Source organism: Pelophylax lessonae (genome assembly GCF_965119305.1).
Source record: "Pelophylax lessonae genome assembly, chromosome: 13".
In the NCBI taxonomy this organism is placed as follows: Eukaryota; Metazoa; Chordata; class Amphibia; order Anura; family Ranidae; genus Pelophylax; species Pelophylax lessonae.
Genome location: NC_138780.1, coordinates 6098839 through 6170927, shown reverse-complemented (window position 1 = coordinate 6170927; position 72089 = coordinate 6098839).

The window sequence follows — 72089 nt, the reverse complement described above, 5'->3', positions numbered from 1 at the left end:
TTCGCTAGAAGGTGTCGGCAGCCTGGTGGAGGTCTGCGCGCCAATGGCAAAGCTCTGCACAGACGCTGCATGTGGGGATCCAGCCGTTACAATCTTATAGACCAATAAAGTTTGTCGCGCGTTACTGCTCCTCGTGTTCAGGGCCACCCGTTCAATTCAATGGACTGCACTAAGCACGAGAACCGTCCCTGACTCTTTTCTAAAATCACGCTGCGCCAAGCCGCATGGTGCTGCGGCACCATGCGGCTTGGGGGTGCGCAAAAATACACACAATAATGGTACCGCCGTTCATCTGCTTAATGGCAGCTCGTTTCTCTGCGATTTTGCGCATTTTCCCGACATGCAGTAGGTCTTGGTACACATCTATGAGAATGCACGCAAAATTGCACGCTTTCCCAGTGCACGCGGAAGCGCGCCACTCTTTAGCAGACATTAATCCTTCACAGGACCCCCCCCACATGCGCACGATTTTGACGTGCCGAACCGCATAGTGCCGTGCGCTTTTAGAAAAAGGGTCATGCACGCAGGTAGAGTGTCTCAATAATATAACTGGGCTGCCCTATACCCGCAAAGCCGCGCACGCTCTAGGTTGCGCCACGCCGCTGAGCGCAGCTGTCGCCTGGGACTTTTCCCGGAACATTTCCGATTACCGATGAGAGTCATAAAGACGACGCCAATAGAAATTTTGCCAATCGCCTTCAGTAAGTTTGCAAAACCCGTTTGGGGGAGGCGGTCAGACCAATCACCTAGCAAAGCCGTCACAACTGACAGGCTGAACGTTTGACACCCACGAAACCTTCGACAGGTCGTTACGAAGCCGGCGCGCGTTCGCCAGGTTCCCGGCACTCCGGGGTTTTTTTATTGCCCGTCAGTCGTAAAATGTCTAATAGTGTAAAGATAAGAAGGAGGGACAGACAGCAGACAGACGGTAAATAGAGTGTTCGCGGCGTTGCACAATTTGGGATTGTTTGGCGAAGAGCGCGCACAGCCGCGCACGTGTGGTGAGGTCAAAGATCGCTGCGTAACGCCGCATTAAAGGGCCACTAACCACGACATGTGTCACCTACATGTCACCTATAAAGGGCCACTAAGCACGACATGTGTCATCTAGGTCACCTAGAGCCCAGGGCGAACATTCCAAACTGCGCCCCCTAAGCAACAGGTTCCCCCTACTCCCAGAACCAATCTACCCCCCCCCCCCCTCTGCTATAATCCCACCTCCCAGCACAAATACCCCCGCCCCAGCACAAATGCCCCCCTATAAAAAAATCACCCCACCTAGCACAAATCATCCACCATTTAAATTCACCCTCTAAGAACAAATACCCCCCCCACTCCAAATCCCCCCCTCTAACACAAACCCCCCCCCCATTTCCCCTCCTATCACAAATACCCCCAATTGTTCCTACTAGCACAAATCCACACCCCCCCCCCCCCCACAAAAATAAAAAATCTTCTTCTAGTACAATTCTCCTACTCCTCTGCCATATCACCTCTTCTAACCCAAATCCCCCCCAGCACAAGCCCCCCAACCCCCCTCCTAACCCAAATCCCCCCTATTTCCCCTCCTAGCACAAATACCCCCCAATCATCCCTACCAGCACAAATCCCCCGCCCAGCGCAATTCTCCCACCCCCTCTGCCATAGCCCCTCTTCTAACCCAAACCCCCCAAATCCCTCCTCCTAGCAACAAATCCTCTTTCTCCATCCCTTCTCCTAAAACATATCCCCCGCCCCTGATTTCCCCTCCTAGCACAAATATCCCCCCCAATCATCCCTACTAGCACAAATTCCCCCCCCCCCCCCCAAAAAAAAACATCACCCCTCCTAACACAAATCCCCCCCCCCCCCCAGATTTCCCCTCCTGGCACAAATACCCCAAATCATTCCTACTAGCACATATCCCCCCCCCCCCAAAAAAAAATCACCCTTCCTAACACAATTCCCACGCCCCAGATTTCCCCTCCTAGCACAAATACCCCTCCCCCCAGTTTTCCCCTCCTAGCACAAATACCCCCAATCACCTCTACTAGTACAAATCCCCCCCCCCCCCCCCGAAAAAATCACCCCTCATAACACATAACCCCCCCCAGATTTCCCCTCCTAGCACAAATACCCCTCCCCCCCAGTTTTCCCCTCCTAGCACAAATACCCCCAATCACCTCTACTAGTACAAATCCCCCCCCCCCCCGAAAAAATCACCCCTCATAACACATACCCCCCCCCAGATTTCCCCTCCTAGCACAAATACCCCCCCCCCCATTTCCCTTCCTAGCACAAATACCCCCCAATCATCCCTACTAGCACAACCCCCCCCCCCCCCCCTAAAAAAATAAAAATTCTCCTAGCACAATTTTTCCCTCCCCTGCATTATCACCTCTTCTAAATGCTCTTCCCCCTTCCACCCTGCCAGCACAAATCCCTCCCATTTCCCCTCCTAGCACAAATACCCCCAAAAATGTGCGATTTAGGTGCCATGGATTATATAACACCTAGTGGGCTGGCTCTATGTTTACAGAACCCCCTAACAATTTTGCTTGCACTTGCCGGCCAGAACGAATGAAAATGTAATCAACCCGTACCTGCCCTCTGTAGCTGCCCTGCATGGAATCATGTGACACAAGGCTGCAGTCCTAAAGGTACTGCAAAAGCGCTGCTGAGTTTAGGTGCCCTGGGTTATATAGCGCCTAGTGGGTTGGCGCTATGTTTACAGAACCCCTCAACGACTCTGCTTGACCCTTGCTGGCTGGATCTACTGGAAATTGCATCAACCCATACCTGCCCTCTGTAGCTGCCCTGCATGGAATCATGTGACACAAGGCTGCAGTCCTATCTAGAGGCACTGTGAAAGGCCTGCTGAATTTAGGTGCCATGGGTTATGTAGCACCTAGTGGGCTGGCCCTATGTTTACAGAACCCCTCAACGACTCTGCTTGACCCTTGCTCCCTGGACCTTCTGAAAATTGCATCAACCCATACCTGCCCTCTGTAGCTGCCCTGCATGGAATCATGTGACACAAGGCTGCAGTTCTATCCAGAGGCACTACGAAATCGCTGCTGAATTTAGTTGCCATGGGATATATAACGCTTAGTGGGTTGGCCCTATGTTTACAGTACCCCTCATGGACTCTGCTTGACCCTTGCTGGGCGGACCTACTGGAAATGACATCAGCCCATACCTGCCTTCTGTAGCTGCCTAGCATGGAATCATGTGACACAAGGCTGACGTCCTATCTAGAAGCACTGCGAAAGGCCTGCTGAATTTAGGTACCATGGGTTATTTAACGCCAAGTGGGTTGCCGTATGTTTGAAGAACCCCTCAACAACTCCGCTTGACCCTTGCCGGTCAGACCTACTGAAAATGTTATCAACCCATACCTGCCCTCTGTAGTTGCACAGCATGGAATCATGTGACATAAGGCTGCAGTCTTATTTAGAGGCACTACGAAAGGCCTGCTGAGTTTGGATGCAATGGATTATATAAAGATGAGTGGACTTTGATGACTTTAGCAAGGTAGTGTAAGAGGTTCACAGGTTGCCAAATGTCCTACAGGATGGACAAGGACTCCACCTCGAAGGCCCAGCCGTTAAATTTAGGACGCTCCATTGTCCCGGCTTCCTGTGGAATCTGCTGGGTTCTCTTCGTCCAGGAAAGTGGAAAGTTGACTAACAAGTGTCATTATCATTGTGTACGAGGAGGGGACTGTCACGGCCTCGGGGATGTCGGCCCCACCGCCGGTCCGCAGTGAGTCAATGACTGTCTATAAATGAGATCATAAGGACAACAAAGACCCCAAATAAGGGGCAAGGAAGTGAGAGACGTGACACACAAATGATGTGACAATGGAGCGCTCCGCCACCCGAGAGCAGTCAATGAGGCTTTTGTCGCTTAGCGAAGACTCGGCCCATTGTGCCCCGACCAAGTCAGCGTGAGCTTTATATTATCTGATGTATACAAAGTTATCAGAATGTCAATCACTGATCACTGGAGACTGGGAGACCTCCGAGAAGATCAATCACCGATCACTGGAGACAAAAGGACCTCCGAGAAGGTCAATCGCCGATCACTGGAGACCGGGAGACCTCTGAGAAGATCAATCGCCGATCACTGGAGACAAAAGGACCTCCGAGAAGATCAATCGCCGATCACTGGAGACCGGGAGACCTCTGAGAAGATCAATCGTCGATCACTGGAGACCGGAAGACCTCTGAGAAGATCAATCACCGATCACTGGAGACCGGGAGACCTCCGAGAAGATCAATCACCGATCACTGGAGACCGGGAGACCTCTGAGAAGATCCCTCGGCGATCCCTGGAGACGAGACCTCTGAGAAGATCCATCGGTGATCCCTGGAGACGAGACCTCTGAGAAGATCCATCGGTGATCCCTGGAGATGAGACCTCTGAGAAGATCCATCGGCGATCCCTGGAGATGAGACCTCTGAGAAGATCCATTGACGATCTCTGGAGATGAGACCTCTGAGAACATCCATCAGCGATCCCTGGAGATGAGACCTCTGAGAAGATCCATTGACGATCTCTGGAGACGAGATCTCTGAGAACATCCATCAGCGATCCCTGGAGACGAGACCTCTGAGAAGATCCATCGGCGATCCCTGGAGAGCCCCGTACATCCTACCTAGCAAGGTCTCACCAATACACTCCCCATGCTCCCTCTACTACCCAGAACTCTGGACCTCCTGCAAGCCCAACTACTCCAACACTCTACACCCACTGTATGCCAAACTACTTCAACACTCTGTACCTCCTGCATGCCCCACTGTTCCAACACTCTGCACCCCCTTGCATGCCCAACTACTCAAATATGCGGCACCCCCTTTCATGCCCAACTATTCCAACACTGTGCACCCCCCTGGATCCCCATCACACCTCATTCTGTGCCCCCCTGCATGCCAAACTACTTCAACACTCTGGACCTACTGAAAGCCCAGTTACTCCAACATTCTGCACCCCCATGCATGCCAAACTACTCAACCTCTCTGCACCCCCTGCATTCCCAACTACTCTAACACTCTGCACCCCCTGCATGCCCAACTATTCCAACACTCTGCACCCCACACATCTCCAACTACTCCAAGAGTTTTCTTCCCCTGCTTGCCCAAATACAATAACACGCTGCTCCCCCTGCATGCCCAACTATTCCAACACTCTGCACCCCCTTTCATGACCAACTACTCCAACATTTGCATGCCCTGCATGACCAACTGCTCCAACTCTTTGCACCCCCTTCATACCCACCCGTTCCAACCTACTGCACTCCTTGCATCACCAGCACACCTCTGTATCCCCACTTCGCCAACACTCTGCAACACCTGCACTCTGAACCTCCTGTATCCCCATAATTACAACACCACATGAAGCTTCACCTTGAGAGGGTATGCTCGCTGGCCCCCATGGGCCCCTTGGGCTCGCTGGCCCCCATGGGCCCCGTTCTGCACGGCTCACAGCTGATCCCCCAAACATCTCGCAATGTGATCTCCATCCAGCCATGCCCGATTCCCCTCAGGTGAGGATTCTGGTAAATTTAGTCAGAGCGGATTGAGGAACCAAGAGTTGGGGAACCCAGGGGTTGGAGAACTCTGAGCCACCCACAAGCAGACTCCGCTTGGCCTGGGTTCCCCTGTTCACCCTATAGGGCCCAGGTCCATTACAGGAGTACAGTCTGTACCTCCCTATTGGTGGCCTTGGCCCTGCCCGATGAGGGAAAAACATCCTGAGCCAGTTCCTACCAGGGGTATCTACTACCAAGATAGATGGTGGGACCTGTAGCAAAGGCAGTCGATCTAATGGACCTTTGGTCTCTTTCTCCCAGAAGCCTTTTGAGGAATCCCAAGGGGAGTCCAAATTTAACGTCATCCAAATTTCGGCATCTTATTCAATATATCCATTTCTACTGACATGTACAGTAGGTTGCGTTATTACTCCAAGGACCTTCTATTCCTTCACATGATGCCTTCAATCTCACTTATCTTCTTCTTGTGTGCTAGGAGCTTTTACAGCTGCTACTTAGCAAAAAAAATGTGAATTCTGCTAACTACTGGCCAGTGAAGTCTCTAATTCCGAACCCAAAAAATGGGGCCTGGGAGCATCCAACTTTTTATATCTTCCCTCTATTGCCGCACTGCGCCGCCCTATGACAGGAAACAGCTATGTACACCTGGAGCACTTTGAAAAGCCTGCGGAAAATGTTTCCACTAGGCTCTTATACCTCGTACACACGCAACGATTATCGCCCGACCTATCGTCCGACTTTTGTCCAGAGTGGTGTTTTGTTGGTTGGAATGTGCCTAGACTGCACAATAATTTTCTCGGCCAACAAAAATCTACTTCTGAAGTGATGTCATGTGATGGTTTACTTTCCGTGTGTTTTTTCTTCTCTGAGCATGCCCAGTCTTGCTCATCAGATTTTTATCTGCCGAAATCTGTACTGACTGACGGAAAATCGTCCGTTGTGTTGACGGCCAACAAAAATTGTATAGCCTGCACACCAGATTTTTTTCGGCCGAAAAGTCTGAGTCGGTTGTCGGAAGCATCATACTAACAAGCAGAAAAACAGTCGATCGGACGTTGGCCGAAAATTCCCGGTCAATAATCGATGCGTGTGTACGGGGCATTAGAAGGAGATTTGATTATGCAGTTACAGAATCAGTTGTATTTGTTGCTCTTTAATCGTTCAGGCATCACACAGAGCCAATGAGATCACCAGATTGTCCACAGTCGTATCTTGTTGTCCATCAGCACTTTTTGGCCTGGGAAGTGACGCTATTTATTATTTTCTGTACATTCAACAAAAGTAAAAATATTTTGTATTCCGGTAACCCGCTGACGGCTCCCCGATGGCTGTTGTGAGTGAAAAGGCCATAAAAGATTTTACAATAACTGGAAATGTGGCCTTTGAGTCTGACCCGCTCATAGCTCTGTGAAGGAAAGGCAAATATCTAAAAAAACGTTGGACATGGCAGCTGCCAATTGGCAAGAGAGCTGGAAATGGTTCATAGATAACATCGGGGAACTCATACGTGATAAAAGTGGACCTGTCATCAGACATGTTCTCATGTAATGTGTCAGAGTAACCCTACCAGGTGTTTATTACCTCTCACAAAGATCACGATACTCTAAACTGCCCCATTTTTGAGCATTTACTCAACTCTGACTTTCTTCTATCCACCCATGCCTGCTGTATGAGCCTACCTGAACATCATGGCTTGTGGACTTCACATAAGCCTGTCTGTTGTCACTGGTGGTGCAAACCTTGAGGGCCATACCCTGGCTCAATGCTGTATCTTGGCCTAGGCCAGTGATGGCGAACCTTGGCACCCCAGATGTTTTGGAACTACATTTCCCATGATGCTCATGCACTGCACAGTGAGGTTGAGCATCATAGGAAACGTAGTTCCAAAACATCTGGGGTGCCATGGTTCGCCTTTATTGCTAAAGGGCAGTAATGGCGAACCATGGCACCCCAGATGTTTTGGAACTACATTTCCCATGATGCTCAACTACACAGAAGAGTGCATGAGTATCATGGGAAATGTAGTTCCAAAACATCTGGGGTGCCAAGGTTCGCCATCACTGGCCTAGGCCAATAAGGCCCAGGCCTAGGGCGGCACTTTGCAGGGGGGAGCAGCACCAAAAGATACCCCTGTGTCTTATGTGGTGGACTGGGTCAGGAGGAAAATCTGTCTGGCGCCCCCATCAAGCCCCATATTATACATGGGGGTCAGTGTATATATAATATTTGGGGGTCAATGTATATATAATACAATGGCGGTCAATGTATATATAATACAATGGGGGTCAATGTACTCTATATACAATACAATGGGGGTCAGTATGTGTATATATATAAAAAAAAGGGGGTCAGTGTATACATCCCACATTGAAGAAAAATATATTTAAAATATATTTTTAAAAAATGCATTTTTCCCCCCCAAATATATTGGAAGTATATTTGAAATGCTACAATTTTGGCCAAATTCAATATATTTCTAAAATTTTTCCCTAAATATATTGGAAATATATTTTTCTTAAATATGGGATAATACATGTGAGTCAGTGTATATATAATATATTGGGGTTCAGTGTATATATAATACATGGGGTGATGGGGAGATTAGTGTATATATAATGTATGGGGTGTCAGTGTATATACTGTATAATACATGGGGTGATGGGGAGATCAGTGTATATATAATGTATGGGGTGTCAGTGTCTATATAATACATGGGGTGATGGGGAGATCAGTGTATATATAATACATGGGGTGATGGGGAGGCAGTGTACAATAAATTGGGGGGGGTCAGGGGGCCGTCCACCAATCTGCCTGCCTGCAAGGAGAACTGGGGGCTTCAATAATAATAACAGATGAAGGGGTGGATCTTAAACAGGAAGGGGTGGGACAAAATTAGATGGGGGGTGCCCAGTTTTAGTGTTGCCTAGGGCAGCACAAAACCAAAATACACCACTGCCCTGGCTTCCTAATGCAGTTAAGCCTATAGGTCTTTGCCAGGGTTCCGGATAGAGACTGGACACTCTGTAGGCTCCAAACCAATGGTGACACAGAAGGTCCACTCTATGGCTTCATATAAGTTTGCTGATATCTGTTAAAGATTCCAAAACGGTGTCAACGCACTCAACTCTACAAGATAAAGAGGTCATACCACCCGTTACTTCTCCAAAAAAGGGCTTTTGACACTCAAGGCCAAGAAGATAAGAATGGTTACCTAAACTCGCTCAAATCTCAACCCCCAGTCTTTACAGGGGTTCTCAACAGAGACTGAACACTCTGTAGACTCCAAACCAATGGTGACACATAAGGTCCACTCTATGGCTTCATATAGGTTTGCTGGTATCTGTTAAAGATTCCAAAACTGTGTCAACGCACTCAACTCTACAAGATAAAGAGGTCATACCAAGCGTTACTTCTCCAAAAAAGGGCTTTTGACACTCAAGGCCAAGAAGATAAGAATGGTTACCTAAACTCACTCAAATCTCAACCCCCACTCTTTACAGGGGTTCTCGATAGAGACTGGGCACTCTGTAGACTCCAAACCAATGGTAACACAGAAGTTCCATGCTATGGCTTCATATTGGTTTTCTGGTATCTGTAAAATATTCCAAAACTGCATCAACTGGTTCAACTCAACAAGATAAAGAGGTCATACCACCTGTTACTTCTCCAAGAAAGGGCTCATGACACTCAAGGCCAAGAAGCCAAGTAGATAAGAATGGTTACCTAAACTTACCCAAATTTCAATAGAGTCTGGACACTCTGTAGACTCTGTAGACTCCAAACCAATGGCGACATAGAAGGTTCAATCTATGGCTTCATATTGGTTTGCTGGTATCTGTAAAAGATTCCAAAACTGCTTCAATTGGCTCAACTAAACAAGAAAAAAAATGTAATGCTACCCATCACTTCTCCAAGAAAGGTCATATGTCACTCAAGGCCATGAAGATAATAATGGTTACCTAAACTCGCCCAAATCTCAACCCCTGGTCTTTGCAGGGGTTCCCGAAAGAGGTTGGACACTCTGTAGACTCCAAACCAAAGGTGGCACAGAAGGTCCACTCTATGGCTTCATATTAGTTTGCAGCCATATGTAAAAGGTTCCGAAACTGTGTCAACTGGCTCAACTCCACAAGATAAAGAGGTTATACCACCTGTTACTTCTCCAAGAAAGGGCTCATGACAATTAAGTCCACCTGTTACTTCTCCAAGAAAGGGCTCATGACAATTAAGTCCAAGAAGCCAAGTAAAAGTAGATACGAATGGTTACCTAAACTTACCCAAATGGATCTATGGTTTTCAGAGATCATGAAAATAAAACAGGTTACCTAGACCGATCTAAATCACACTCCAACCAAGTAAAGAGGTCCCACCACCAATTGCGATAGGGATCTGTGACACTCAAACAACAAGTTACCTCAACTGGCCCATATCCTAAGAAAATACCATTGTTTTTCCAAAAATGTATTGGTGGCACTCAAATAACATAAGGACAACACACATCTCAACTTGTTCAACCCAACAAAATGAAGAGGCCCCACCACCCATCACTTTCAAAGAAAGGATCCATGGTAATCAGACACTATGGAGATAAAACAGGTTATGTGGACTGGTCTAAGTCTCATCCCAACCAGACGAAGAAGCCCCACCATTGATTGCAATAGACATCTTTTACATAACAAGGGCAGGACACCACTCAACCGACCCAGTGCTCAATGAAGTGAATGGCCTTAGCCAGCACTGCTCCAGCAGCCATGCAGCTAATGTGTTTCTCCCCACCCACCGGGGCTTAGTCATAGAGCTGAACCCAATGAAATAAACAGTGCCCAGACAGGCAAAGAAGCCCCACCACCAATTACGATAGGGATCTTTGACACTCAAACACCAGGTAGATGAGACGAGTTACCTCAACTGGCCCAAATCTCAACCCAAGGGGCCCCACCACGGATTGCTTTTCCAAGAAGGAATCTGTGGCATTCAAATGCCATGAAGATAAGACAAGTTATCTCAACTGATTCAAGGATCAACCCAACAAAATAAAAAGGCACCACCACCACCCATTACTTTCCCAAGAGATTGGAGGAGATTTCACTTTTCTACATTACAAAGTCAGTTGACAAGACGAGTTCCCTCAACAGGACCAATTTCCAGCCCAAGAAAATTAGAAGGCCCCACCACCAATCTCTTATAAGAGATTGTTCAAACACTTTGAAATAAGACAAATTATCTCAGCTGGGGCTTCTTCACTTGGTCTGGGTGAAATTTAGGTCAGTCCAAGGCTCAACCCAACAAAATGAAGGGGCTCCACCACCCATCGCTTTTCCATGAAAGAATCTTTGACGCACACTGAAGATTGGACGAGATATCGCCTTGCCTACATTTCAAAGTCAGTTAACAAGATAAGTTCCCTCAACAGGCCCAAAATGCAGCCCGAGAAAATTAGGAGGCCCCACCACGATCTCTTACAAGATAAAGTGACGTTCAAACACTTTGAAATAAGACAAATTATCTCAGCTGGGGCTTCTTCACTTGGTCTGGGTGAAATTTAGATCAGTCCAAAGCTCAACCCAAAAAAATGAAGGGGCTTCACCATCCATCGCTTTCCCATAAGAGAGTCTTTGACGCACACTAAAGATTGGACGATATATGGCCTTGCCTACATTTCAAAGTCAGTTAACAAGACAAGTTCCCTCAACGGGCCCAAAATGCAGCCCAAGAAAATTAGGAGGCCCCACCACCGATCTCTTATAAGAGAAAGAGATTATTCAAACACTTTGAAATAAGACAAATTACCTCAACTGGGGCTTCTTCACTTGGTCAGGGTGAAATTTAGATCAGTCCAAAGCTCAACCCAAAAAAATGAAGGGGCTCCACCACCCATCGCTTTTCCATGAAATAATCTTTGACGCACACTGAAGATTGGACAAGATATGGCCTTGCCTACATTTCAAAGTCAGTTAACAAGACAAGTTCCCTCGACAGGCCCAAAATGCAGCCCAAAAAAAATTAGGAGGCCCCACCACTATCTCTTATAAGAGAAAGTGACGTTCAAACACTTTGAAACAAGACAAATTATCACAACTGGTTCAAGGCTCAACCCAACAAAATGAAGAGGCCCCACTACCCATCGCTTTTCCATGAAAGAATCTTTGACGCACACTGAAGATTGGACGAGATATGGCCTTGCCAAAATTTCTAAGTCAGTTAACAAGACAAGTTCCCTCGACAGGCCCAAAATGCAGCCCAAGAAAATTAGGAGGCCCCACCACCGATCTCTTATAAGAGAAAGTGACGTTCAAACACTTTGAAACCAGACAAATTATCTCAAATGGGGCTTCTTCACTTGGTTAGGGTGAAATTTAGATCAGTCCAAGGCTCAACCCAACAAAATAAAGGGGCTTCACCACCCATCGCTTTTCCATGAAAGAGTCTTTGACGCACACTGAAGATTGGATGAGATATCGCCTTGCCTACATTTCAAAGTCAGTTAATACGACAAGTTCCCTCAACGAGCCCAAAATGCAGCCCAAGAAAATTAGGAGGCCCCACCACCGATCTCTTATAAGAGAAAGTGACGTTCAAACACTTTGAAACAAGACAAATTATCACAACTGGTTCAAGGCTCAACCCAACAAAATGAAGAGGCCCCACTACCCATCGCTTTTCCACGAAATAATCTTTGACGCACACTGAAGATTGGACGATATATCGCCTTGCCTACATTTCAAAGTAGATTGACAAGACCAAACTTCCCCTGATGACATAGATTGTGCATACAAATTCGATCTTCATCTCCATTACAGTGACAGCTTCACTCTTCGTGCCCCTGCCGCCCCCTCCAAGAGCAGTGAGCCGATAATACATCTGACATGAGTCTCACTGCCACGGAGCAGAAGATACACTTCTCCGCGTCGTTACCGAGATGGATTGTTCTATGCAGATGAGGGGACTCTGCGTCTTGGGCCCGTTTTTTTCGGCCCGGCCAGACTCTCCAAGGAGCCGTTTGGGCAGCAGATTTCCGAGAAGGGGAAGCACTTTATTACGATGCTGATGCAATTCATCCTCTTGCAAGGAAAAACTGGAGATGATGGAGAACGAAGGCCCATTTCGGAGCTGAGAAACGCATTAGCGGGGAAAAGTCAGCAAAAGAGATCAATCTGAAGACGAGCTCCGGCCTGGAAAGAGGAAAGAGGCCTCCGGGGAATCAAATACCCCCCTGAACACACGGAAATATCTCCATGGCTTTACAGGCTGCAGACTGGCATCATTACACAATACGATCTTATAAGGAAAAGAAATCAACTGACTTGAAGACCAACCCTGGGCAGAGAGTAAGTAGGCTTCTGGGGGCTTAAAGGATAACCAACCCCCGGAACACAAGTGTCAAATATTGCAGCTTGGGAGTCCTTAGATGTGGTGGCTGCATTTGTTTTGCTTTTTTCAGGCTAAGAATGTTTTCAGCAAGTGACAAAAATTCCTGTCAATCCTGCCAGAAATCCAGTGAGTTCCTGACTTCCTGTTTCGGGCTGACAACGCTGCCTCTGCTGGAGTGCAGTTGCAAGCAGTGTTGTCAGCCCTGGCCCGGCTTGTTTTCTTTCTGCCGGAAAATACTCCCGTCTATGTTTAAAGATAAGGCGAGGGGGAGGGTTCTGTAGTCTTGTCGTATGGTGACAACACTGCTCCTCTATACAGTATGGTGAGTGAGCTTTGTCACCTTAGGACAGGAAGTGTGTTACTGGCAGGGATACCAATGAAATTTAAGGAAAAAATTCAGGAAAGAAAAAATTCAGGAAAGAAAAAATTAAGCTTACCAAAATTTTGGACCTGGATTCAGGGACACTGTGAACCCCATCCAGGGTCTGCCTCTCAATATGCAGGGACCACCCATCACACCCACTTTGTGGGTTTTCTTGTCCACACCCCACCTCAAAATATGCAGAAACCACCCATCACATCCACTTTAGAGGTTTTCCTGCCCAGACCCCACCTCTCAATATGTAGGGACCACCCATCACACCCATTTTATGGGTTTTCCCACCCAGACCCCACCTCTCAATATGCAGGCCCACCCACCATACCCTCGTTATCGGTTTTCCTGCCCAGACCCCGCCTCTCAATATGCATGGACCACCCATCACACCCACTTTATGGGTTTTCCCACCCAGACCCCGCCTCTCAAAGTGCAGGGACCACCCATGCCCTTGAGGTCCCTGGGAATGGGGCAATCAGAAGGCCCTGAGAACCAGAACCACCTATGTTATGGAGAAGAGGAAAAGGAGGGAGGTGTCCTGGAGTTCCTTCCTAAGGTGACAACGCTGCCTTCATATAGATACAATACAGAAAGTGTTGTCACCCCAGGACAGGAAGTGTGCTGCTGGCAGGACACCTCCCTCCTTTTCCTCTTCTCCATAACATAGGTGGTTCTGGTTCTCAGGGCCTTCCTATTGCTCCTAGGGGCCCCAGGTGCATGAGGGGCCCCTGCATCCCCTGCAGGGAAAATCGCATGTAGGGAGGATGCAGGGGCCCCCCATGCACCTATTGCCCCATCTCAGGGGACCCAGGTGCATGGGGGGACCCTGCATCCCCTGCAGGGAAAATCGCACGTAGGGAGGATGCAGGGGCCCCCCATGCACCTATTGCCCCATCTCAGGGGACCCAGGTGCATGGGGGGCCCCTGCATCCCCTGCAGGGAAAATCGCATGTAGGGAGGATGCAGGGGCCCCCCATGCACTTGGGGCCCCTGGGGTGGGGTAATCAGAAGGCCCTGAGAATCAGAACCCCCTATGTTATGGAGAAGAGAAGATGTTATGGAGAAGAGGAAAAGGAGGGAGCTGTCCGGGAGTTCTGTCCAAAGGTGACAACGCTGCCTTCATATAGATACAATACAGAAAGTGTTGTCACCCCAGGACAGGAAGTGTGTTACTGGCAGGACACCTCCCTCAGTTTTCTCTTCTCCATAACATAGGTGGTTCTCAGGGCCTTCCTATTGCTCCTAGGGGCCCCAGGTGCATGAGGGGCCCCTGCATCCCCCACAGGGAAAATCGCTTGTTGTGGGAATGCAGGGGCCCCCCATGCCCTCAGGGCCCCTGGGATGGGGCAATCAGAAGGCCCTGAGAACCAGAACCACCTATGTTATGGAGAAGAGGAAAAGGAGTGAAGTTTCCTGGAGTTCTGTCCTAAGGTGACAACGCTGCCTTCATATAGACTCAATACAGAGAGTGTTGTCACCCCAGGACAGGAAGTGTGTTACTGGCAGGATCACCACCCCTTTGAAGATATAAAAAGATCTCCTGGGCTTTCTGGTCAGCACCCCCAGGCCCCAGAGGGGTGTGCAATAAATATTTACGCACCCCCCCCCCCACACACACACACACACGCATGTTGCGAATGGGATGTCTTTGTAAAGTCCCCGCGTCCCCGCGGCTCCCCGAGATCTGAGGACAAACGTTAGCAGATGACAGATCTGAGATAAAAGGACATCTTGAGCGCAGAAGAGAACGCTGCGTGCCACGGCGAGCGGAGGATGGGCCCAGGCGTATGCGGGGGGAACCCGTCTGCTGGGACAGGAAGGCCATAAAATTGTTATGGGGGGTCATTATCTACAGAGAATAAACCTTTAGTACCCGGCCTGCCAGACGAGGGGCACCGCGACGTAAATCAGCGCGCGGCTAAAAGCGTCTTCACATAAAACCTTTCCATTCTCATTACAGATCTTATTATAGAGCCAGTGATGTCATCGCCGGGTCTCTGTGCTTCTCTATGCAATGCAGGCAGATCATGGCTGCTGGGAGGGGCTACACATAGTAGATATGTGCAGAACCAAAAAATTTGTTTTGTTTTGTTACGATTTGTTATTTACATGAATTAGTTTAGTTAAATGTATTTAATTCGTTTTCACAATTCGTTTATTCGAATTCGAATCGATTCAAATTTTTTGAATTCTATTTAAATTGCGTTGGAATCTAATTTCATTCAAAATCAAATTTATTCTATTCGAAATTCAAATTTTAGAAGATGGTTATATTCATTGCATTCCATTATATCCTATTTTTTTATTTTCTATTCTTTTCTATTCAAAATTCAAATTTATTCTATTCTAAATTCGGATTTCGGAAAACTGTTATTTTGTTATATTCTTTCTATTCTATTCTATTCTTTTTCTATTGGTTATTATATTCTTTTCTATTCTATTCTATTTTATTTTCTTTTCTCTTCTTTACTATTCAAATTTAAATTTCAGAAGATGGTTATATTCTTTCTATTGTATTTTATTTTTTTATTCTATTTTATTTCTTTCTTTTTTATTCTATTTTATTTTATTCTGTTTTTTTATTTTCTGTTCTATTTTGTTTTATTTTTCTCTAATCTTTTATTTTCTATTAAATCTTTTTCTATTTTTTTATTTTGTATTCTGTTCTGTTTTACTCCATTCCAGTCAAAATCAAATTTATTCTATTTGAAATTTGAATTTTGGAAGATGCGTATATTTTTTTCATTCCGATCTATTGTGTTTTTCTGTTCTATTTATTTATTTTTTAGTCTGTTCTTTTCTTTTCTATTATATTCTATTTTTTTCTATTCCATTTGAATTTATTATATTGGAAATTCAAATGTATTCTATTCTAAATTCTGATACTGTTATATTGTTTTATTCTTTCTATTCTAGTCTTTTCAATTGTTTATTCTATTTTTTTCTATTCTATCATTTTATTTTCTATTCTATTGTTTTCTAGTTCATTTTATTTTATTATGTTCTTTTATTTTCTATTCTGTTTTGTTTTACTCTATTATTTTATTTTCTATTCTATCCCTTTTTTTCTATTCTATTTTTTTTCTATATTTTTTTTTATTTTGTATTCTGTTCTGTTTTACTCCATTCCAGTCAAAATCAAATTTATTCTATTCGAAATTTGAATTTTGGAAGATGGTTATATTCTTTCTATTCCGTTCTATTGTTTTTTTTCTGTTCTATTTATTTATTTTCTACTCTGTTATTTTCTATTCTATTCAAATTGATTCTACTCAAAAATTGAATTTAATCTATTCAAAATTCAGAGTTTGGAACACGGTTATATTGTTATATTCTTTCTATTCTATTCTATTCTATTCTTTTCTATTTATTCTTTTTTTTTTCTATTCTATTATTTTATTTTCTATTCTATTGTTTTCTAGTCTATTCTTTTCTAGTCGAATTCAAATTTATTCTACTCAAAATTCAAATTTCAGAAGATGGTTATATTCTATCTATTTTATTGTATTGTATTCTATTTTCTATTCCATTTTTATATTATTCTGTTTTTTTTTTGTCTTCTGTTTTATTTTATTCTGTCCTTTTATTTTCTGTTCTATTCTTTTTTTTCTATTCTATTGTTTTCTAGTCTATTCTTTTCTAGTCGAATTCAAATTTATTCTACTCAAAATTCAAATTTCAGAAGATGGTTATATTCTATCTATTTTATTGTATTGTATTCTATTTTCTATTCCATTTTATATTATTCTGTTTTTTTTATCTTCTATTTTATTTTTTTCTGTTCTTTTATTTTCTGTTCTATTTTGTTTTACTCCATTCTTTTATTTTCTGTTCTATCCTTTTTTTTTTTCTATTATATTTTTTTCTATTTTTTTATTTTGTATTCTGTACTGTTTTATTATTATATTATTTTATTTTCTATTATATTCTTTTCTATTCTATTCCTTTATTTTCTATTCTATTTTATTCTTGAATTCGATTCAAAAACTATTCGCCTTCAATTTGAAAACCATTTAAATTCGAATTTTCGTCCGAAATTTGGATTCGTTATTTCGGATTAGTTAATTAAATTCATTACTATTGTAATTCAGAAATTCGGATACTTCTGAATTTCCGAATAATGTAAAATTCATCTGGTTTTTAATTCGGAACGAAACGAATCGCACATATTTAGTACATAGCTTCCTGCGTCAGTAATCCTCTCAGGAGCCCTCCGATGTGGTGCAAGCAATGGGAGGAGTTTAGCAAATATCACAACACCTTGATGGGCGGGGGCAGACTGGAGGAGTGGGCATTCCTAGGCAGGCTACATTTGCATAGGTAACGCCCACATGTGATGATGAGACTCCATGATTGAAAGAACTGAATGAAAGGGGTGGGATCAGGTAAAGTCAGAATGTAGAGGAAAGCGCTAGATGATGCTGGATGTCCTCCAGCCAGCTCTACTTTTCTGCAGACAGGGAATTCAGCATACACTGGGAAATGGATGCGCGGTTGGACTGCGCAGGGAAATGGCGCGCTCCCGTCAGATTATGACCCCCGCCGGCCCAGCTGTTGCGTGTTTGGAGACGGATTGACATAAAGTAAACAGTGAGGATGACGGGAGGCTTCTCGGAACGCTGCGGATGTGTCAGCGACCCCGGCGAGCGATTCGTAAGCAAATCCAGCGACCGCACGGATATTATTAAAGGGGCACTCCAGCCGGACAGCTCACCCACACAGCCGTGACACATAAAAAGGTGCACACCTGAGTGTGATGATCCCATCCCCCACTCTGCTTTATTGGGTGGGTGACAACATTAATCAGATCCTGCAATTCTGCAGTCTTTGTGCCACTGCCCCGCCCCCCTGCCTGAACTCTGGATAGTAGTGAACAGTTTCTGTGCCACTGCCCCGCCCACTACCTATTCTCTGGATAGCTAATTAACAGTTTCTGTGCCACTGCCCCGCCCACTACCTAATCTCTGGATAGCTAATGAACAGTTTCTGTGCCACTGCCCCGCCCCCTGCCTTATCTCTGGATAGTTATTGAACAGTCCATGTGCCATTGTCCCGCCCCCTGCATAATCTCTGGATAGCTAGTAAACAGTTTCTGTGCCATTGCCCCACCCCCTGCCTAATCTCTGGATAGCTAGTGAACAGTCTCCGTGCCACTGCCCCGCCCACTGCCTATTCTATGGATAGCTAGTGAACAGTCTCTGTGCAACTGCCCCGCCCCGCCCCCTGTCTAATCTCTGGATAGTCAGTGAATAGTCTGTGTGCCACTGCCCCGCCCCCTGCCTAATCTCTGGATAGTCAGTGAATAGTCTGTGTGCCACTGCCCCGCCCCCTGCCTAATCTCTGGATAGTCAGTGAATAGTCTGTGTGCCACTGCTCCGCCCCCTGCCTAATCTCTGGATAGCTAATAAACAGTCTATGTGCCATTGCCCCGCCCCCTGCCTAATCTCTGTATAGTTAGTTATCAGTTTCTGTGCCACTGCCCCGCCCCCTGCCTAATCTCTGTATAGTTAGTTATCCGTTTCTGTGCCACTGCCCCGCCCCCTGCCTAATCTCTGTAAAGTTAGTTATCAGTTTCTGTGCCACTGCCCCGCCCCCTGCCTAATCTCTGTATAGTTAGTTATCAGTTTCTGTGCCACTGCCCCACCCCCTGCCTAATCTCTGTAAAGTTAGTTATCAGTTTCTGTGCCACTGCCCCGCCCCTGTCTAATCTCTGTATAGTTAGTTATCAGTTTCTGTGCCACTGCCCCGCCCCTGCCTAATCTCTGTAAAGTTAGCTATCAGTTTATGTGCCACTGCCCCACCCCCTGCCTAATCTCTGTAAAGTTAGTTATCAGTTTCTGTGCCACTGCCCCGCCCCCTGCTTAATCTCTGTATAGTTAGTTATCAGTTTATGTGCCACTGCCCCGCCCCTGCCTAATCTCTGTAAAGTTAGCTATCAGTTTATGTGCCACTGCCCCGCCCCCTGCCTAATCTCTGTATAGTTAGTTATCAGTTTCTGTGCCACTGCCCCGCCCCTGCCTAATCTCTGTAAAGTTAGCTATCAGTTTATGTGCCACTGCCCCGCCCCCTGCCTAATCTCTGTAAAGTTAGTTATCAGTTTCTGTGCCACTGCCCCGCCCCCTGCCTAATCTCTGTATAGTTAGTTATCAGTTTCTGTGCCACTGCCCCGCCCCTGCCTAATCTCTGTAAAGTTAGCTATCAGTTTCTGTGCCACTGCCCCGCCCCCTGCTTAATCTCTGTATAGTTAGTTATCAGTTTCTGTGCCACTGCCCCGCCCCTGCCTAATCTCTGTAAAGTTAGCTATCAGTTTATGTGCCACTGCCCCGCCCCCTGCCTAATCTCTGTATAGTTAGTTATCAGTTTCTGTGCCACTGCCCCGCCCCTGCCTAATCTCTGTAAAGTTAGCTATCAGTTTATGTGCCACTGCCCCGCCCCCTGCCTAATCTCTGTAAAGTTAGTTATCAGTTTCTGTGCCACTGCCCCGCCCCCTGCCTAATCTCTGTATAGTTAGTTATCAGTTTCTGTGCCACTGCCCCGCCCCTGCCTAATCTCTGTAAAGTTAGCTATCAGTTTATGTGCCACTGCCCCGCCCCCTGCCTAATCTCTGTAAAGTTAGTTATCAGTTTCTGTGCCACTGCCCCGCCCCCTGCCTAATCTCTGTATAGTTAGTTATCAGTTTCTGTGCCACTGCCCCGCCCCCTGCCTAATCTCTGTAAAGTTAGTTATCAGTTTCTGTGCCACTGCCCCGCCCCTGCCTAATCTCTGTAAAATTAGCTATCAGTTTATGTGCCACTGCCCCGCCCCCTGTCTAATCTCTGTATAGTTAGTTATCAGTTTCTGTGCCACTGCCCCTTGCGTTTGGTTGGCATTAAAAATGAATGAGACCGCAGAAACACAACGCACAACGTGACGCTTTTTGTGCACTGCCGTAACGTGCGCATCCCCGCAGCGCAGAGGCATGACCCCGCCCTCGGGGGCCATTTACACTCATTTGCCACGTTAACGCCGCCCTGTTGTATGTCGCTAATTAACATGCATTGGAATCAGCGGGCTGCCAAGGCACCAAAATGTCCCAAAAATCGAACGCGTCGCCAAATTTATAACGCAATATAACCGGGCCCTCGAAGTCTGCAGAAGTGGGCGGAGCCAGAAGTGTATATTCAGCGGCGCCTACCGCATACCACCTGTCGCGGTGCCAGTCGGCTCCACCCTGGCATCTCCATCCACCGGGTCAGGATTCAGGAATCTGCGGACGGTTGGGACAGCTGCTTGCGGGTCGCATCGAATATTTTCCACGTCATGGCGAATAAAGCGGGTTTCTACGCCAATCTTCGTCATGCGTGAGACAGCTGGGGCCTGGGGCGGATGTTGCGGCTGGGGGGAGGGGGGGGTCTGAATCATTCTCCTAACTCTCATAGACCTCTGACAATGCCTTCATCTGATTTTCTCTCCAGAAGAACGACGCCATCTTTGTTCAGGCATCATCCAGGCTCACCATCGACTAGTACGCTGGCTCAGAGATAACCTAAATCCTGGTGCCTCTATAGTTCTTGGCGGTGTTCACAAATGTTTGACACAGATCAGCCCCTTGCTGCAGCCTCTCACCTTGCTGCAAAGTTACAATGTACAGCCTGAGCGATCTGTAGAAGAGAACTTTGTAGCGAGTAAATATTGGTAAATTTGGGGCAGGGGGGGGGGGGGGTGTCAAGGTCATGTCAGGTCATCAACACAATATGGAGGCCCCCGAAATGACTGGTTCTGTTGTGCGGTGACCCAAAATCGCACTGGTTTTGGAAGGAAGCGTTTCCGGGAAGGTTTCCCAGGCTGCAGATTTTCTGCTCCAAAAAAAAAAAAAAGGAGCAAAAAAAAAAAAGTTCTGTGTTTAATTTCTTTTGCTATTTCCCAAGAGTAAGCCGCACACGTTGGGGCCCATTTCTGGCTGTGGGCCAGAGGCTGCTCCAATTCTCATAGATGATGCGTCTGGAGAGGTTCCAGGTCCCCTGTGTGTCCCCTGAGTCACTTTCACAGAAGAGATGACGATTCTGCGTCACGGCGGGACGTCGCGTTACGTCACAATGAGGGGGGAGGGGGGGTATCTCATCATTTCCACAAACAGGACTTCAAAACAAATATCGGAAAGTGGGGGAATGGTCCGGGATCGGGATGCAGGACAGCTTGGAGTGATCAGGACGTCGGTCACCGTATTGCGCAATGTCGGGAAGTGACGCGTTCGCTGTGGAGACGGACAATCTGTACTTTTACTGGGACGTCTTAAAGTGGAACTCGAATCGAATCCCCATCGGCTCCTCTCCTGGAACTGAAACGGCTTCCTCTGATTTCACCACACACTGCAAGCTTCTCACAGTGTGCATTAGAAGCTGGAGTGAGGAGGACGTCCAGCATCATCTAGCTCTTTCCTTTCCAGGGTGACTGTCCTTGGCCCACCACTTTTATCAGACGAGGAGGGCAGAAGGGACACGTGCCTTAGACTCAGTGCCATGGACACACTGTCCCTGGCCCCGCCTCTTTCATCAGAGCTGGGACATAGGGGGAGGAGGGCAGAAGGGGGACATGCCCCAGATTCAGTGCCATGGACTGACTGTCCCTGGCTCCGCCCTATTAAACAGAGCTGGAACGGGGAAGGGGGAGGGCAGAAGGGGCACATGCCCCAGACTCAGTGCCATGAACTGACTGTCCCTGGCTCTGCCCTTTTCATCAGAGCTGGGAGGGGGGGGGCAGAAGGGACACGTGCCCCAGACTCAGTGCCGCAGCCTGAATGTCCCTAGCCCTGCCCCTTTCATCAGAGCTGGGACAGGGGGGACAGAAGGGGAACATGCTCCAGACTCAGCGCCATGGACTTACTGTCCCTAGCCCAGCCCCTTTCATCAGAGCTGGGAGGGGGGGGGCAGAAGGGACACATGCCCCAGACTCAGTGCCGCAGCCTGACTGTCCCTAGTCCTGCCCCTTTCATCAGAGCTGGGACAGGGGGGACAGAAGGGGAACATGCTCCAGACTCAGCGCCATGGACTTACTGTCCCTGGCCCACCCCTTTCATCAAATCTGGGAGAAGGGGGACAGAAGGGACACATGCCCCAGACTCAGTGCTGCAGCCTGACTGTCCCTGGCCCCGCCCCTTTCATTAATTGCATTCCAGTTCTGTCAATCATGCAGGCCCTGCCTCACATGTGGGCGTTACCTATGCAAATGCAGACTACCTAGGAACGCCCACTCCTCCAGACTGATATCTGGCCACATTTATTTTGATATTTGCATAACTCCTCCCACTGCTTGCACCAAGACTGGAGGCTCCTGATAGGCCACCCTGCCAGCCCTGCATTGCATAGAGAAGCGCAGAGACCCTGTGATGACATCACAGTGTGTAAAACAGGAAGTGTACTAAAAATGGAAAGATTTAATATGTGAATAATGTGATTGGCATGTTGATGAGGGGATTGGAAGAAACCGGGGGGGGGGGGGGGGATAGGGAATAGATATATTGTATCGCCTTTTATATCTCTTATGTGCCCCTCCCCCCTCTATACCAGTTACATTGTATCACCTTTTATATCCTCTTTGTCCCCCCCCCCATATCAGTTACATTGTATCACCTTTAATTTCACTTATGTGCCCCTCCCCCCTCTATATCAGTTACATTGTATCACCTTTTATATCTCCTATACGCCCCTCCCCCTCTATACCAGTTACATTGTATCACCTTTTATATCTCCTATGTGCCCCTCCCCCCTCTATACCAGTTACATTGTATCACCTTTTATATCTCCTATACGCCCCTCCCCCTCTATACCAGTTACATTGTATCACCTTTTATATCTCCTATGTGCCCCTCCCCCCTCTATACCAGTTACATTGTATCACCTTTATACTGTGTATAATGTACGGCTCCTGTTTGGGAGGTGATGTTCAGTGCACCCGTGTCACTTCCCTCCTTCCTAAAACTCAGAAGGCCGGAATGTTTGATTTGGAAGTTCACGATCCCGCCGCCAGCGCCGAGACCAGGGAACGCCATAATCAGAACCCCATGTGGAAGGGGGGGGGGGGAGGATGTGGGAAGTGAGGATCGGGATGAAGAAAACAGCTGGATGGTGGAAAGGATTGATGTGATGAGGAGAGGACGGGGCCCCCCCGGGGCCCTTCCTGACCTTCCCACACCTCACACCTACCAGACATTTGCGTTTCATTTCCTTCCCAATAGAGATTCCGAAAAAAAAATTGTTATTCGGATTTATCCGAATTTCCGAATTACAACTTTAACGAATTTAAACAAATCCGAAATACCGAATTTAAATCTTTAAACGAAATTCGAAAACGTTTCGCAAAATTTTCAACTCAAATTTTGAATTTCCGAAGAGAATAAAATGGAATAGAAAAATAAAATAAAAGAATAGAAAAAGAATAGAATAGAATAGAAAATACAATAATAGAATAGAGTAGAAAATATAAATTACAAGAATACAATAGAATAGAATATAAAATACATGAATAGAATCGAATATAAAATACATGAATAGAATAGAATATAAAATAGAAATTAAAAGAATAGAATAGAATATAAAATACAAGAATAGAATAGCATAGAAAATACAATAATAGAATAGAATAGAAAATATAAATTACAAGAATACAATAGAATTGAATATAAAATACATGAATAGAATAGAATATAAAATACATGAATAGAATAGAAAATAGAAATTAAAAGAATAGAATAGAATAGAAAATACAAGAATATAATAGAAAATGTAAGAATAGAATAGCATAGAAAATACAATAATAGAATAGAATAGAAAATATAAATTACAAGAATAGAATAGAATAGAAAATACAAGGATAGAATAGCATAGAAAATACAATAATGGAATATAATAGAATAGAAAATAGAAATTACAAGAATAGAATAGAATAGAAAAAACAAGAAAATAAAATAAAAGAATAGAAGATAATAGAATAGAATACAAAATACAATAATAGAATAGAATAGAAAAGAAAATAGAAATTACAAGAACAGCATAGAATAGAAAATACAAGAATAGAATAGAAAATAGAAATTACAAGAATAGAATAGAATATACAGGAATAGAATAGAATATATACATACAACACGGAGTACTTAAGCAGCAGTGACGAGGAACAGGTAGAGAGCTTTTCAAATAAATGGAGAAAATGGGCAAACTTCAAAAATACCACCAAATATAGAGAAGTACGGGAAGATTCGGGGTGCAATAGATGAGTTGGAGAAGACGCATAATAAATTAATAAAAAGGTAAAAGAAACGGGAAGGGCAGGTTCACAGGTTGGGAAATACAGGAGGAAAATGCCTTATTGTAATATCTGAAGTATATTTTTATTTGCATGTTTACACTGAGTTGAAAATCAATAAAATGTAGAAAAAAAAATTGAATAGAATAGAATAGAATAGAAAATATAAGACTAGAATACAATATAGTAAAAATAGAACAGAATAGAAAATAAAAGAATAGAAAAAAAATAGAATAAATAAAGGGACAGAATAGAAAATAAAAGAATAGAGTAAAACAGAACAAAATAGAATAGAAAATAAAAGAACAGAATAAAATAAAGGCAAGAATATAATTGAATAAATGGAATATAATAGAGTAAAACAGGACTGAATAGAAAATAAAAGAACATAATAAAATAAAAGAAAATAAAGGATTCAAATTTAAAAGAATATAATAGAAAATAAAAGAATAGAATATAATAGAGTAAAATTGAACAAAATAGAAAATAAAAGAACATAATAAAATAGGAGAAAATAAAGGAATAGAAAAGAATATAATAGAAAATTAAAATAATAGAATATAATAGAGTAAAACAGAACAGAATAGAAAATAAAAGAAGAGAAACACATTAATAAAAAAGGGACAGAATAGAAAATAAAAGAATTAGAATAAAACAGAACAAAATAGAATAGAAAATAAAAACAGAATAAGATAGAAGAGAAAATAAAGAAATAGAAAAAAAAAGAATAGAATATAATATAATAGAGTAAAACAATGGAGAATAGAAAAAAAAAGAATAGAAAAAAATAAGAGAAAATAAAGAAATAGAATTGAAAAAAAGAATAGAATAAAATAAAGTAAAACAAAATAGAAAATAAAAGGAACAGAATAGAATAGAAATAGAAGAAGTAGAATACAAAAGAAAGAATAAAACCATCTTCTGAAAGAATAGAAAAAAAGGGACACAAAATAAAATAAAAAAATAGAGCAAAACAGAAAAAAAAATGTTTAAATCGAAGAGAAAATAAAGGAATAGAATAGAAAATAATATAATATAATAGAATAGAAAATAAAAGAATAGAGTAAAAAACAGAATAAAATAAAATAGAATAGAAAATAAAAGAAACAGAATAGAATAAAAATAGAAGTAGTAGACTAAAATAGAAAGAATAAAACCATCTTCTGAAATGTGAATTTTAAATAGAATAGATTTAAATTTGAATAGAAAAGAAGAAAATATAAAATAATAGAATAGAAAAGAATAGAATAAAAATAGAAAGAATATAACATTATAACTGTTTTCTGAAATTCGAATTTTGAATAGAATAATTTTGAATTAGAATAGAATAGAAAAGAATAGAAAAAAAAAAAGAATAGAACAAACAATAGAATAGAATGGAATAGAAAGAATATAACCATCTTCCAAAATTCGAATAAGATAAATTGGATTTAGAATGGAATAAGAAAAATTTGAATCGATTTGAATTTGAAGAAAACGAAGCTAATTCCGAAAAAGAATGAAACAAATTCATGTATATAATGAATCGAATTGAAACAAATGTTTTCGTTCTGCACATCTCTGCACCGACCTCCCGCCATTCCCGACCTCCCGCCATTCCCGACCTCCCACCCTTCCCAACCTCCCGCCATTCCCGACCTCCCGCCATTCCCGACCTCCCACCCTTCCCGACCTCCCGCCATTCCCGCCCTACCGCAATTCCCGACCTACCGCCATTCCCGACCTCCCGCCATTCCCGACCTCCCACCCTTCCCAACCTCCCGCCATTCCCGACCTCCCGCCATTCCCGACCTCCCACCCTTCCGACCTCCCGCCATTCCCAACCTCCCGCCATTCCCGACCTAACGCCATTCCCGACCTCCCGCCATTCCCGACCTCCCACCCTTCCGACCTCCCGCCATTCCCAACCTCCCGCCCTTCCCGACCCCCCGCCATTCCTGACCTCCCACCCTTCCCGACCTCCTGCCATTCCCGACCTCCCGCCAATCCCGACCTCCCACCCTTCCCAACCTCCCGCCATTCCCGACTTCCCGCCATTCCCGACCTCCCGCCCTTCCCGACCTCCCGCCATTCCCGACCTCCCGCCATTCCCGACCTCCCGCCATTCCCGACCTCCTGCCATTCCCGACCTCCCGCCATTCCCTCACTCACACTTCCACTTTATTCTGGTGGGAGGGGCCTTATTTTATACCTGGTGATGTCATCACTGGGTCTCTGCGCTTCTCTGTGCAATGCAGGGAGATCATGGCTTGTGGGAGGGGCCTTATTTTATTCCCAGTGATGTCATCACTGGGTCTCTGTCCTTCTCTGTTCAATGCAGGCAGATCATGGCTGGTGGGAGGGGCCTTATTTTATACCCGGTGATGTCATCACTGGGTCTCTGTTCTTCTCTGTGCAATGCAGGTAGATCATGGCTGGTGGGAGGGGCCTTATTTTATACCCGGTGATGTCATCACTGGGTCTCTGCGCTTCTCTGTGCAATGCAGGCAGATCATGGCTGGTGGGAGGGGCCTTATTTTATTCCCGGTGATGTCATCACTGGGTCTCTGCGCTTCTCTGTGCAATGCAGGGTGATCATGGCTGGTGGGAGGGGCCTTATTTTATACCTGGTGACATCATGACTGGGTCTCTGCGCTTCTCTGTACAATGCAGGGAGATCATCATATTCAGATCTGTAGCTCTGAAATGCATGGGTTTCATTCAGTTCAGGTGGGTATTGAAGAACGGCTCTGAGCCGGGGACGGAGACGCAGGGGGGGGGGTGGGGTGGGTGGTGTAGCGCAGGGTGGGGGAGGGGGAGTTTGCGGGTGGGCTGACCCCCATGCAGTCTCATTATGTTATCTCGCGGTCCATCTCCCGGAACAAACAAGCCGGGATTGGGACTTCTGGCAGAGCGGCCGGGAGGAGAGCGCCGGGATAATTGGAACAAGATGCCATGCCTCTCCCGGGCCGCATTCCAACGCTAAAGGGGACCCATCACCCCCATGTATTCAGCTGCTCAGATTTCCCCCCCCCCCCCCCTATTAACATAATTAATATTTCTGTTTTCATTTTGTACCCGGTGATCACTGGGTCTCTGTGCTTCTCTATGCAATGCAGGCAGATCATGGCGGGTGGGAGGGGCTGTATCACCCCACCTCTGTACTCCTCCTTCTAAGAGCCCTCAGCCCTGATGCAAGCAGTGGGAGGAGTTATGGAATTATCAAAACACTTTATTGGGTGTCAGTTGCGAGGAGTGGGCATTCCTAGGCAGGTTGTATTTGCATAGGTAACACCCACATGTGAAATCTAATGAAAGGGGTGGGGCCAGGGCTAGAGACACTGGTCTCTAAACTGTGGAGCACAATCCCTCCCACTCACACCAATAATGGGGCACTATTCCTCCCACTGACACCAATGATGGGGCACTATTCCTTCCACTGACACCAATGATGGGGCACTATTTCTCCCACTGACACCAATGATGGGGCACTATTCCTCCCACTGACACCAATGATGGGGCACTATTTCTCCCACTGACACCAATGATGGGGCACTATTCCTCCCACTGACACCAATGATGGGGCACTATTCCTCCCACTGACACCAATGATGGGGCATTATTCCTCTCACTGACACCAATGATGGGGCATTATTGTCCCACTGACACCAATGATGGGGCACTATTCCTCCCACTGACACCAATGATGGGGCACTATTCCTCCCACTGACACCAATGATGGGACACTATTCCTCCCACTGACACCAATGATGGGGCACTATTCCCCCCACTGACACCAATGATGGGGCGCAATTCCTCCCACTGACACCAACGATGGGGCACTAATCCTCCCACTGACACCAATGATGGGGCGCTATTCCTCCCACTGACACCAATGATGGGACACTATTCCTCCCACTGACACCAATGATGGGACACTATTCTTCCCACTGACACCAATGATGGGGCACTATTCCTCCCACTGACACCAATGATGGGACACTATTCCTCCCACTGACACCAATGATGGGACACTATTCCTCCCACTGACACCAATGATGGGGCACTATTCTTCCCACTGACACCAATGATGGGGCACTATTCCTCCCACTGACACCAATGATGGGACACTATTCCTCCCACTGACAACAATGATGGGGCACTATTCTTCCCACTGACACCAATGATGGGGCGCTATTCCTCCCACTGACACCAATGATGGGACACTATTCCTCCCACTGACACCAATGATGGGACACTATTCTTCCCACTGACACCAATGATGGGGCACTATTCCTCCCACTGACACCAATGATGGGACAATATTCCTCCCACTGACACCAATGATGGGGCACTATTCCCCCCACTGACACCAATGATGGGGCGCTATTCCTACCACTGACACCAATGATGGGACACTATTCCTCCCACTGACACCAATGATGGGGCACAATTCCTTACACTGACACCAATGATGGGGCACTATTCCTCCCACTGACACCAATGATGGGACACTATTCCTCCCACTGATACCAATGATGGGGCACTATTCCTCCCACTGACACCAATGATGGGACACTATTCCTCCCACTGACACCAATGATGGGGCACTATTCCTCCCACTGACACCAATGATGGGACACTATTCCTCCCACTGACACCAATGATGGGACACTATTCCTCACACTGACCCAACAATTGAGAAAATGACACCAACAATGAGGCAAAATTCCTTCAAATGCCCCCAACGATGGGGCACAATTCCTCCCAATGACACTAATGATGGGGCATTGTTTATTCCCATTGATGTCAGGACCTTTTCTACTCTCAATGGCCACAGTCTGGCCCCCATAAAGTCCAACGGACAGTAAACTGGCCTCCTGTTTAGATAGACCCCTGGGCTAGATGATGCTGGACGTCCCTCACCAGGAGATGAGGCGGGGCTCTATCTGCAGCTTCTAATACACATGGTGAGAAGCTCACAGTGTGCAGCGAAATCAGAGGAAGTTGTTTCAGTCCAGGAGAGGAGCTCGTACACCCGTGCAAGATGGGGGTCAAGTTTAACTTTGGCACAAATTTCTAAGGGGCAGGGCTGACACCACCTTGTTAATTTCTCACCCTCTGGGCGGCGGGTCACTCTCTGGACCACCTAGTCTTGGAACCCCCCTCAACATCTCAGGACTAGGCCCATGATGACCCAGCAGAGTTTCTCGTGTTCAGCGTGCCCCAGCAACACTCCCTCGTTGGTATAATACCATCTCCTGCGGTTTGGGACCGGCTCAGAGCCGGCGAGGGCGATCACCCCCCTTTGATCTCGGCTAACCCTCGATAATCCCGTCATTAGTCTAACATGCCGCTGACAGCTCCTTCTTATTTCCTGGTAATTACAGCCCAACGTTGAGAATACAAGACGTCTCCGACCCGAAGGGCCCACAGATAAAAAGAGGGAGAAAAAAAAATCTCTCCTCCGAGTTAAAAGATTTAAAGATTTTAAGCTTTCAAAGAGAAAGGATTTTTGTTTTTTCATCTACGTTTTCAAAGAAAAAGAAATTCTCATGCCAGGGGGGGAGGAGGTGAAAGGAAAGTTTGTCAATTCTCGGAAGAAAGGTATATCGACGACGTACAACACAAGAAGCCTTGTATCCAGGAGATATCTGCCAACCCCCCATCTCCTGACTACTATTCTCATCTCATGTAGATCCGACTTAAAGGATCATTCCACCAGGGAGGGAAATTCCAAGAAAAATGCTGCAGAATTCTGTTTTTTTCATAGAATTGCTGACTTTGTACTTTTTTGTGTATCACTGAGAGACGTTCTGAATGGATCTTCTTCTTCTTGGTGAACCATCGTATCAATTCACTGCGGAGGTTTTGTTGTGGTTTGTGGGGGATATGCTGTGACCTCTTCACTTTTAGTAGAAGTGTTACACTCACCCAGAGTTCCAACACCACAGAGAATCAGAGGAAGCTCTCCTGATTGTTACACTGACCCTAGTGACCCCTCCTGCACTCCTTTGTCTCCTGTGACCCTAATAACATTTCCTTCACTCCGTTGTCTCCTGTAACCCTAGTTGCCCCTCCTGTAACTCCAGTCAATCTAGCGCGCTTCTATGTCTCCAGCTACCCCTGTGCATTCCTGTGTCTCCAGTGACCCCTAAGTCCCAAGTGCCCCCAGTGACCTTAGTGACCCCTGTGAGCTCCTGTGTCTCCAGTGCCTCCTGTGACCCTTGTGCTCTCCTGTGTCTTTAGTGACTTTTGTGCTTCAGGTGACTCTTGTGTCTCCAGTGACCTTAATGACCCATAGACTCTGCTGTGCCTTCAGTGACCTTAGTGACCCCTGTGTGCTCCTTTATCTTTAGTGACTTCTGTGTCTCCAGTGACCCTAATAACCTTCATGTTCTCCAGTGACCCCTGTGTACTCCAGTGTCTCCTGTGACCCTAGTGAGCCCTCCCCAGTCAATCTAGTGCGCTTCTATATCCCCAGCTACCCCTGCACAGTCCCAAGTGCCTCCAGTGACCTTAGTGACCCCTGTGCGCTCCTGAATCTTTAGTGACTTCTGTGCCTCCAGTGACTCTTCTGTCTCCAGTGACCCTAATGGCCCTTCCCTACTCCTGTGTTTCCAGTGACCCCTGTGCACTCCTGAGTCTACTGTGACCCTAGTGACCCCTTTGCGCTCCTAGGTCTCCAGTGACCCTAGTGACCCCTTTGCGCTCCTAGGTCTCCAGTGACCCCTGTGCACTCCTAGTGACCCCTGTGCACTCCTGTTTCCTTAGTGACTTCAGTGCCTCCGGTGACTTGTGTGTCTCCAGTTCCTCTTATGCCCTGAGTGACCCCTGTGCACTTCTGTGTCTCCAGTGCCTCCTGTGACCCTAGCGGCCTCCAGTGACCTTAGTGACCCCTGTGCGCTCCTGTATCTTTAGTGACAATCTTTGCCTCCAGTGACTCTTGTGTCTCCAGTGACCCTAATAACGCTTGTAATTTCCTTGGCCTTGTCCACTTATGTGTCTCCAGTTCCTCATGTGCCCTCAGTGACCCCTTTGCGCTCCTGTATCTTTTGTGACTTCTGTGCCTCCAGTGACTCTTGTGTCTCCAGTGACCCTAATGACCTTTGTGTTCTCCAGTGGCCCTAATGACTCCTGTACTTTCCTGTGTCTCCAGTGGCCTTGTCCACTCCTGTGTCTCCAGTTCCTCTTCTGCCCTCAGTGACCCCTGTGAGCTCCTGTGTCTGTCTCCAGTGCCTCCTGTGACCCTAGCGGCCTCCAGTGACCTTAGTGACCCCTGTGCGCTCCTGTATCGTTAGTGACAATCTTTGCCTCCAGTGACTCTTGTGTCTCCAGTGACCCTAATAACGCTTGTACTTTCCTTGGCCTTGTCCACTTATGTGTCTCCAGTTCCTCATGTGCCCTCAGTGACCCCTTTGCGCTCCTGTATCTTTCGTGACTTCTGTGCCTCCAGTGACTCTTGTGTCTCCAGTGACCCTAATGGCCTTTGTGTTCTCCAGTGGCCCTAATGACTCCTGTACTTTCCTGTGTCTCCAGTGGCCTTGTCCACTCCTGTGTCTCCAGTTCCTCTTCTGCCCTCAGTGACCCCTGTACACTCCTGTGTCTCCAGTGCCTCCTGTGACCCTTGCGCTCTCCTGTGTCTTTAGTGACTTTTGTTCCTCAGGTGACTTTTGTGTCTCCAGTGACCCTAATGACCCCTGGACTCTGCTGTTTCTCCAGTGACCCTTGTTTACTCCCGTGTCTACTGTGCACTCCTGTGTCTCCTGTGCCCTCAGTGATTCCTGTGCTCGCCTGGGTCTCTAGTGCAGGTAGGAGGAATTATTTCCTCAGTTAATTTCCTCATTACTGAGCATGCCGGAGACAATATACTGTATCTGAGGACAGGTCCACTTTAAGACACAGAAGTTTCCAGCAGTGAATAGCGCTAACAAGGGGTTCTCAGATTTAGCCCCTCCCCCACATTTTTGGGGAATTTCGGGTGGCTTTTACCAGGATAAATTTTGTAATATTTTCGGAGGAACTGTGCGATTGTAAATGACTCTTTTGTGGTTCTCACTTCATATTTCCTGGAATTAAACAAAAGTCGCTCTTTTCTTTTTCAGAAGATTTTCACCGCGTCACGTCCAGCCGATGACAATGACACTTCTATGGAAATCTGCGGAGTCAGCATACCGCCATGGGAAATATGGAAGTCCTTTGTTCAATGTCTGCCAGACAGGACAAAACATGGCGGACGCTCTGACTTATATCCTGCCTTTTATTTTTAGCTTCTATATCGTGGTGCATGATGGGACTTGCCCACCCACTGCCAAAGGCCAGCGAAGGGCCCGAGAAACACAATGTGAGTCTAGGGAGCAATAAACAGCCTAAATCTGATTCCAGTTTGATTTAAGAATGTGAAAAGGATTAGAGTGACAAAGATTAAAAGGCAACGTGTTTCGGGTGCTCAATACTCTTCATCAGTGCTTAGATGCTGACAGTAAACTGATTGTACGGTAAAAGTATAAACTGGTGCTCATTCTTCCTATTTACTATCAGCACCTAAGTCCTGATGAAGAGGCAGTACTAAGCCCTTGAAAAACTTTATTGCACATGACAGGAGGTCACTAGAAAAACCCAACGTGTTTCAGGGGCTCATTATGCCCCTTCATCAGGTCTTGCATGCTGATAGTAGAATACTGGACAACAGATTGTAGGGTAGATCGATAAAATGGTGCTTATTCTATTTACTGTCAGCTCCTAGGTCCTGATGAAGGGGGAGCACTGAGACCCTAAAAAACGTTATTGCACACGACAGGCAGCAGGTAATAGGTAATAGAATAGTTAGTATCCAGGCAGAGGTTGAGGCAGGCAGCACACAATAGAATAGTTATTGTCCAGGCAAAGGTAAGGACAGGCAGCAGGCAATAGAATAGTTAGAATAGTTATTGTCCAGGCAAAGGTAAGGACAGGCAGCAGGCAATAGAATAGTTATTGTCCAGGCAGAGGTTGAGGCAGGCAGCAGGCAATAGGATAGTTAGTGTCCAGGCAGAGGTCAAGGCAGGCAGCAGGCAATAGGATAGTTAGTATCCAGGCAGAGTTTGAGGCAAGCAGCAGACAATAGAATAATTAACGTTCAGGCAAAGGTTGAGGCAGGCAGCAGACAATAGAATAGTTAGTGTCCAGGCAGAGGTCATGCAGGCAGCAGGCAATAGGATAGTTAGTATCCAGGCAGAGGTTGATGCAGGCAGCAGACAATAGAATAGTAATTGTCCTGGCAGAAGTTGCGGCAGGCAGCAGGCAAAAGAATAGTTAGTGTCCAGGCAGGGGTTGAGGCAGGCTGCACACAATAGAATGGTTGACATCCAGACAGAGGTTGAGGCAGGCAGCAGACAATAGAATAGTTGGTGCTCAGGCAGAGGTTGAGGCAGGCAGCAGACAATAGAATAGGTATTGTCCAGGCAGAAGTCGAGGCAGGCAGCAGGCACTAGAATACTCAGTGTCCAACCAAAAGTCGAGGCATATAACAGGCAATAGAATAGTTAGTATCCAGGCAGAGGTTGAGGCAGGCAGCACACAATAGAATAGTTATTGTCCAGGCAAAGGTAAGGACAGGCAGCAGGCAATAGAATAGTTATTGTCCAGGCAGAGGTTGAGGCAGGCAGCAGGCAATAGGATAGTTAGTGTCCAGGCAGAGGTCAAGGCAGGCAGCAGGCAATAGGATAGTTAGTATCCAGGCAGAGTTTGAGGCAAGCAGCAGACAATAGAATAATTAACGTCCAGGCAGAGGTTGAGACAGGCAGCAGACAATAGAATAGTTAGTGTCCAGGCAGAGGTCATGCAGGCAGCAGGCAATAGGATAGTTAGTATCCAGGCAGAGGTTGATGCAGGCAGCAGACAATAGAATAGTAATTGTCCTGGCAGAAGTTGCGGCAGGCAGCAGGCAAAAGAATAGTTAGTGTCCAGGCAGGGGTTGAGGCAGGCTGCACACAATAGAATGGTTGACATCCAGACAGAGGTTGAGGCAGGCAGCAGACAATAGAATAGTTGGTGCTCAGGCAGAGGTTGAGGCAGGCAGCAGACAATAGAATAGGTATTGTCCAGGCAGAAGTCGAGGCAGGCAGCAGGCACTAGAATACTCAGTGTCCAACCAAAAGTCGAGGCATATAACAGGCAATAGAATAGTTGGCGTCCAGGTAGAGGTTGAGGCAGGTAACAGACAATAGAGTACTCTGTGTCAAAGCAGATGTCAAGGCAGGCAGTAGACAATAGAATAGTTGGTTTCCAGACAGAGGTCGAAGCAGGCAGCAGACAATAGAATAGTTGGTGTCCATGCAATGGCCAAGGGAGGCAGTAGACATTAGGGTAGTCATTGTCCAAGCAAAAGTTAGGGCAGGCAGCAGACAATAGAATAGTCAGTGTCCAGGTAGAGGTCAAGGTAGGCAGCAGACAATATGGTACTCAGTGCCCAAGCAAAGATTGAGGCAGGCAGCAGACAATAGAATAGTTGGTGTCTAGGCAGAAGTCGAGGTAGGTGGCAGGCAAGAGAATAACAGGAACAGGCAGAATCAGCTTTGGTGGGTGGGAGAAATGAGCAGAAAAAGGGCAATCAGGATTGACAGCAGGTAAAGCAGGAACTGCAGTAATAACACGCTCAGCTGGTGAAGTAGCAGGGACTACTACAGCGATTCTCTGCTTCCACAGGGATTGGCCGGATATGGAATATGCTTACACTGGTTCAAGCTGGAACAATGCAACTTTAAATACCCTTTAAGGCCTGTGTGCATACCCAGAGCGGGGCCGCGCATGCGCACAATGGTGCTTATCCACGCAGCCAGTCAAAGCTAAAAGACCATGATCCGGTGCACGAGCGCGCATGACCCGTCACACAGACAGAACAGGAGGTACAGGTACGGAGCTATACTGGTATGGACTGGGTAATGTGTTAGGATCTATACTGGTATGGACTGGGTAATGTTTTAGGATCTATATTGGTATGGACTGGGTAATGTGTTAGGATCTATACTGGTATGGACTGGGTAATGTGTTAGGATCTATACTGGTATGGACTGGGTAAGGTGTTAGGATCTATACTGGTATGGACTGGGTAATGTTTTAGGATCTATATTGGTATGGACTGGGTAATGTGTTAGGATCTATACTGGTGTGGACTGGGTAATGTGCTAGGATCTATACTGGTATGGACTGGGTAATGTGTTAGGATCTATACTGGTATGGACTGGGTAAGGTGTTAGGATCTATACTGCTATGGAGTGGGTAATGTGTTAGGATCTATACTGGTATGGACTGGGTAATGTGTTAGGATATATACTGGTATGGACTGGGTAATGTGTTAGGATCTATACTGGTTGGGACTGGGTAATGTTAGGATCTATACTGGTATGGACTGGGTAATGTGTTAGGATCTATACTGGTATGGACTGGGTAATGTGTTAGGATCTATACTGGTATGGACTGGGTAATGTGTTAGGATCTATACTGGTATGGACTGGGTAAGGTGTTAGGATCTATACTGGTATGGACTGGGTAATGTTTTAGGATCTATATTGGTATGGACTGGGTAATGTGTTAGGATCTATACTGGTGTGGACTGGGTAATGTGCTAGGATCTATACTGGTATGGACTGGGTAATGTGTTAGGATCTATACTGGTATGGACTGGGTAAGGTGTTAGGATCTATACTGCTATGGAGTGGGTAATGTGTTAGGATCTATACTGGTATGGACTGGGTAATGTGTTAGGATATATACTGGTATGGACTGGGTAATGTGTTAGGATCTATACTGGTATCGACTGGGTAAGGTGTTAGGATCTATACTGCTATGGACTGGGTAATGTGTTAGGATCTATACTGGTATGGACTGGGTAATGTGTTAGGATCTATACTGGTATGGACTGGGTAATGTGTTAGGATATATACTGGTATGGACTGGGTAATGTGTTAGGATCTATACTGGTTGGGACTGGGTAATGTTAGGATCTATACTGGTATGGACTGGGTAATGTGTTAGGATCTATACTGGTATGGACTGGGTAATGTGTTAGGATCTGTACTGGTATGGACTGGGTAATGTGTTAGGATCTATACTGGTATGGACTGGGTAATGTGTTAGGATCTATACTGGTATGGACCGGGTAATGTGTTAGGATCTATACTGGTTGGGACTGGGTAATGTTAGGATCTATACTGGTATGGACTGGGTAATGTTTTAGGATCTATATTGGTATGGACTGGGTAATGTGTTAGGATCTATACTGGTATGGACTGGGTAATGTGTTAGGATCTATACTGGTATGGACTGGGTAATGTGTTAGGATCTATACTGGTATGGACTGGGTAATGTGTTAGGATCTATACTGGTATGGACTGGGTAATGTGTTAGGATCTATACTGGTATCGACTGGGTAAGGTGTTAGGATCTATACTGCTATGGACTGGGTAATGTGTTAGGATCTATACTGGTATGGACTGGGTAATGTGTTAGGATCTATACTGGTATGGACTGGGTAATGTGTTAGGATCTATACTGGTATGGACTGGGTAATGTGTTAGGATCTATACTGGTATGGACTGGGTAATGTGTTAGGATCTATACTGGTATGGACTGGGTAATGTGTTAGGATCTATACTGGTATGGACTGGGTAATGTGTTAGGATCTATACTGGTATGGACTGGGTAATGTGTTAGGATCTATACTGGTATGGACTGGGTAATGTGTTAGGATCTATACTGGTATGGACTGGGTAATGTGTTAGGATCTCGTCTACAAAGCAGTAAATATGGCTGCCCCTGTGTCCATACAAAAATGACAAACTACAGACAACACGCATCAATGGGGGTCGCTTTCATGTGCCGGCCTAAAAAGGCTTTTAAAAATAATGGTGGCTCCCTTTAAAGTGACAACACTGCAAATTACTCAGGAAGGGGTCACGGGGCCCGGCACAACGCGAGGAGCCCGTTATCGTACATGTCACCCTGCGCAGTGTCTATAGACGGGCCTGTCCTCCTCTCCGTCCCCATTGCCAGACTTTATCTACATATTCTGTTTTTGAACCTTAAATATAATCGGACAGGATCCGGGGGGGGGGGGGGGGCCCCGGCTGAGCGTATTCGAAATCTGCGCCGCGCTCGCCATCCTTCCTGCAAGGTCACCGTCTGCTAACAGCTGATGGAAGCATCTGGGGGATGACCCCGAAGGTCAGAGCAATCCACCGCTGTGGAACGGCCATGTTTATGGTAGAGAGGGAGAGAGAGGGGACGCTGATTAATCACTTTCCCGTTTTCTAAGAATTACGCCGCGCCTTGCTGTATATAAAACAGCAGTAGTCAGCGCATATCGCGGGCGCCCCTTTTTTTTTTTTTAAAGTGGACCGGTCATCAAAACTTAACGTGAATTGATAGAGCGCGTATCCATCAGCCAAGGAAGTGACAATGTTAAAAAAAGAAACGTTTTTTGATAACGCAATTTTGGGCATCATGTGGTCAGGGATCCGCGCCAAAGCTAAGATTGGAACGGCCATGTTTATGGTAGAAAGGGGACGGCCGCTAAATAATCATTGATCTGATTTCAAAGAATTCCGCCGCGCCTTACCGCATAAAACAGCAGTAGTCAGCGCATATGGCGGGCGCCCTTTCTTTTTTTTTTAAGTTGACCGGTCGTTAAAACACGACACAAAATGATAGCATGTATCCATTAGCTGAGGAAGTGATAATGTTAAAAAGTAATTTTTTTTGTAACAGTTTAATAACGCAATTTTGGTCATCATACAATAAGCGTCCAGCGCCAAAGCTAGCTGTGCAACGGCCATGTTTATGGTAGAGAGGGGACGGCCGCTAATTAATCTAATTAGCCACTTGCTGACCACAATACGTCTATATATATATTTATATTATATTTATATATATGTATTTATTTATTTATATTTATATTATTTATTTATTATATTTATAATTTATAATTTATATTTATTTTTTATATATATTTATTTATATATATATTATATTTATATTTATTTATTTATATTTATATTACTTATTTATTATATTTATAATTTATATTTATTTATTATATATATTTATTTATATATATTATATTTATATATATTTATTTATTTATTTATATTTATATTATTTATTATATTTATAATTTATATTTATTTATATATATTATATTTTTATATACTGCTCAAAAAAATGAAAGGAACACTTTAAAAACACATCAGATCTCAATGGGCAAAAATATCATGCTGGATATCTATACTGGTATGGACTGGGTAATGTGTTAGGATCTATACTGGTATGGACTGGGTAATGTGTTAGGATCTATACCGGTATGGACTGGGTAATGTGTTAGGATCTATACTGGTATGGACTGGGTAATGTGTTAGGATCTATACTGGTGTGTACTGGGTTAATGGTTAGGATCTATACTGGTATGGACTAGGTAATGTGTTAGGATCTATACTGGTATGGACTGGGTAATGTGTTAGGAACTATACTGGTATGGACTGGGTAATGTGTTAGGATCTATACTGGTATGGACTGGGTAATGTGTTAGGATCTATATTGGTATGGACTGGGTAATGTGTTAGGATCTATACTGGTATGGACCGGGTAATCTTTTAGGATCTATACTGGTATGGACTGGGTAATGTGTTAGGATCTATACTGGTATGGACTGGGTAATATGTTAGGATCTATACTGGTATGGACTGGGTAATGTGTTAGGATCTATACTGGTATGGATCGGGTAATCTTTTAGGATCTATACTGGTATGAACTGGGTAATGTGTTCGGATCTATACTGGTATGGACTGGGTAATGTGTTAGGATCTACACTGGTATGGAATGGGTAATGTGCTAGGATCTATACTGGTATGGACTGGGTAATGTGTTAGGATCTATACTGGTATGGACTGGGTAATGTGTTAGGATCTATACTGGTATGGACTGGGTAATGTGTTAGGATCTATACTGGTATGGACTAGATAATGTGTTAGGATCTATACTGGTATGGACTGAGTAATGTGTTAGGATCTATACTGGTATGGACTGGGTAATGTGTTAGGATCTATACTGGTATGGACTAGATAATGTGTTAGGATCTATACTGGTATGGACTGAGTAATGTGTTAGGATCTACTGTATATTCGTATGGACTGGGTAATCATCTTTAGAAGAGGCTTCCTTCTGGGATGACAGCCATGCAGACCAATTTGATGCAGTGTGCGGCGTATGGTCTGAGCACTGACAGGCTGACCCCTCCCCCACCCCTGCTGGCAGCACTCATACGTCTATTTCCCAAAGACAACCTCTGGATATGACGCTGAGCACGGCACTCAACTTCTTTGGCCGACCATGGTGAGGCCTGTTCTGAGTGGAACCTGTCCTGTTACACCGCTGTATGGTCTTGGCCACCGTGCTGCAGCTCAGTTTCAGGGTCTTGGCAATCTTCTTATAGCCTAGGCCATCTTTATGTAGAGCAACAATTCTTTTTCTCAGATCCTCAGAGAGTTCTTTGCCATGAGGTGCCATGTTGAACTTCCAGTGACCAGTATGAGAGAGTGAGAGCGATAACACCAAATGTAACACACCTGCCCCCCATTCACACCTGAGACCTTGTAACACTAACGAGTCACATGACACCGGGGAGGGAAAATGGCTAATTGGGCCCAATTTGGAGATTGTCACTTAGGGGTGTACTGACTTTTGTTGCCAGAGGTTTAGACATTAATGGCTGTGTGTTGAGTTATTTTGAGGGGACAGTAAATTTACACTGTTATACAAGCTGTACACTCACTACTTTACATTGTAGCAAAGTCTCATTTCTTCAGTGTTGTCACATGAAAAGATAGAATAATGGGAGGGGTGTACTTACTATTGTGAGATATTATATATATATATATATATATATATAATATTTGGGGGTTCTAAGTAAAAAAATACTGATTTAAACCTGTAAACAGAAAGCTTCCACTTTACAAAGATTGGGAATGGAAATGAAAGTGAAGCTCAGAGTGAGGGCATGCTGGGGTTTGTAGTCCACCATGAGCTGAGTGTATCCTGTGGTCTCCTCTGGCGGTGACTGTAGCGGAAGCAGACTAATAGAAAGTCATTATTAGGTAGCGGGAGCGCAGCCAGTTCAGTTGTGGTAAATGACACCGGAGGGGAAATGAGTGTTTAACGCTCTGCAGAGTAAAGACAGAACATCGCACCTGAAATAGAAACAGTCCTGAGAAAATCCCTCCGCGCTAATGATTTCCCGCACAGCTGCAGAGATATTCTGTGACCGTTACAGAGAGCGCCAAGGGCGTCCCCCCAACCGACATCCCGAAATCTTCTATATAGTGAGATACTCTGCAGAATATTCCTCTCTAAAGATCTGCAGAACATCGCTCCCTCCCACCCCTCTCCTGACAGATCCATATTGATATATTCTGCAGATTATTCCATCACTGACCTCCCTACAGATCTGCAGAACATCGCTCTGACCCATCTCCCTCCTGATATATTCTGCAGAATATTTCACCATTGACCTCTCTAGGGATCTGCAGAACATCTCTCTTCCCAATCCCCCTCCTGACAGATCCATATTGATATATTCTGCAGATTATTCCATCACTGACCTCTCTAGAGATCTGCAGAACATCGCTCCGTCCCATCCCACTCCTGACAGATCCATACTGATATATTCTGCAGATTATTCCATCACTGACCTCTCTAGAGATCTGCAGAACATCGCTCCGTCCCATCCCACTCCTGACAGATCCATATTGATATATTCTGCAGATTATTCCATCACTGACTTCTCTAGAGATCTGCAGAACATCGCTCCCTTCCACCCCCCTCCTGACAGATCCATATTGATATATTCTGCAGATTATTCCATCACTGATCCCTCTAGAGATCTGCAGAACATCGCTCCATCCCATCTCCCTCCTGATATATTCTGCAGATTATCCCATCACTGACCTCTCTAGAGATCTGCAGAACATCTCTCTTCCCAATCCCCCTCCTGACAGATCCATATTTATATATTCTGCAGATTATCTCATCACTGACCTCTCTAGAGATCTGCAGAACATCCCTCCCTTCCATCCCCCTCCTGATATATTCTGCAGAATATTTCACCATTGATCTCTCTAGAGATCAGCAGAACATCGCTCCGTCCCATCCCTCTCCTGACAGATCCATATTGATATAGTCTGCAGATTATTCCATCACTGATCTCTCTAGAGATCTGCAGAACATCGCTCCCTCCTGACAAATCCATATTGATATATTCTGCAGATTATTCCATCACTGACCTCTATAGAGGTCTGCAGAACATCGCTCACTCCCCCCCCCCCCCCCTGACAGATCCCTATTGATATATTCTGCAGATTATTCCATCACTGACCTCTCTAGAGATCTGCAGAGCATTTCTCTTTGTGTCTTTCTGCTGTTCATATGCTCTGCAGAGCATCTCGGAGCTCCTCACAATTGGAACATTTGGCTTTGCTCCGACTTCCTGAACATCTGCAGAGTATTTATAATATTTATTTAGTGTTTCCTCCGGGAGGGGGGAGGGGGGGGGGAATTTACAAACAATTACAAGTCAGGGAAGATAATTGAATTAATTTGGTTATTGTAGAGGAAGAAATCATTTCACCTCTCATCTCCCACCCCACCAGGAACCAGGACTGACTATGTGCCAGAGGAGGGGAGGAGAGAGGAGAGAGGAGAGAGGAGAGGAGAGAGGAGAGGAGAGAGAGGAGAGGAGAGAGAGGAGAGAGGAGAGGAGAGAGAGGAGAGGAGAGAGAAGAGAGGAGAGAGGAGAGGAGAGGAGAGAGGAGAGGAGAGGATAGAAGAGAGGAGAGAGGAGAGGAGAGAGGAGGAAAGGGGAATAGAGGAGAGGAGAGGAGAGAATAGAGGAGAGGAGAGGAGAGGAGAGGAGAGAGGAGGAAAGGAGAATAGAGGAGAGGAGAGGAGAGGAGAGAAGAGGAGAGAGAGGGGAGGGGAGGAGAGGAGAGGAGAGGAGTGAGGAGATAGGAGAGGAGGAGAGGGGAGGAGGAGAGAGAGGAGAGGAGAGAGGAGGAGAGAGAGGAGAGGAGGAGAGGAGGGATGAGGAGAGAGGAGAGGAGGGATGAGGAGAGGAGGAGAGAGGAGAGTAGGAAAGGAGAATAGAGGGGAGGAGAGGAGAAGAGAGCAGAGGAAGAGAGGAGAGAATAGGAGAGGAGAGGAGGGAAGAGAAGAGGAGAGGAGAGAGGAAAAGGGAGAGGACAGAGAAGAGAGGACAGAGAAGAGGAGAGAGGGGAGGAGAGGAGAGGAGAGAAGAGGGAAAGGGAGGAGAAGAGGAGAGGAGAAGAGAGGAAGAGAGAGCAAGAGAGGAAGGGAGGAGAAGGGATGAGAAGAGAGAAGAGTGAAGAGAGGAGAAGAGAGAAGAGAAGAGGGAGGGGAGAGGAGAGATGAGCAAAATAGAGGATAGATAAGGAGAGGAGAGAAGAAGAGAAAAGGGGAGGGGGAGGAGAAGAGAGAAGAGAAGGGAAGAGGAGAGATAAGGAGAGGAAAGAAGAAGAGAGATGGAGAGAGAAGAGAAGGGGAGGAGCGATAAGGAGAGAAGAAGAGAGAAGGAGAGGAGAGGAGAGGAGAATAGAGGAGAGGAGAATAGAGGAGAGGAGAATAGAGGAGAGGAGAATAGAGGAGAGGGGAGGAGAATAGAGGAGAGGGGAGGAGAATAGAGGAGAGGGGAGGAGAATAGAGGAGAGGGGAGGAGAATAGAGGAGAGGGGAGGAGAAAGGAAGGGAAGTCAGCAGAGTGCAGAGGGTTCCAGGTATGGCTCTAGAAGCTGAGAAGATTGAGGCGGTATGAAGCGGAGCGGAGCGGAGCGGTGGGGAGGTCAGCGCTCGGTTGAAGGTTGTAGGGGTTTGCGGAAGCCATGACCGATCTTCTGGTGGTTTTGGTGACTCTGCAGGTTTGCCACCAATCTGATTGATAACTTTTACCGACAGAATGGTTCCAGATCCCGAGGCACTGTTTACCCCGCCTACAATCTGCCCAGACCCTGCTTCTTATTATGTGGGGGATCATCCTTTATGGGTTGGTCCCATCCAACCCATACTTCTAAATATGTGGGGACCACCCATTATACCTTGGTCACACCCAGACCCTGCCCATTTTATGGGCTGGTTTTGCCCAGACCCCACCTCTAAATATATGGGGACCACACATCATGCTCACTTTATTGGTCGGTCCCACCCTGACCCAGGCTGTATGTGAGGACCATCCATCATGCCCACTTATTTGGTTGGTCCCACAAAGACCATAGTTCTACATATGTAGGGACTGCCCTTCAAGCCCGATTTATGGGTTGGTCTCACCCAGACCCCATCTCTAAATATGTGGGGACCCACCCATCATGCCAACTTCATGGGTTGGTCCTGCCCAGATCTACATCTAACTATGTGAGCCCCATTCAGCATGCCCACTTTATTGGTTGGTCCCACCCTGACCCCAGCTGTATGTGAGGACCATCCATCATGCCCACTAAATTAGTTGGTCCCACAAAGACCACAGTTTTACATATGTAGGGACTGTCCATCATGCCCAATTTATGGATTGGTCTCACCCAGACCCCACCTCTAAATATGTCGGAACCCACCCACTTTATGGGTTGGTTCCACCCAGACCCACCTCTAACTATGTGAGGCCCATTCACCATGCCAACTTTATTGGTTGGTCCCACACAGGCTCCCAGCTCTGCATATGTAAGGACTGCCCATCATGCCCAATTTGTGGATTGGTCCAGTGCCCACCAGTGCTTCCAATTAGTGCCCATCAATGCTGCTAATCAGTTCCTATCATTGCCTCCTCATCAATGTCACCTATCAGTGCTGCCTATCAATGCCCATTAGTGCCACCTATCAGTGCCCACCAGTGATGCCTATCAGTGCCCATCAGTGCTGCCTATCAGTGCCCATTAGTGCCACCTATCAGTGCCCACCAGTGATGCCAATTAGTATTTATCAGTGCTGCGAATTAGTGCCCATCAATGCTGCCAATCAGTGCCCATCAGTGCCTCCACATTAGTGTCACTTATCAGTGCCACCTATCAGTGCTGCTAATCAGTGCCGCCTATCAGTGCTACCTATCAGTGCCCATCAGTGCCACCTATCAGTGTTCATCAGTGCCACCTATCAGTGCTGCCTATCAGTGCCACCTATCAGTGTCCTTCAATGCCGCCTATCAGAGCCCATCAGTGCCACCTTTCAGTGGCGGGACAAGGTCATCCAGCGCCCAAGGCAAAGATACCAATCTGCGCCTTCCCCCTTCCCTTAGAGCAGGGATGGGGAACCTTTTTTCTGCCAAGGGCCATTTGGGTATTTATAAAATCATTCGGGGGCCGTACAAAATTATCAACTTAAAAATGTGCCTGTTATATTTGGTCAGAAATTTAATTAACTCACCCCTAATGTGATGGATGCAACTGCTTCTCTTTGGTGAGGTGTGTGATGTTAGCTGGTATTGATGATGTTGCTACTCGCAACTGGTTTTCCAGGTTTGCGTCGGTCAGTCTGGAGCGCAGTCAACTTTGTGGTGGTAAGTTTTGAAAAGAACTGCTGGTGGGTAATACTGGTGGGTATAGCTGGCTGGTACTGCTGGTGGGTACAGCTGGCTGGTACTGCTGGTGGGTACAGCTGGCTGGTACTGCTGCGGGTACTGCTGGCTCAGGCTGATACTGCTGGCTTGTACTGTGCTGTGGGTACTGCTGGCTGGTACTGCTGGCTCAGGCTGGTACTGCTGTGGGTATTGCTGATTCAGGCTGGTACTGTGCTGTAGGTACTGTCTTGGGTACTGCTGGTGTAGGCTGGTACTGCTGGCTGGTACTGTGCTGTGGGTACTGCTGGCTGGTACTGCTGGCTCAGGCTGGTACTGCTGTGGGTATTGCTGATTCAGGCTGGTACTGTGCTGTAGGTACTGCCTTGGGTACTGCTGGTGTAGGCTGGTACTGCTGGCTGGTACTGTGCTGTGGGTACTGCTGGCTGGTACTGCTGGCTAGTACTGCTGGCTGGTACTGCTGGCTCAGGCTGGTACTGCTGTGGGTACTGCTGGCTGGTATTGCTGTGGGTACTGCTGGCTGGTACTGTGCTTTAGGTACTGCTGGCTGGTACTGCTGTGGGTACTGCTGGCTCTGTCTGGTACTGCTGTTAATACTGCTGGCTCTGGCTGGTACTGCTGGTTCTGGCAGGTACTGCTGTGTGTGCTGCTGGCGGGAAATGCTGGCTAGCAGCGGCGCCGCGCTGGAGGAAGAGGCAATGTTTTCTGTATTGGTCACAGGCGGAGTGCGATTGATATCACTCCGCCTGTGACTCATTCAGACTGTCAGAACAGAGCCGGAACTATACAGGAAGCATTGGCTCTGTTCTGACAGATCAGCTGAGAGACACAGACTCAGCTGCACGGGGGGCCGGACCAAATGACTTTGAGGGCCGCATACGGCCCCCGGGACGCAGGTTCCCCACCCCTGCCTTAGAGTAAGGGAGCCCCCATCCCTGAAATAAACCATTGCGCCCAGGGCAGGTGTCCCTCTTGCCCACCTCTTGTCCCGGCCCTGCCACCTATCAGTGCCCATCAGTGCAGCCTATTGGTGTCCATCAGTGCCTCCTCATCAGTGCCCCCTTATCAGTGCCCATGAGTGCTGCCTATCAGTGCCCATCAGTGCCCAGCAGTGCTGCCTCATCAGTGCCCACCAGTGCTGCCTGATCAGTGCACATCAGTGAAGGAGAAAAATAAAAAATTTAAGGAAAAATTTTAATTTTTTTTTAAATTTTTTGTTTATTTAGCAAAAATTACCCCCCCCCCCCCCCAGAGATGATTAAATACCACCAAAAGAAAGTTCTACTTGTGTGAAAAAAAAGATAAAAATGTAATTTGGGTACAGTGCTGCATGACGGCGTCATTGTCATTCAAAGTGCGACAGCGCTAAAAATTGGCCTGGACCGGAAGGGGGTGAAAGTGCCCGGATAAAGGGGTATACCTATAGGGCGGTGACTGCGTCATTCACCCAACATTCACTGCAGGTGACTCTTTGCGGGACAATCGGGAAATATCATTTTATTTATTTCCTATAAATGATACAATAAATGTGAAGTGAAATGAATTGTGAGCTTAGCGGGAGAGTCCGGGTTCAGTTACCAGAATATAAGATCTCCCCTATAATGCTCCTTTAACTGTAACATGTGGGAGGGCGGGGGTGGGGGGGGGGGGGGGAATCGCACTCGCTACCGCCGAATTAAGGGATTCCCACTGTTAGAGGGTCCTGTAAATCGACTTAAGTCCCCGAACGCATGCAATAAAAGACGAGCGTTTAAATTCTGGGAGGAAAAATAAAAAAGCTGGCGGCGGAGTCTTCCCCTGGAAGGAAAATCCCTCCAATCCTGCCAGATAAAATTACAACGTTTCGTTTTCAGGTTTAACCGCTCCTCTCTGTGCCCAGAATCCAGTCACCAAAGCCGGGGGGGGGTATCTGGAGTGGAGTCAATGGGACATTTCGGGGGGGGGGGAGGGGGGTGCAAGTTTAGCCACCAGTGCCAGGACAAGGTCAGCTACAGCCCAGGGCGAGCATGCCAGCCCCCCCCCCCCCTCCAAGAAGTACGAGCAATATATGTCAGCGAAAATCCCACCCCCCCCATATAAAAAGAAAATGAGCACTAATCTGAACTAATAATCATAAATCCCCCCTTCCTCCCAGGACAAATCTACCCCGTGTTAAAATCCCCCCCCCCAGCACAAAGTACCCCCCCCCCCCAAAAAAATCACTCCTCCTAGCCCAAATCCTCTGCCCCTTAAATTTCCCTTCCCCGAGTCCACATCCTCTCCCCCCACTCCAAATCCCCCCTCCCAGCACAAATTCCACCCTCCCAACACAACACTCCCCCTAGAACAATTCATACCTCCTACCACCCATAAATCCCCCCTCCCAGCACAAATCCCCCCCCCATTCACCCTCCTAGCACAAATCCCCTCCCTACCACCACCCCCAATTTTCCCCTATTAGTGCAAGCCCCCCCCTCCCCAGAACAATGCATACCGCCTACAACCCCCTAAATTTCCCCTCCTATCACAAATCCCCCCTCCCCAAATTTCCCCTCCTAGCACAAATCCCCCCCTTAGAACAATTCATACTACCCCCTACATTCCCCCTCCTAGCACAAATCCCCCCCTTAGAACAATTCATACCACCCCCTACATTCCCCCTCCTAGCACAAATCCCCCCCACTTACCCTTCTAGCACAAATTCCCATTCCCAAAATGTCTCTCCTAGCACAACCCCCCCCCCCCCCCAGAACAATTTTTACCCCCCTACCACCCCCTAAATTCCCCCTCCCAGCACAAATTCCCTCCATTCACCCTCCTAGCACAAATCCCCCCCCCCCCACCCCCAAAACAATTCATACCCCCTACCACCGCCTAAATCCCCCCCCCCTTCCCCTCCCAGCACAAATTCCCCCCATTCACCCTCCTAACACAAATCCCCTCCAAAACAATTTATACCCCCTACCACCGCCTAAATCCCCCACCCCCCAGCACAAATTCCCCCCATTCACCCACCTGGCACAAATCCTCCCTAGAACAATTCATACCCCCTACCATCCCCTAAATCCCCCCTCCCAGCACAAATTCCCCCCATTCACCCTCCTAGCACAAATCCCCCTCCCCAATTTTCCCTTCCATCCTAGCACAAATCCCCCCTAGAACAATTCATACCCCCTACCACCCCCTAAATCCCCCCTCCCAGCACAAATCCCCCCCATTCACCCTCCTAGCACAAATCCCCCCCCCTACCACCCCCCAAATTTCCCCTATTAGTGCAAGCCCCCCTCCCCAGAACAATGCATACGGCCTACAACCCCCTAAATTTCCCCTCCTATCACAAATCTCCCTCCCCAAATTTCCCCTCCTAGCACAAATCCCCCCCACTTACCCTTCTAGCACAAATTCCCATTCCCAAAATGTCTCTCCTAGCACAACCCCCCCCCCCCCCAGAACAATTCGTACCCCCCACCACCCCTAAATTCCCCCTCCTAGCACAAATCCTCCCCACTTACCCTTCTAGCACTAATTCCCATTCCCAAAATTTCTCTCCTAGCACAACCCCCCCCCCCCCCCCCAGAACAATTCATACCCCCCACCACCCCTAAATTCCCCCTCCTAGCACAAATCCTCCCCACTTACCCTTCTAGCACAAATTCCCATTCCCAAAATGTCTCTCCTAGCACAACCCCCCCCCCCCCCCAGAACAATTCATACCCCCCACCACCCCTAAATTCCCACTCCTAGCACAAATCCTCTCCACTTACCCTTCTAGCACAAATTCCCATTCCCCAAATGTCTTCTCATAGCACTAATCCCCCCCTAGAACAATTTATATCCCCTACCACTCCCTAAATTCCCCCTCCTAGTACAAATCCCCCATAGAACAAATCATACCCCCTACCACTCCCTAATTCCCTCCTCCCCAAGCTATTCTATTCTATTTTTTTCTATTCTATTATTTTTTTTCCTATTCTATTCCTTTCTGTTGTAATCAAATTCAAATGTATTCCCATTTTAAATTTGAATTCCAGAAGATGGTTATATTTTTTCTTATTTCTTCTATTCTATTTTTTATTCTATGCAATTCCATTCTATTCTTTATTTTCTGCTCTTTAAATTTATTTTCTATTCTGTTCTGTTTTACTCTATTCTTTTATTTTATATTATATTATTTTCTATTCTATCTTATTCTGTTCTTTTAATTTCTTTTCTATTTTTTTCCGTTTTGCTCTATTCTTTTATGTTCTATTCTATCCCTTTATGTTCTATTCTATTTTTTCTATTCTATTTTCTATTCTTTTATTTTGTATTCTTTTCTGTTTTACGCTATTATATTCTATTCTTTTATTTTCTATTATATTCTTTTATATTCTATTTTATTCTGTTCTTTTAATTTCTTTTCTATTTTGTTCGGATATACTCTATTCTTTTATTTTCTATTATATTATTTTCTATTCTATTTTTTCTATTCTTGTTTTCTATACTTTTATTTTGTATTCTGTTCTGTTTTACTCAATTATATTCAATGCTTTATTTTCTATTATATTATTTCCTATTCTATCTTATTCTATTCTTTTAATTTATTTTTTATTTTTTTCCGTTTAGCTCTATTCTTTTATTTTCTTTTCTATCCCTTTATGTTCTATTCTATTTTTTCTGTTCTATTTTCTATTCTTTTATTTTGTATTCTTTTCTGTTTTACGCTATTATATTCTATTCTTTTATTTTCTATTATATTCTTTTATATTCTATTTTATTCTGTTCTTTTAATTTCTTTTCTATTTTGTTCGGATATACTCTATTCTTTTATTTTCTATTCTATTTTTTCTATTCTTGTTTTCTATTCTTGTTTTCTATACTTTTATTTTGTATTCTGTTCTGTTTTACTCAATTATATTCAATGCTTTATTTTCTATTATATTATTTCCTATTCTATCTTATTCTATTCTTTTAATTTATTTTTTATTTTTTTCCGTTTTGCTCTATTCTTTTATGTTCTATTCTATCCCTTTATGTTCTATTCTATTTTTTCTATTCTATTTTCTATTCTTTTATTTTGTATTCTTTTCTGTTTTACGCTATTATATTCTATTCTTTTATTTTCTATTATATTCTTTTATATTCTATTTTATTCTGTTCTTTTAATTTCTTTTCTATTTTGTTCGGATATACTCTATTCTTTTATTTTCTATTCTATTTTTTCTATTCTTGTTTTCTATACTTTTATTTTGTATTCTGTTCTGTTTTACTCAATTATATTCAATGCTTTATTTTCTATTATATTATTTCCTATTCTATCTTATTCTATTCTTTTAATTTATTTTTTATTTTTTTCCGTTTTGCTCTATTCTTTTATTTTCTTTTCTATCCCTTTATGTTCTATTCTATTTTTTCTGTTCTATTTTCTTTTCTTTTATTTTGTATTCTGTTCTGTTTTACTCTATTATATTCTATTCTTTTATTTTCTACTATGTTCTCTTCTATTTTCTTTTTTATCCTCTTCTGAAATCCAAATTTGATTTAAAAATAATTCAAATTTGATTTGAAAACTCTTTAAATACAATTCGAAAACTCTTCGAATTAGAATTTCGTCCAAAATTTTGTTTCATTATTTCGAATCCATTAAAATTTGTTGCTATTGTAATTGGGAAATTCGGATACATCCGAATTTCCGAATAATGAAAAATTTGTCCAAATTACGATGTCTAGTCTAGTTATGATTGAAGGAATTGACATCCAATGGATGAAAGGGGTGGGCCTTGGGTTGCAACCCTTTTCTTAAAGCCAAACCCGAACACCTTAAAGGGTGCCCCAAAGGGAGTAGTAACTGTGCGCACAACGGTGAACAGTGGGTGTGGCCAAACTTCTCCTGCCCCTCCCCCCAGTGATGCCAAACCTGCCCCTAGACAGCAGCCCACATATCCCAGACAGAGACAGATTTTTGTGTGACCATCTCAGTTACTTGGGGAGCCTCAGCCCGGTCTGAGTAATATATCCGGGCTTCAGGCAGACTGGAACCCGGACACATGATTCAAATCCCAGACTGTCCCGGTGAATCCTGGGCTGGTGGTGACCCTAGGTGGGCCAGGCACAGTCAGGCTGAGAAGAAAAGGGCTAGATGTTTCTGGAATCACCGGTGTGTGGGTGATGATACCAAACGGTGCCCCCCCTCTCCAAAAATGTATACGCATTATGTGTCAGCAAAAAATCCCCCCCCCCAAAAAAAAAAAAAAAAATGGAAGCACTAATCTTCACATTTACCCCCAATCACAAATTCCGTGAGCAAGCCAAAATTCTACCCAAACAAAAATTCACCCTCTTCCAGTACAAATCCCCCCCCCCCCAAACGCAGATCCTCTACCCTTCAAATTTCCCCTCTGAGCTTAGTCCCCTCCCTAATCCCTCTCTCCCAGCACAAATCCCCCCACCACCATTTCTCCTCCTAGCACAAATCTCCCCAATCGTCCCTACTAGCACAAATCCTCCCCCCAAAATCCTCTCTCCCAGCACTAATCCCCCCCCCTATATCTCCTCCTAGCACAAATCTCCCCAATCATCCCTACTAGCACAAATCCCCCCCCCCCCAAATCCTCTCCCCAGCACTAATTCCCCCCCCCCCAAATTTCTCCTCCTAGCACAAATCTTCCCAATCATCCCTACTAGCACAAATCCCCCCCCCCCCAAAAAAAAATTCCCCTTCGCAACAGAAATCCCCTCTCCCAGATCAAGTCATCTCCCTCCCCAAATCCCACTCCCTTTTAACACAAATCCTGTACCCCTCAAATCCCCCCTCTGAGCATAAATTCCCCTCCCCCCCCGATCAAGTAATCTCCCTCCCTAAACCCCCCCTCCTAACACAAATTCTGTACTCCTCAAATTTCCCCTGTGAGCATAAACTCCCCCAACCCCCCTCCCAGATCAAATCCTCACCCTTGACAAATTCCTTCTCCAAACACAAATCCTCTACCCCTCACATTTTCTCCCCCTCCCCTCATTAACCCCCTTAAATCCCCTCTCCCAGCACTAATCCCCCCCCCCCATTTCAATTCCTAGCACAAATCTCCCCAATCGTTTCTACTAGCACAAATCCCCCCCCCCCCAATCCCCTTTCCCAACATAAATATATTTTCCCAGATCAAAACGAATCCCCCTCCGCAAAATCCCCCGCCCCCTTCTAACACAAGTCCTGTACCCCTCAAATTTCCCCTCTGAGCATATATCCTCTCCTCCCCCCCTCCCAAAATTCCCCCTCCCAGATCAAGTCACCTCCCTCCCCAAATCCCCTCGCCCCTTCTAACACAAGTCCTGTACCCCTCAAATTTCCCCTCTGAGCAAAAATCCTCTCTCCCTCCAAATTCCCCCTCCCAAGCCATGTCATCTCCCTCCCCAAATCCCCCTCCCTTCTAACACAAATCCTGTACCCCTCAAATTTCCCTTCTGAGGATAAATCCTCCCCACCAAAATCCCCCTCCCCCAGCACAAATACCCCCCCCCGAAATCCTCTCTCCCAGCACTAATCCCCCCAATCCCCCTCTCCCAGCACAACCCCCCCCCCCCTCTCCCAAATCCGCCCTCCCAGCACAATTTCTTCCCAATTCCTCTCTCCCAGCACTAATAATTTGCCCTCCTGGCACAAATCCCCACAAACATCCCTACTAGCAAAAGTCCCCCCCCCCCAAATCCCCCTTCCTAACAGAAATCCACCCTCCTAGTACAAATCCCCCCTCCAGTTCACCCCTTCTAGCTCAACCCACCAAATCCCCACCACGCCCAGGGCAGTCACCCCTCCTACCCACACCTTGCCCCAGCCCTGTGTCCATGTCTAGGTCTCCATAGCGTAGTCCATCCCCTGTTCTCTTCTATACATAAGTATATAAATACGATTGCTGGGAACGTTGCCTAGCTCCAACAAGCTTCAAAAACAATTATCCACCCCCCCCCCCCCCACTTCCAACGCTGGGCTTTAAATTCCCTCCTCGTGATTTTTTAATTTAGCACAGTTTGTGGAAACACAAATATTCGACTCCTCATCAAAGGCAGAGGTTTCTTTTTCCTGAAGACTTTGCATTTTCGCAGTACCACCCCCCCCCCCCCCCACACTCAATCAATGTTTTAAGCGCAGTCACCGTCTGCGAATCCAAACTGGGAACATCTGAAGCCAAAGATGACTAATAGAAGAGAAGAGAGGAGCCTCCATTCCCCCATCATAGTCAAATATTTGGCCACTGGAGGGTCCTAAGTCAAAACAGAAGACGTGGGAACTTTTTCGGAGTGTAGGCTCCAGCTGATTAATAGGGGTGAGAACTCATCTTTTACAAAGCTCAGGGCACCCATACTTGATGGCTTCTAACTAGTGTGGGAGTAGTTGAGGTGAAGAACCTAAGACGTTTACCCTACATTCTGACTCATTACCCATTAGCCATGTAAGCCTTGCTCGTATCTTAATTCCAGCTGGAGCTCCTCACCCCCTTCCCCTCCTCAAACTTTCTGAAAAAAAAAATTAAAAAAAAAGTTTTTGTCCAGCCAGGAGATGAAAGACAGATGGACTTGAGGGAGGAAAACAATCAACCCTTTTCCAACAAAAAAAAAGCCTTTTTTTTCTTTGTGTACATTAAAAAGCCACAAAAAGACCACCAAAGGCATGTTTTCCATGTTCCAGTATGACTCGGAGGTTATGGACAGAGCCTCGTAATTTACAGTCAATTAGGGACACCACTCTTTATCATCTCCTCAAAAATTCCAGAGATAATGCTGCTTTGTGTCCCTTCGATTGAGATAACTAATTTCCAAGAGCTTGGAGATGAATTGTAGAGGAGACAAGGCGAGGTTGGGTCCGAAATTTGTCTTCCTCACAACAGTCGAATGTTGTGGTAACATTGTCCCGGTGAGTAAGGCAACAGACAGATGTCCAATGACTCATTCCGGCCAGGTACGAGTCGGCGGTGAGATCACCAAACCACAGGCCATGTTTTTAGATATTAAGGGTTTGGATAATCCCGTAAAACAGATGGCTAGAACCTCAGTGAACGTTGGTTGTGAACTCGTAGTTTATGCCTGACTCCTCTCATGGTTATACAGGAAGCCCAAGATAGCAACTGGGAACCTCAGTAAAAGTTGGTTGTGAACTCGTAGTTTTTTTCAATTTTCAAACTATTTTGATTCTTTCTTCTCTATGTTTTATATGTGATGGAAGCCATCTTAAAATGAATCCTTGGTGAAGGCCTCGATCATAACATAGGCTTCACCATCTGTTCATGACCCTGGCTTGTCCACTGGTTCTGCACAGCCATCGGCCTGATGCATCCAACTATGCCTGACTCCTCTCATGGTTATCCAGGAAGCCCAAGATAGCAACTGGGAACCTCAGTGAATGTTGGTTGTGAACTCGTAGTTTATGCCTGACTCCTCTCACGGTTATCCAGGAAGCCCAAGATAGCAACTGGTAACCCCAGTGAACGTTGGTTGAGAACTCGAAGTTTATGCCTGACTCCTCTCATGGTTGTCCAAGAAACCCAAGATAGCAACTGGGAACCTCAGTGAATGTTGGTTGTGAACTCGTAGCTTTTTTCAATTTTCAAACTATTTTGATTCTTTCTTTTCTATGTTTTATATGTGATGGAAGCCATCTTAAAATGAATCCTTGGTGAAGGCCTAGATTATAACATAGGCTTCACCATCTGTTATGACCCTGGCTTGTCCACTGGTTCTGCACACCCATCGAACTGATGCATCCAACTTCTGCCTGCTATGACTATGCCTGACTCCTCACACGGTTATCCAGGAAGCCCAAGATAGCAACTGGGAACCTCAGTGAACGTTGGTTGTGAACTCGTAGTTTATGCCTGACTCCTCTCACGGTTATCCAGGAAGCCCAAGATAGCAACTGGGAACCTCAGTGAACGTTGGTTGTGAACTCGTAGTTTTTTTCAATTTTCAAACTATTTTGATTCTTTCTTTTCTATGTTTTATATGTGATGGAAGCCATCTTAAAATGAATCCTTGGTGAAGGCCTCGATCATAACATAGGCTTCACCATCTGTTCATGACCCTGGCTTGTCCACTGGTTCTGCACACCCATCGGCCTGATACATCCAACAATGCCTGACTCCTCTCATGGTTATCCAGGAAGCCCAAGATAGCAACTGGGAACCTCAGTGAACGTTGGTTGTGAACTCGTAGTTTTTTCAATTTTCAAACTATTTTGATTCTTTCTTTTCTATGTTTTACATGTGATGGAAGCCATCTTAAAATGAATCCTTGGTGAAGGCCTCGATCATAACATAGGCTTCACCATCTGTTCATGACCCTGCCTTGTCCACTGGTTCTGCACACCCATCGGCCTGATGCATCCAACTATGCCTGACTCCTCTCACGGTTATCCAGAAAGCCCAAGATAGCAACTGGGAACCTCAGTGAATGTTGGTTGTGAACTCGTAGTTTATGCCTGACTCCTCTCACGGTTATCCAGGAAGCCCAGGATAGCAACTGGGAACCTCAGTGAATGTTGGTTGTGAACTCGTAGTTTATGCCTGACTCCTCTCACGGTTATCCAGGAAGCCCAAGATAGCAACTGGGAACCTCAGTGAACGTTGGTTGTGAACTCGTAGTTTTTTTCAATTTTCAAACTATTTTGATTCTTTCTTTTCTATGTTTTATATGTGATGGAAGCCATCTTAAAATGAATCCTTGGTGAAGGCCTCGATCATAACATAGGCTTCACCATCTGTTCATGACCCTGGCTTGTCCACTGGTTCTGCACACCCATCGGCCTGATGCATCCAACTATGCCTGACTCCTCTCACGGTTATCCAGAAAGCCCAAGATAGCAACTGGGAACCTCAGTGAATGTTGGTTGTGAACTCGTAGTTTATGCCTGACTCCTCTCACGGTTATCCAGGAAGCCCAGGATAGCAACTGGGAACCTCAGTGAATGTTGGTTGAGAACTCGTAGTTTATGCCTGACTCCTCTCACGGTTATCCAGGAAGCCCAAGATAGCAACTGGGAACCTCAGTGAACGTTGGTTGTGAACTCGTAGTTTTTTCAATTTTCAAACTATTTTGATTCTTTCTTTTCTATGTTTTATATGTGATGGAAGCCATCTTAAAATTAATCCCTGGTGAAGGCCTCGATCATAACATAGGCTTCACCATCTGTTCATGACCCTGGCTTGTCCACTGGTTCTGCACACCCATCGGTCTGATGCATCCAACTTCTGCCCGTTATGACTATGCCTGACTCCTCTCACGGTTATCCAGGAAGCCCAAGATAGCAACTGGGAACCTCAGTGAATGTTGGTTGTGAACTCGTAGTTTTTTCTATTTTCAAACTATTTTTATTCTTTCTTTTCTATGTTTTATATGTGATGGAAGCCATCTTAAAATGAATCCTTGGTGAAGGCCTCGAACATAACATAGGATTCACCATCTGTTCATGGCCCTGGCTTGTCCACTGGTTCTGCACACTCATCGGCCTGATGCATCCAACTATGCCTGACTCCTCTCAGGGTTATCCAGGAAGCCCAAGATAGCAACTGGGAAAATTTAGGAAATTAGAAGGTAAAGCCAGTTCCCACACTGGATGTAGATGCAATGATATCATCCCCCATTTCTCAATTGGCTAGATTGTTTCTCCTATTGGTTGAACAGGGGTGCCTAAACTGCCTCTCGAGGACCAGATGTGTCTCTTTACTTGACTTTAACTAGCCTTTAGGGACCCAATTCCTCCCATTGACACCAATGATGGGGCACTATTTTTCCCACTGATACCAACAATGGGGCACTATTCCTCCCACTGACACCAATGATGGGGCACTATTCCTCCCACTGATACCAACAATGGAGCACTATTACTTCTAATGACACCATTGATGGGACACTATTTAATCCATTGACACCATCGATAAAAGCACAATCTCTCCCACTGACACCAATGGGGCACTATTACTACCACTGATACCACCAGTGGAGCACTATTCCTTCCCTAGTAATGGGGCGTTATTCCTTTCACTGACACCAACAATGGGGCACTATTCCTCCCAATGACACCATTGATGGGGCACAAATTTTCAAGGGACTCCTTATGAGTATTACCACCCAATCCCCCCTCACCTCCTTCCCGAGAAAGGAACTAGCATCACGTACAAGAAGGACCCAGATTTCGCCTCCCGATCCCACAGTTCCTGGGGGGTTTCTTTTCCAAAAAGTAGGTTTTCACTGACCTGGGTCTGTTGTCATGTGATTCTCTGCAGGGGTGAAATCCAAGGTTTGGGTCCACCACCAACCAACCAGTCTTTTTGTTGCCCTAATTGTGATGTCATCATGCTGGCGCTGGAGTCTTCAGGACCATGTGATGACCTTGCCATTAGACAGGCAATGGGAAAACTCCATGCCCCAGGCAGTGATGTGAGCACCAGAAAAAAAGACATTCCCACTCTGTAGTCTAGAACAGGGGTCTCCAAACTTTCTAAAGGGCCAGTTTACTATGGGGGGGGGGGGACTGTGACCGTCAGAAGTAAAAAATGTCCCAGCATCAGTTGGAATAAACAATATTTGGTGTCAGTGAGACGAATTGTGCCCCATAGTTTGTGTAATTGGAAGAAGTTGTGCCATATTGTGGGTGTCATTGGTAGGAATTGTGCCCCATTATTGGTGTCATTGGGCACCATCGTTGTGTCATTGGTAGGAATTTTGCCCCATCATTTCTGTCATCGGAAGAAATTGTGTCCCATCGTTGGTGTCACTGGGAAGAATTTTGCCCCATCATTGCTGTCACTGGGAGGAATTGTGCCCCATTGTTGATGTCACTGGGAAGAATTGTGCTCCATGGTTGGTGTCCCTGGGAGGAATTTTGCCCTATCGTTGTGTCAGTGGTAGGAATTGTATCCCATCATTGGTGTAATTGGGCCCCATTGTTGTGTCATTGGAAAGAGTTGTGCCCCATCATTGTGTCATTGGTAGGAATTGTGCCCCATCGTTGGTGTCACTTGGAAGAATTGTGCCCCATTGTTGGTGTCACTGGGAGGAAATGTGCTCCATCATTGGTGTCACTGGGAGGAATTGTGCCCCATCGTTAGTGTCACTGGGAGGCATTGATGGGGCACAATGTGCCCCTTCGTTTGTGTCATTGGAAGGAGTTGTGCCTCATTGTTGTGTTATCGGTAGGAATTGTGCCCCATCGTAGGTGTCACTGGGAAGAACTGTGCCCCATCATTGGTGTCACTAGGAGGAATTGTGCCCCATCATTGGTGTCACTAGGAGAAATTGTGCCCCATCGTTGGTGTCACTGGGAGGAATTGTGCCCCATCATTGGTGTCAATGGTAGGAATTGTATCCAATGATTGGTGTAATTGGGCCCCATCATTGTGACATTGGTAAGAATTGTGCCCCATCGTTGTGTCATTGGTAGGAATTGTACCCCATTGTTGGTGTCACTGGGAAGAATTATGCCCCATCGTTTTTGTCACTGGGAGGAATTGTGCCCCATCATTGGTGTCACTGGGAGGAACTGTGTCCCATCGTTAGTTTCACTGGAGAAATTGTGCCCCTTTGTTGTGTCATTATTAGGAATAGTGCCCCATCATAGGTGTCACAGGGAAGAATTGTGCTCCATCATTGGTGTCACTGGGAGGGATTGTGCCCCATCATTAGTGTCAGTGGGAGGAATTATGCCCCATCATTGGTGTCTCTGGGAGGAATTGTGCCCCATTAATGGTGTCACTGGGAGGCATTGATGGGGCACAATGTGCCCCTTCGTTTGTGTCATTGGAAGGAGTTGTGCCCTATTGTTGTGTCATTGGTAGCAATTGTGCCCCATCATTGGTACCACTGGGAGGAATTGTGGCCTGTAATTTTTGTCACTGGGAGGAATTGTGCTCCATTATTGGTGTCATTGGGAGGAACTGTGCCCCATCGTTGCTGTCATTGGTAAGAATTGTGCCCCTTCGTTGGTGTCAGTGAATAAAATAATGCCCCAAGGGCTGGATAAATGCCGGCAAAGGGCCTCATCCGACCCCCAGGCCACAGTTTGGAGGCCACTGGTCTAGAAGAAAGAAGACTGAGGACCCAGTGTGTCAGGTGACCATGGATAAAGGAAAGTAATTGAGGCTTTTAGTTGATTGGCTCACGCATGCCATGGTAATATGTGAAATGACACCCCAATGACACTCCTGAGTACAGGGATACCACATGTGTGAGAATTTTTGGGAGCCAAGCTGTGTATGCGACCCCGAAAACCAATCCCCATCTTCAGGTTTTCTAATGACGTCCTAACAGATGCTTGTATCTGACTGATCACTTGCATTTATGGTCTTCGATGATCAGATTTTTATCAATAATGATTGTACATGAATAAGTTATCAGTGAAATGACATTTGACAAATATAATTTGGAGATTAGATGAGCCAGGAAGGGGGTGGGCGGGGGGGGGGGGGCGATGGGGGTGTATGTGGACTTTGTTGGCGGGGCAGACTGGAGTTGAGATTTGACCACAATCTGATACATTTGAGAATGTCCAACAGACCAATATATACGTATATACATTTTTACGATTGGGGTTCCTAAATGGAAGCATTTCCATCGTAAACACACAATAAACAAATAAAAAGCACAATAACCTCACACTAGATAAAGAAAAAGCTGTCCATTATCCCGTGTTTATACAGATTCCGGTCACGTTTGTCAAAAAGATGGTAATCAAAATTTTGACCAAAAGAGCAGGGTTATCTACATATGGATCAGTTCCCATTTGAGTTTGGGTCATGTCATACCCCAGACAGGAGGACATTGACATAGAAACATAAAACTTGACTATAATTAACCTTTCTTGGCTTTTAGCTTCTTCGGTGACTTTTTTTTTGTTAATAAAGGGTCATCAGAGCGCTGAAAAGAAAATTTCTGGATTTCTGACACACACAGGGGACAGAAAGTCTGTCTGGTGACCCTTATCTTCTTCTAGGCCTCTTTCCAAGCAAGACCAAGGAAAGATTTGCAATCAGCCACATGCTTTGTGCATTCAGAAGGTGGCAAAAAGACAAAAATTTGCGTAAAGTTCAACTTTCCTCCTAAGACTCGGTTCACATTAGCGCGACTTGTCAGGCAACTTGTCAGCCTGACAAGTCGCGCTCCCTTGCGGTCCATTGACCGCTACAGGACCCGTTCTAATAGGAGCGACACAAGTCGCTCCGACTTAGAAAAAGGGTCCTGTACTATTTCGGGGCGACCTCCGTGCGACTTGCATAGACTTCCATTATGTGAAGTCCCTGCAAGTCGCTCCGAAGTCGCGGTGCGCGGAACTGAAAAGCCGCCTCCCGAAGTAGTAAGGAGTCGTGACGCGCTAATGTGAACCGACTCTAAATCCCAGCAGTGCCATAAAAGTCACGTTGAACACTCTTATTTATTTATTGTTACTTCATGTCTTTACAACAAATGAAAACGTCGTTGTGGTCACCTGACCCTCGCACCTTGTTGGACATCCCAGAACCATGACCATTAGTATGGAGTTGCCCTTTTCGTAGCTATAACAGCCTCCACTGTTCTGGGAAGGCTTGCCATAAGATTTTGGAGGGTGTCCAGGAGAAATTGTGCCCACTTGTGAGGTCAAATGTGGATTTTCTAAACACAACAGGCTAGGTGGGACTTTAAGTGAGACCCTAGCAGGTAGTGCCCAGCGTCTCCATCCCAGGTGTAATGCTTCTCAGCTGGTCCTTTCCAGTTTGTACCATCCTTACAACTTAGTTATTTGAGTTTTGAGACAACAGACCAGTCATGGATGGGGGTGGGTTGGGGGAGGTTTGGGCTGTCTCCCTCCCACCTGTTCCCCCATCCATCCATTAGCAGCCATGTGCTCCCAGTGTGGAGACACTAAATTAGAAAGTGTTAGGACTGCAGATAAAACAGGGTGCCGTGTAGTGGCTCGGCAGCTTACACATGCGTTTGCAAATGTGTGTCAACTAAACCCCTGTTCTTTGTATCATGAGACAGGTCTACTTGGTTGGTGACAGACTGGAGGGTGAGTACATCAGACTGGGGGCTGGCTGACTTCCATGCACCTCTTATAATCCTTTAACCTCATTTTTTTTCTAAATATGGATGTTAGATGAGAATACCTGGCTCACAATTGGTGATCCGATTCATTCCAAAGGTGTTCAGTAGGGTTGAGGTCAGGGCTCTGTGCAGGACACTAAGGTTCCTCTACACCAGGGGGTCTTCAAACTATGGCCCTCCAGTTGTTCGGGAACTACAATTCCCATCATGCCTAGTTATATCTGTGAATGTCAGAGTTTTACAATGCCTCATGGGATGTGTAGTTCTGCAACAGCTGGAGGGCCATAATTTGAGGATCCCTGCTCTACACCCAGTGCTGTATTTTGGCCTAGGCCAACAAGGCCCAGGCCTAGGGCGGCACCTTGCAGGGGGGCAGTAAAAAAGCCACCCCCCCTCCACCTGAGACTCTATTGGCCACTGGTTGCTAGAGCCACCTCTCTCACCCCCCCTCTCTCTCTCTCTCTCGCCCACCCCCTCCCACTCTCTCCCCCTCTCTACCTCTCTCTTTCTCTCTCATCCCCCCTCTCTCTCTCTCTCACCCCCCCTCTCTCTCTCTCTCCCCCTCCCTCCCTCTCTCTCCCTCTCTCACATCTCTCTCTTTCCCTCTCATCCCCCTCTCTCACCCCCCTCTCTCTCTCATCCCCCCTCTCTCTCTCACCCCCCTCTCTCATCCCCCCATTCTCACCCCCCCCTCTCTACCTCCCCTCTCACCCCCCCTCTATTTCATCCCCCCTCTCTCTCTCTCACTCTCTTTCACCCCCCCCTCTCTCTTTCATCCCCCCTCTCTCTCTCTCTCCCTTCCTCTCTCCCTCACCCACCCCCCTCTCTCTCTCTCACCCCCCTCGTGAGATTTTCAAGGGTTCATGCTGGGACTTGTAGTCCTTCAATTTTGGAGGGAGTCACATCCGTTAAAAAAGAAGTGGGGCAAATTTACATGGGGGGGGGGCACCCAATTTTAGTCTTGCCTAGGGCAGCACAAAACCAAAATACACCACTGTCTACACCAAACCAGTCAAACCATGTCTTTATGGAGTTGGTGTTGTATATAGAATACCTGGCTTGCATTTGGCATTCCAATTCATCCCAAATGTGTTACGTAGTGTTGAGGTCAGGGCTCTCTGCAGGTCATTTGCATTCCTACACACCAAACTGGTCAAACCACGTCTTTATGAAGCTGGCTCCACTCTTCTGGGAACACTTCCCACAATTTGTTCCCATAAGTGAGGGCAGGTACCAGTGTTGAATGAGAAGACCTGGCTTATGTGCCACACATTGGGCACCAAAAAAGGCTTGGCTCACAATCGCCGTTTCAATTCATCCCAATGGTGTTCAGTAGGGTTGAGGTCAGGGCTCCGTGCAAGACACTTGAGTTCCTCCACATTCAACTGGTCAAACCATGTCTTTATGGAGCTGGTGTTGTATAACGAAGAGCTGGCTTGCATTTGGCATTCTAATTCATCCCAAAGGTGTAAAGTAGGGTTGAGGTCAGGGCTCTGTGCAGATTATTTGTGTTCCTTCATACCAAACTGGTCAAACCATGTCTTTATGGAGCTGGCTCCACTCTTCTGGGAATGCTTCCAATATTTTGTTCCCATAAGTGAGGGCAGGTACCAGTGTTGAATGAGAAGACCTGGCTTATGTGCCACACATTGGGCACCAAAAAAGGCTTGGCTCACAATCGCCGTTCAAATTAATTCCAATATTGTTCAGTAGGGTTGAGGTCAGGGCTCTGTGCAGGATACTTGAGTTCCTCCACATTCAACTGGTCAAACAATGTCTTTATGGAGCTGGTGATGTATAAAGAAGAGCTGGCTTGCATTTGGCATTCCAATTCCTCCCAAAGGGGTTAAGTAGGGTTGAGGTCAGGCCTCTGTGCAGAAATACACCAAATAATAAGGTAAAAATAAAGCATTAGATGGAAGCGTTAAGAAACATGAGTTCATATTGTTGTAGGCAGGAGCAGTCTCCTTTCTCCACCATGTGAATAAGGCTTTGGACCCTTCTGATGAATCCTTGGTGTGCTGATTTGGACCAGGGGCAGACTGGCAACTTTCGGCCCAGGGGTCAAGTACAAACCAAAGACCCATGGTGCAGCGACTCGGCCCCCCTCCTACTTTCCCTCACCCCCCTCCCACTTGCCCAATCCTCCTCCTGACCTCCATTCCAAGCTGAAGCCCTGCTCCAGATACTCTCTACTTACTGGCTGAATCTGGGTTCCCGACCTGGTCAGCAGGGGGAGGTTGGGGGGAGCTGGGACAGCTAAGTTGGGGCTGACTGTGGCAGAAAAGTCTCCAGTGGGGCATGGAACTGGCCTCTGCTCAGACACAGTTTAAACCATCCACGCTGGGGGGGAGGCCTGCGCTTTGTCCTTGTCTTCAACCCGCACTCAGTAGGTCCGCAACAGGGACTTTTTACTTCTGTTCATCAGGAATCCTTTAGGCATGTTTTGGCAGAAGTGTTGCAGCCTTTTTATGGGGCATCAGGATGGCCCAGGGGGGCAATTGCCCCCCTGCCCCCTGGCTGAGTCCTCCCCAGCTTTGGACCCTTCTGAGGAATCCTTGGTGTGCTGATCATGCATAAAAAGGCTGAAGGATGCTATGTTCAGGTATAAATGCAGCCTTATGGATTGACTGATTGGAGTTTGGCTTTAATTTCTAAAGCAATGATACTTTTAACAACCATAATTCACAAACAGACCTAAAGCTATACGATTGTCCTTACAGATAAAGTACATTAAACAATATATCTGCCAGATAGATTACACGGGATCAAGCAGGATGAAACATTACGTACCGTACGATCCATCCTTGGCATGATATTTTGCATTATCAGCTGCTGGACAATGCTTGACATCGTACAAGTCGATCCTATCTCAGTTTAATCTGATTCCGTTTCCATGTTATTGGTACAACAAAAGCCAAACAAACACTGCGGAGACATATGTAATGTGTAAATGACTTCATTTTTATTAACGTTTTTTTGTTCTATTATTATTTTTATTCGAGGGGCCTCTGTCTGATCTACATCTCCATCCAAGGCCAAGTCCGTCGTCTGCAGCTAAAATGCTGATCTCGGAGACTTGGCACGGAGCATGCGGCCGGGCTGGGAACGTTCTGGGCCTAAACTGGAATCTAAGACGGTACTTAAAATAATGAACGTGAGGCTAACAGAAATGGGTGTCAGGTTACAATGTCTCTTGACAGGTCTCTCTGGGGCATCGAAGGAGGAAAGTTTAAGACTGCTTACTTTTTGTTTGAATTTCTGAGGTTAAGATGAGGGTTCATCCAAGAGCGATGGGCTTGCCAGGGAACGCAAGTCTCTCTTCTCCATCAGTGTTATTATTGTTGTGCCGAAGGCTTGTTGTTTCTTTTTTTCTTCTCCCCACAATTGAATTAATGAAACAAGACAGAACTGTCTTTCGATATCCAATCTGCCTCGTCGGCAAAAATAAGGTTCAAACTTTTCATCTGTGATGTGGGACACCAAGAATTGGCTGTAGGGCCAAGAGTGGGGTGACTGCCTTGCCTGAGGTCATCCTAAAGCAGGATGGGAAAATAGCAAAGTTGGGCTCTTGAGAGCGGATCCCCTGAGGTTTGCCGAGACACTTAAAAGATCTATCCTTGCTTCATCCCATAACTTGCTCTCTGTGACCTGGATTTTGACCAAAAACGCTGGCTTTTTCTTAAAGTTTATAAACACACTGGTAGCTTATACGGCTTCCGACTAAAGCGGATTTTAAACTGAAGCTCTCCCTCCAAAGTAGGGGACCAAGATTTGGCTGTAGGGCCGGGATATGGGAGACCGCTTCATCTGAGGTCATCCTAAATTGGGATGGGAAAATTGCTTGCAAACCAATCCCCTGAGGTCTGCCAGGACACTTAAGAGATCTATCCTTGCTTCATCCCATGACTTGCTCTCTGTGACCTTCCTGCTCCATCTATTGCTGGCCAAACTGAATATCCAACATTCGTCCTCTCTAATAAAAGATCAATAAAGGAGTCAAATATTTCCAGTCACTCAAACTCTACCCAACCACTAAAGACAATTACTTTTCGAAGGCTTCACGGACAAAAGGAACATTTGAAGATCAACTCTACCCAACCACTAAAGACAATCTCTACTTTTCGAAGGCTTCACGGAGAAAAGGAGCATTTGAAGGTCAACTCTACCCAACCACTAAAGACAATCTCTACTTTTCTAAGGCTTCACGGAGAAAAGGAGCATTTGAAGGTCAACTCTACCCAACCACTAAAGACAATCTCTTCTTTTCGAAGGCTTCACAGAGAAAAGGAACATTTGAAGGTCAACTCTACCCAACCACTAAAGACAACCTCTTCTTTTCGAAGGCTTCACAGAGAAAAGGAACATTTGAAGATCAACTCTACCCAACCACTAAAGACAATCTCTACTTTTCGAAAGGCTTCATGGAGAAAAGGAGCATTTAAAGGTCAACTCTAACCAACCACTAAAGACAATCTCTTCTTTTCGAAGGCTTCACGTTGAAAAGGAACATTTAAAAGTCAACTCTACCCAACCACTAAAGACAATCTCTTCTTTTGAAGGCTTCACGGAGAAAAGGAACATTTGAAAGTCAACTCTACCCAACCACTTATATAAACCCAACCAAGTACTTTGCACATGTCTCCACTTTGGGTATAAACAGCAAATCCCAGAATTTTCACCACACAATTGACTCCCTGTCCAAGTAATCAATGAACGTTAAAATCATTGTCTCATCAGAAGTCAGAAATACATTAAATAACTTTTAACTTGGGTTTTTAAAAGAACAAGCCTCAGATCTTTTCTACTTCGTAAATATTGGAAGCTTGCATGGAGAGAAGATGGCTAAACCTCAAACTAGATCACCCCTTGAGCTTGTACTGGGTTTCTAGACTTGAGGCCCATTTGAAACACTTTTAATGTAGAGTTTATATGTTCTCCTCATGATCAGTTGGGTTTTGACCAAAAACCCTGGCTTCCTCTTATAGTGTATGAACATACTTTTAGCTTGTTTGGCTTCTGAATAAAGCTGATTTTAAACTGAAGCTCTGCCTCTATACTGTGGGACCAAGATTTGGCTGTGGGGCCAGGAGTGGGGAGACCGCTTCATCTGAGATCATCTTAAAGGGAAGGATGGGAAAATAGTGAAGTTAAGCTCTTGGGAGCCAATCCCCCAAAGTTTGCTGAGATGCTTAAAAGATCAATCTTTGCTTCATCCTATGAATTGCTCTCTGTGACCTTCCTGCTGTATATATTGTTGGCCAAACTAAAGATCCAACATTTGCCCTATTTAACAAATGATCAACAAAGGAGTTTTGTCGTTTTCCAGTCACTCCAATTGATTCCAACCCACTTAGATGTTTCAACAGACCGTCTCTATTTTTTGAAGGCTTCATGGAGAAAAGGAACATTTGAAGGTCAACTCTACCCAACCACTAAAGGCAATCTCTACTTTTTGAAGGCTTCATGATGAAAAAGAAACATGTGAAGGCCAGCTCTACCCAACCACTGAGGACAATCTCTAATTTTCAAAGGCTTTATAGAGAAAAGTAACCTTTAAAGGTCAACTATACCCAACCACTAAAGACAATCTCTACTTTTCGAAGGCTCCACAGAGAAAAGAATCATTTGAAGGTCAACTCTACCCAACCACTAAAGACAATCTCTATTTTTTAAAGGCTTCACGGAGAAAAGAAACGTTTGAAGGTCAACTTTACCCAACCACTAAAAACAATCTCTACTTTTCGAAGGCTTCATGGAGAAAAGGATCATTGGAAGGTCAGCTCTACCCAACCACTAAAGACAATCTCTACTTTTCAAAGGCTTCATGGAGAAAAGGAACATTTGAAGGTCAACTCTACCCAACCACTAAAGACAATCTCTACTTTTGGAAGGTTTCATGGACAAAAGGAACATTTGAAGGTCAACTATACCCAAAAACTAAAGACAATCCCTAGTTTTCAAAGCCTTCATGGAGAAAAGGAACATTTGAAGGTCAACTCTACCCAACCACTAAAGACAATCTCTACTTTTCGAAGGCTTCATGAAGAAAAGGATAATTTGAAGGTCAACTCTACCTAACCACTAAAGACAATGTCTACTTTTTGAAGGTTTCATGGAGAAAAGGAACATTTGAGGGTAAATTCTACTCAACCACTAAAGACAATCTCTACTTTTCAAAGGCTTCATGGAGAAAAGGCACATTTGAGGGTCAGCTCTACCCAACCACTAATATAAACCCAACTAAGCACTTTGCACATGTCTCCACTTTGTGTATAAACAGCTAATACCAGAATTTTCGTCACACAATTGACTCCCTGTCCAAGTAATCAATGTATCTTAAAATCATTGCCTTATCATAAGTCCAAAATTTATTTTATCTGAGTAAATTAGGTTGTCAGGAGGACAACTACCGTAATATTGGGAACCTGCATGGAGAGAAGATAGCTAAACCTTAAAATAGCTCATCACTTTGAGCTTATACTGGGCTCTTGGGCTTGAGTTCCACTTGACACACTATTGGCACGGAGTTTATATGTTCTCCCTATAGATCTCCCCCCAGCATTGACAGACCGCAGCCCAGCAACAAAAGATCCCTCAAGCAATAATAGATCCACCCAGAACAAAAGACCACACTCCAGCAACAATAGATCCCCCCAGCAATAATAGATCCCCCAGCAACAATAGACCCCTCACACAACATTATACCCCCCTCCAGCAACAATGGGCCCCCTGTTACAAAATACCAATTTGGCAACAATAGATCTATTCCAACAACAAAAGACCCCATCCCAGCCACACTAGATCCCCCAGCAATAACAGATTCACCCAGAAACAACAGATCTCCCCCAGCAACGATAGATTCCCCCAGCAATAATATATTCCCCCAGCTACAAAAGACCACACCCCAGCAAAAATAGATTACCCCAGAAATAATAGATCCCCCAGCAACAATAGATCCCCCTCACACAACATTATACCCCCCCTCAAAACAATGGGCCCCCTGTAACAAAATACCACCTCTGCAACAATACAGCCTCCCCAGCAACATTAGACCCCAGCACCATAAATAGATCTTCCAGTACCAAGCAACAATAGACCTCTCCCTCAACAGTAGATTCCTGCCAGCAACAATTGACCCCTCAGTAAGATAGATTACCCCAGAAATAATGGATCCCCCAGCAACAATAAACCTCCTCACACAACATTATACCCCCCCCCCCTCAACACCAATGGGCTCCTGTAACAAAATACCACCTCTGCAGCAATAGAGCCTCCCCAGCAACATTAGACCCCCCCAGCACCAACAATAGATCTTCCAGCACCAAGCAACAATAGACCTCTCCCTCAACAGTAGATTCCTGCCAGCAACAATTGACCCCTCAGTAACATAAGACGCCCCCATGCAACAATAGACCCCATGCAAAAATAGATCCCCATGAGTTACAATAGATCCTCCAGTAGCCACCATCATAGACCCTCCAGCATCCTTTACCAGCACATACATACATTGCTGGAGGTGCTGGAGGTGCTGGAACTTTTGAGATTACAGAATTTAAAATACAAACAGTGGGAAGTCAATAAAAAAGTCAATAAAAAAAAAATCACTTTATAAAAATGACAGCTGACCCCCTCCCCCCACCCCCCAAATATCAGCTGTCCATAGCAGCCATACAAATGGTTTAGTGGGTAAACGGAACAAATGTACTTCTATCCTCGGATGGATGCTGCAGGATCTACAACGTTTCTCGGCATCTGTGCTCTAATCTAAACCATCTGTTGCTGCTTCACTTTTTATTTTTTCATTAATGAGCAGTAAAGTTGTCTATTTTCTACACTCCATGGCCATCCCGGTTCACCTCCCGGACTTCCTCTTCTTATATTTCCACAGAGAAGACTTACCTGTAGTAGGTATGCTGTATATTAGGGAGTCAACAATGGGGGGGGGGGGGGGCAGAAGGGACATCTGCCCTGGGGCCCTGAGCTAATGGGACTCCGAATTTGACCTTATCTCGCTTCGCTTTCTACTCTGATTTCACTGCACACCCTGAGCTTCTCACACTGTGCATTAGAAGCTTCAGCAAGTCAGATAGAGCCCTGCCTCATTTCCTGGCTGGAGGACGTCTAGCATCATCTAACCCAGCAGTCTCTAAACCCTTTGGCTAAGATCAAGTGTAGTATCTGTTCTTATCAGTAAGCCAGTGGGGGCGCTGTGCTATCATCTGACCAGACCTAGGTTGGATGGTGGCTATGCAAACCTGCTGGAGGGATAGGGACCTGGAAGGTTAGTACCGGCAGGAATTGAAACCGGAGCGCCCATAGGTAATTGGGGGCCGGAAGTAAATTCTCCCTGGGAAAGCTGGAAGATCCCTTTACCTCCTGGTTTGAGTGGTCTACCTTCTCTGGTCATGGGCTGGGAAGGCAGAAGGTCCACAGTGTCTGTGCCCCTTGGGAGTGGCCACCCAAGGGGTAACACTTGGGTGTGGGACCCCACAGTTTAATCCTTTTGGCTAAGTCCTGGGGCAATTTTTGTCTACCGGCCTCAGGGCCTGGGCAGTGCACTGACATGCATGGCCACTTTATTGTTTTTATTTATTTTTCTCCCATGTTTGTCTCCTTTTACTTTTGTGTGTTTTTTTCACTGGATGAAGGGTGTGAGTCCTCACTGTCTAGGGGGAGGATGTGTGGCCCTCAGGTTCCTTCCTCCCCTGCCTCTGGGGGGTGTCTCTCTACAGGAGAGCTCTCCTGACCTAGAATTCTGGGTCAGCTTTGGCTGGCCTAGAAGAAGGGGGTCTGCCAGGCCTTCTTCTAGGTCAGATCGTGCCTAGAAGAAGGCCTCGTGCCTAGAAGAAGGCCACGGTCTGCCTTCTGGTTAGGCAGACAGTGTAAACCCATGTCCCCGTCAGGAGCCTTGCACCCCAACCTTTATCTGGCCCTTGGGGCACTAGTCCACCAACTAACACCAATGATGGGGCCGTCCGCCAACTGACATCAATGATGGGGTACTAGTCCACCAACTGACACCAATGATGGGGTACTAGTCCACCAACTGACACCAATGATGGGGTACTAGTCCGCCAACAGACACCAATGATGGGGTACTAGTCCACCAACTGACACCAATGATGGGACACTAGTCCACCAACTGACACCAATGATGGGGCACTATTCCTCCCACTGACACCAATGATGGGGCACTAGTCCACCAACTGACACCAATGATGGGACACTAGTCCACCAACTGACACCAATGATGGGACACTATTCCTCCCACTGACACCAAAGATGGGGCACTAGTCCACCAACTAACACCAATAATGGGGCACTAGTCCACCAACTGACATCAATGAGGAGGCTCTAGACCACCAACTGACACCAATGATGTGGCACTAGTCCACCAACTGACACCAATGATGTGGCACTAGTCCACCAACTGAAACCAATGATGGGGCACTAGTCCGCCAACTGACACCAATGATGGGGCACTAGTCCACCAACTGACACCAATGATGGGACACTAGTCCACCAACTGATACCAATGATGGGACACTAGTCCACCAACTGACACCAATGATGGGGCACTTTTCCCCCTACTGATACCATCAATGGGGTACTATTTCTCCCATTAAAACCAATGGTGGGGCACTGATGCCGGGGCGTTTTCTACACCCTATAGCCACAGACCTACTCCCCCCTAAAGCCTGAAAGACAGTGAATTTGCCCTTTGCGTAGAAAGTTTGGAGACCCTTTATCTAGTCCTTCCTCCCCAGCTTGACGGTCCCTGGTCCAGCCCCTTTAATTCATTGGATTTTACTCCTTTTATACATGGAGGCTCAGAATTTAATGTGGGCGTTACCTATGTAAATGTGGAATGTAACTGTATCAGAAGAGTTTTATTAATAAATATTAATAGCATGCTGATGAAGGGGGAGGGGGACCAGGGAAGAGGGAATACAAATAGATTAAGCTTTAAGGGTCATGAGCAGGGCCAGGACAAGGGGTGGGCAGAAGGGAAAGCTGCCTGGGCGCAAGGATTTATTACAGGGATGGGTGCGCCCTGACCCTAAGCCTAAAGGAAGGGGGAGCACATATTGACATATTCGCCATGGGCACTGGGTGACCTTGTCTCGGCACTGGCCATGAGCTTGACTTCAGCTACAAAACCTGAGCTTGCACCACCACCCCTTGAAAAGTTTCTCTGGGGAAGGTCACGTTGACTCCACTCAAGATAGATTTTCCCTTGGCATAAGTGACAAATGTCATTACCATGTTGACGAGGTGGGAGCGAGGAACCAGGGAAGGCAAAATATGAGCAGCAGAAGACCACCCAGAGGTCCTCCCAATGTCAACTAAAACAGGAATGAGAGGCAAGCGGGCAAGACACGTGCAGGAGGGGCAGCTGCCCTGGGCACGATGATTTCTTGCAGAGATGTGGGCACCCTGACCCTAACCCTAAGGGAAAAGGGTGCAGTTTGGCATCTGTGCCCTGAGTGCTGGATGACCTTGTCCTGGCACTGGTCATGAGCTTGACTTCAGCCTCAAAACTTAAGCTTGCACCACCACCCCTTGAAATGTTTCCCTGGGGAAGGTCATGTTGACTCCACTCCAGATACATTTCCCCCCTGCTTTGGTGACCAATTCCATTAGCATTTTGATGAGGTCGGAGCGAGGAAGCACGGAAGGCAAAATATAAGCAGCAAAAGACAACCCAAAGGTCCTCCCAATGTCAACTAAAATAGGAATGCGAGGCAAACGGGCAGAACCGGGACAAAGAGTGGGCAGGAGCAGGGGCTGACTGGCAACTTTCAGTCCAGGGGGCAAGAACAAACCAGAGGCCCATGGATCAGAGACTCAGGCCCCCTCCCACTCTCCCTCTTCCTGGCCTCCTCCTGACCCCCATTCCAGGCTGAAGCTTTGCTCCAGGTACTCTCT